Source organism: Chenopodium album, chromosome 5, assembly GCF_948465745.1.
Source record: "Chenopodium album chromosome 5, dcCheAlbu1.1, whole genome shotgun sequence".
Lineage (NCBI taxonomy): Eukaryota > Viridiplantae > Streptophyta > Magnoliopsida > Caryophyllales > Amaranthaceae > Chenopodium > Chenopodium album.
In genome coordinates this window covers 38,813,940-38,886,028 of record NC_137838.1, presented here as the reverse complement: position 1 = coordinate 38,886,028, position 72,089 = coordinate 38,813,940, and the positions used below count along the sequence as shown (strand labels likewise).

At 36.3% G+C, this 72,089-nt stretch overlaps 3 protein-coding genes across 3 annotated transcripts; 2 read left to right on the top strand and 1 right to left on the bottom strand.

The window, feature by feature from the left end:
* Positions 1 to 19,056: 19,056 nt before the first annotated feature.
* On the top strand, positions 19,057 to 25,923 carry LOC145632080 (ATP sulfurylase 1, chloroplastic-like). The gene is made up of 5 exons (XM_081684355.1): positions 19,057 to 19,804; positions 23,376 to 23,781; positions 24,870 to 25,130; positions 25,218 to 25,304; positions 25,406 to 25,923. The coding sequence occupies exons 1-5, from the start codon at positions 19,284 to 19,286 to the stop codon at positions 25,559 to 25,561; spliced, it is 1,431 nt and encodes a 476-aa protein (XP_081540481.1). The 5' UTR covers positions 19,057 to 19,283; the 3' UTR covers positions 25,562 to 25,923.
* An 11,785-nt stretch (positions 25,924 to 37,708) lies between these two features.
* LOC145632840 (uncharacterized) lies at positions 37,709 to 39,976 on the bottom strand. The gene has a single exon (XM_081685172.1). The coding sequence runs from the start codon at positions 39,974 to 39,976 to the stop codon at positions 37,709 to 37,711; it is 2,268 nt and encodes a 755-aa protein (XP_081541298.1).
* An 11,176-nt stretch (positions 39,977 to 51,152) lies between these two features.
* LOC145630690 (ATP sulfurylase 1, chloroplastic-like) lies at positions 51,153 to 51,971 on the top strand. The gene is made up of 3 exons (XM_081682889.1): positions 51,153 to 51,427; positions 51,515 to 51,601; positions 51,704 to 51,971. Exons 1-3 carry the CDS (start codon positions 51,227 to 51,229, stop codon positions 51,857 to 51,859), a joined length of 444 nt encoding a protein of 147 aa, XP_081539015.1. The 5' UTR covers positions 51,153 to 51,226; the 3' UTR covers positions 51,860 to 51,971.
* Positions 51,972 to 72,089: the final 20,118 nt, after the last annotated feature.

The window sequence follows — 72,089 nt, the reverse complement described above, 5'->3', positions numbered from 1 at the left end:
AGTAAGGAGGGTGAAAAGGAGAGTGATTCGAGTGCAGGGAATAAGCATAAAGAGTCTAGCAAGATGAGTGAGAATTCCAATGATAAGCCTAAGGAGAAAGAGAGGAAGCAAGATGAGGTTTACAAACCTAGACTTCCTTACCCCCAAAAGTTCAATAGGCACAAATTGGATGAACAATTTGGAAAATTCATCGAGATGCTTAAGAAAATTCATCTTAATATTCCTTTCACCGAGGTCTTGGAACAAATGCCAAACTATGCTAAGTTTCTTAAGAAAATTTTGACCGGTAAGAGAGATTGCAATATGGTGGAACCGGTGAATTTGGGGGAGTGTTGTAGCGCCTTTATTCATAATGACTTACCCTAAAAGTTGAAAGATCCCGGAAATTTCTCCGTACCTTGTAAAATCAAAGGAAAATTGTTCCAAAATGCCCTTTGTGATCTTGGTGCTGGTGTTAGCATCATGCCTTATTTCATTTTCAAGAAACTCAAGCTAGGTGAGCTCCTCCCATCTAACATAACCTTTCAATTGGCCGATCGGACTATTATGATTCCAAAGGGGAGAGTTGAGGATGTTCCTCTTAAGATAGGAGGGTTCACTATTCCCGTTGATTTCATTGTGCTTGAGATTGCGGAAGATGACCATATCCCTATCATTTTAGGAAGACCTTTCTTAGCCACTTCGGGAGCCTTAATAGATGTGAAAGGAGGTCGTATTACCTTGAGAGTTGGTAAGAAAGAGGAAAGTTTTAAGTTGAAACCAATGCATGAGTCTTTGTCTCTTGTGCAAGGAATTATGTGTGCTAATTCCCCTCGCTCTATTGACAATGTGTGCATGATTGATTCTTCAACTAACAATGTTCTTGAGAATTGTGATGATGCTCTTTCAGGTTTTGATGGCAAGAAGGTTAGTGAAGAGAAAATGATGATTCCCAAGCTTTTGGACAAGGAGGAAGTTGAAATTCCTCATTGGTTTGAGCTCTATCCTCAAGATGAAGGGGATGTTTCCATGAGTATGGATGGTGATGAACCATCTACAATGAACAACAAGCCAAAGAAAAAAGCTCGTGATTCTAAGAAGAAGAGAGAGAAAAAGAAGTTAAGGAAAGAAAAATTTGCAATTGAAAAGTCTTTGAAGGAAGTTTCATCAAGCAACAACAAGAGGTTGCTAGAAGTTGAAGAGGAATTTGCTCTTTCCTCTACCTTGAAGAAGGTGGTGTTCTTTGACCCTCCATGATTTGGAGGAAAGGTCGAGCTTAGGACCATAAGCAAGCGCTTCCCGGGAGGCAACTCGGAGATTTCTAACCCTTTTCTTTCTATTTTCACTTTTTTTCTTAATTTTCTTTCTTTAGTTTCTTTTCTTTCTTTCACTTGTTTTTATTTTGGATTTATAGGTTGAACTCTTGGATTTGGATTTCTCGAAGTGCGCATGAGCAATGGGAGGATGTTTTGCGGTTTTTGATGTGATTGTGTTCGATACTATCGAAATTTGAGGTCAAGGGGCAAGAATTTTAGTGAGGTAAGATTGGGAAATTTGTGCTTTAAAGTTGAAGAAAGTTTGAGCTTGGTGGGTTCATGTGGTGCTACCATTATTTTGGGATGTTGAACCCACTATAATCTTGATTTGAAACTGCCACTTTTGGTGGGTTCAATAGCCCCAAAGTTTATCTTGATCGATAAGCCCACGCATGAACGCACCAAAGAAGAGGAAAGTTAGGGAAGCCTTATGGCGCGGGCGCGCCAAGCTTAGGTGCGGCCGCGCCCAACCAAGGTGCGGGCGCGCCACCCCCGTGCGCGGCCGCACCCCCCTGTTTTGCCAAGCCTTTTATTCTTCCTTCCTTCTTTCTTTTCTCATTTCTCTTTATTCCTCTAATCTTGCACGACTTATCCTCCCTCATCCTCACCAAAGCCGCACGACCTCAAAGTCTTTACTCATCCAATTTTATCTCATATCGACCAAATTTTCACTCCAAATCCTTTAGTTTTTCTATTCCTCTTTTTACTCTTTGATAGTTTAGTTTAGTGTTCCTTTGTAGTTTCCTTTTCTTTTGTTTTAAAGTTACTAACCATTTTCTTTGTTTATAGTTTCTTTTGCTTTTCTTATTCTCACATGGCTTTATGATGATGCTTATGATTTTGGAGCGCGGCGAAGGTGGTTCTTTCTATCGCCTTTGTTTATTATGCTAAGCATGGATAGCCCGGTTAGACCTTTCTAATTTTTCTCTTTATTTTCTTTGGATGCATTGATTAGGTTTAGTTTAGGGGAAGTTAAACGGTTCGAGGATGATTTCTTGTTAACACGTAATGTGTTTGGGATCGTTGACGATGTTGTTATTCGATCACTTGTATGTCGATTGGGATATATGTGTTTAACTTGCTTTCTAGTTCCTTGCTCAATTTTTCCTATTCTTCCTTTATCTATGGCTTTCCTTTTATTTTCTTTTCCTTTTATGTTTCTTTTCCCTTATTTTTACTTTGTTCTTGTCTTGGTATGTGGTATGCTTTTGAGGCTTGTTTTTCATCCCTTTTTGTTTTCCTTATAAATTGGACTTTGTACATTGGACTTTGTCTTTTGAATGAATTTCTTCCTATGTAGTAAAGGTATGCACGGTTTGAGACTATGCTTGGTTGACTCTAAGATAGGTGTATGCTAGGGTAGTTGGTTTGAACTAGGAGGATCATGAAGCCGGATTCTACTTGTTTGTGGCATGTTGGTAGTTGCTCCCTATAGTCAATTTGACATCACTAGTGAGTTTTTGCTACATCCATGTGAGGTTCATTGTTTTTCAAGCCTTCAACATATTTGTATGAGCGGCGTGGATCCTTGACTATTGCGGACCTAATCTATAAAGCTTGATTTATGATTCTTCAACCCGAGACTGAGCTATCTAGGGAGAACAAAGGCATCTTTTCGGAGTGGTATTTTTCATTTTTAGGATAGTTTGTTTCATCTTTATTTTTGGGTTTACATTTGCCTTCTTGCAACCATTTGAGCCTATTACATTCTTTTCAAACCACATCTTTAGATCTTTGGCCTTTTGTTTCATTTTCTTTCTTTTCTTGTTTTTTGTGAAGCAATTGATCATTCTTGATGGAGTTTGTGGTGAAAAAGTTGGGATATGTGGTTCCCTTGATGCAAGCTTGTGTTATATCTTCTTAATAATGGCAAATGAGTATGAGTAAAAGCCGTCCTTAATGATAAAAGGCATGGACAAATAAGTGTAAAATTGAAAAGTCGTCCGAAGTTGGAAAGAGGCAAGGACAAAGCATAGCAAACAAAACAAAATAAAAAAAAATTGAAAAAGTGAAAAAAATTCAAAAATATTTTGATGTATTCTTTTCTCCTTCTAAGCATTGAGGACAATGCTTCATTTAAGCTTGGGGGAGAAGCGTTTACGCTTTTTGTACATATTCTTGTGAGTATAGCTTTGAATAAGCTTGGGGTGTAGTTGTTTTGTTTGGTGATTTCTTGATTGTGATGTTGAGGATTGATCACCCTTTTGCTTCACTATTTAGGAAAACCGCCAAATTTTAAATTTTAGCCTACCTTGACGCTTAATGCCTTACGTTACAACCTTTGGGAAAGCCCTTTCGACCAAGAAGTTGAGTCACTATTTAGGGGAGGGAATCATGGGTCATTGCCTAAGGAAAGGGGATGCATAGTCAAGATTGTCGAGTAGCCTAAATAAATCTCTTCTTCCGGTTCCTTCGAGGAATCATTGGGATGCTCACTAAGGGGAGATTTGAGGCTAGTGGGGAGAACGCGGTAAGATCGTTTGGGATGAACGTCGATTGTGATTTCTAGTTCCTATGCTTAGCATACCTTATGTTTCAATCAACCTTGGATATCTTGGAACGTGCATACCTTGATTGCTTGAGAAAGATTTTCATTCATTTGCAATGTAGTCTCTTTGTAAGTCCATTTCGCAAAGGTTTTGTTTTCCCTTTTCCCTTTTTCTTTTCTTTTTATGGTTTTGCCTCTTGGATGTTGGGGGAGAGTTATGGGTAAACTCTTAGGATACCCTTACGAGAGCATTACTCGTCCTCTAGGGCGATCTAGGGGTTTTAAATGGCTTGTTGTAGCTAAAAACAACCGCGATTCCTACGACAGTGAGTCTTAGTGTATATTCTCATCTTGAGTCTTTCTTTTTCTTTTTGAATAAGTCTGTCATCCTTATTCTTTCTTTCTTTGTTTTGCTCGAGGACGAGCAAAAGTTTAGCTTGGGGGAATTTGATGAGTGTCATTTATGGCACTCATTTGGCTTCTTTTAGGATGAATTTCATGCTATTTTATAGCTCTTTTCTTTAGTTTTCCTTAGTTTTGTTTTTTATTTATTTATTTGTGCTTTCCTTAGTTAGTTTTCTTTCTTTGTGCATTTCTTTGTTTATTTGGTCTTTTCCCTTTTATTTGCTTGTTTTCGTGTATTTTCAGGTTATGATCTTGTTCCGAGGATTCCCGAGCCTTCCTCTCATATTTCTCATCATTTTGGATGCCTCTTGCTTGTCATATGGAGCTCAAGTTTGAAGGAATGCAAGGAGCAAGTTCATGAGATTGGTGCATGCATGCGGTGGGGGCATCATCTTTGGCATAAACCCACCAATATAGCCATTTCAAGAATGCCTACCTTAGTGTTCATCATCATCACCAAGACGAGCGCACGAGGATGAGCTAGGACGAAGAAGAGGGAGCTCCCCTGCTGCTAGGTGCGGGCGCGCACGAGGGTGGTGCGGCCGTGCACCTGGGTGGCGCGGGCGCGCCTGCCTGGGTCCCTGTTCCGTACCCATTTTCCCGCGGCCGCGCCTCTTCCTTGATGCGACCGCACCTTCCGGGGTTTCTTTTGGGACGATCTAACTAACTCTTCTTTTGTAGCTTTCCTTTATATAGTCTTTTCTTCTATTTTTAGGGAAAGGATGATTAGAGAATTCAATTAGATCATAATTAGAGAGATTTTAAAGAGAGAAACTCTAGGATTTTAGAGAGAGAAATTAATGGTGGATTGTTGATGATTGAAGATTTCACCATTTTCCTTTGATATTTGATCAAGTTTGTAAGGGTTCCTTTTCTTTAATTCAATCTATAGTTTGATCTTTAGTTTGATTTCATTTGTTTTGTTGATTGTTCTAGTTTGATTGAAGTTTGATTGATTTGTGTTTGATTTTAGCTTGTTTGATTTGATCATGATGAATTTGTTGCTTAGTGTTGTTTTGATCTTAATTTCAATGGCTAGTGAGTAGATTGCTTTCTAGGGTAATGGTGAATTATGTATGAGTAATGGATTAATGCTAATTGGGGAAAATTGATGGAGTTGATGATGTGATTAAATTGGTTAATTATCATGTGCATGTGTGTGATTAATTAAAGAGTAGCTAACTTTGATTGTTGCACTACATTGCATTGTAAGTTCACATTGATACGGACCATTGATTTGTGGCTTGCATTTAACGATTGAGGTGTCTTGTGACGTTCCTAGCTAGAGTTTATCGTAGTTGACGCTAGTTAGACCTCTAGGAAAATAGCTTGATACGCTCTTTTGGTTGCATGATTGGTCTTCCCTCACATTGCTTGACTTAGTGACTTTGATCTCCCAATTAGTTTAATTCGTTACGATTAAATGTGGATCCTAGCCCTAGCGTTTTACATACATGATTTCAATTCGTTGTTTAGTCATCCTTGTCCTAGTTTACATACCTACACCCTACCACTTCGGAGTAGCTTGACTTAGGCAATAGATAATTGCCCACCGTTCCTTAGTGGTTCGACCCTCAACTTACCATTATACTTGTGTTAGGGTGTGTTGAGAGTTTACAAATTTTGTTTGGCCTAGGATAGGGGTTAGTTTCAACGACCTAGTTCCGACCCTTGCCACCGGGTTCATCCTCTTCAATTGTTCCTACTCATACCCCTATATCTGATTTGAACCTTAGAGTGAAGGACCTTATTGACTATGAGAATCACAAGTGGACAACAAAAATTATTGCGAGCACTTTTAACCCGAAAGATCAAGCTTGATACTCGCAATTTCATTGTCCAATAAAAAAACAAAAAGCAAAAGGATTCTATGTTCTGGTGGCAAAACAAAAATGGTGTCTATATGTAGGCGTCGCTCGAAGTGCGCCTCCGTTAAAAGCATTTTGTGAATATGCTTGGCACTCATAGGAAGTGGGAATTGACATTACGATTAGGGACAACGATTAGGGACAAATAAAGTATGGAGCCACCAACAAGTTTTTAAGGAACTTGTAAACCGTTCACGGATCATTATAAGGCAACCACGAAAAGGGACAACGATTGACCCGTGAATGTTACACCCCATTCATAATCCATGAGATTACTAACTCCATATGGTTCGGAACCACGAAAGGAGGATCGGGGATGATGGTACGAAGTGAGTCATGGAGTCACATTCGCCCGTATTGGCCTCTACTCGATTCTTATAGTGAAAATTGATTCTTGCGATCTCAAAGGCATACAAACAAAGATTCAATTTGATCCAAACTATTATTATGCTAAATTGGTTTAATATTAATGCAACATATAATTCTAAAATATTGGTGATCACTTGATTAAATAACAAGATTAAAAAGGAACCTAAACCGGTTGTCCAAATTATCTTATTAGGCGTGATTTTCAATTACATATTCCCTTTAACATGCAATATGGTGATCAATAAATATAATAGAACAAACATTAACATTGGAAGCAATTTAACCATAATAGCGTTAGTCAAATCAAATATAAAATAACCTAATCATGATACTAGCAATATAAAATAAAATAAGAGTAATTAATTTAATTAATTACTTACATTCTACGCGTTCCTTTAAATTGCTACATCATGAATAAACTGTTAGTAACTTCAATGAAAATTTAAAGCAAATGAAAATTAAATTAAATAAATATAGATTTGATTTGGTCCAAACCCTTAGTTATTTGTACCTTTCACGCCTTGGTTTAAGGACGGAACCTCGGGTTAAGTATAGACTACTTGGAGTGCTTAGGGGAATTGTAATGGAAGAATAAGGAGGCTAGAAATTAGGTTAAAGAGGGATAAGATAATGATTTTTGGTGTAAGGTGAGAGAGAATGATTATTGCTGCCCCGTATATCAGAAATGAGGGGGTATTTATAGAGAAAATGTGCTGAGGGAGCACACGGAACCCTAAAATGATAAAAACCCTAAAAAAGTATCCCGCGACACGGCAAAGTGTACCGTGACACGGGAAATCCCACCATCAGACGGGAAACTTTCCCGTGACACGGTACAAATTTGCGTGACACGGGAAGTATTTAGGTTACGAGAAGTGAAAACGCGTTTAGGGATTACGCGGAGAAAACACGGAGCAATCCCGTGGCACGGGGTGTGCACTGTGACACAGGAAGAAATGCCGTGACACGGCATTGTCCACCGTGGCACAGTGCAGTATGCCGTGTCACAGTGTAAAAAGTACACGGAAATTACACGGAATATTCCCGTGTCACGGAATGGGCACAGTGACACGGGAAATTTCACCGTGACACGGTGCGAAATCCCGTGACACGGGGGAAAATCGTGCAGAATTACAAAGATGGGCACCGTGTCATGGGAATAAGCCCCGTGACACGTCAGCTTTTGCCGCGTCGCGGCATTTTTGCTGCTGCGCGGTAATTTCAGTTTGTTACCCGTTTTGAAAATAATCATAACTTTTTATCCGTAACTCAAAATAAGGCATAAAATATATCATTGGAAAGCTTATCAAGTATAATTTTTAACCCAATTAGAATCAAGTCAAAATGATATGTAGATTTTATGATATGGCCGTTTTAATGGAAGGGTGTCGGTTTTAGACCGAGTTTAGTGTTTTGCTCATATCTTTTTCGTTATAGCTCGGAATTGGGCTTATGATATATGGTTGGAAAGATTATTTAAAGGCCTATCCAAAAAAATAATAACTGGATCAAAATTGTATAGCCATAAAATCAGTTTCTCTCAGTTTTGCGATGTGGACACGAAAAGTGGAAAATAGGTTATGGTTTAGGGAAATGAGCTAGAAATTGGATTGGTTCATGAAATATATTGGATAGAACATGAATTTAAGCACTCCAAAGATTAAATACTCAACTCGACCAATAATGGCGGTGAAAGGTGTTCATCAACGGGTTTGGTTTAGGGGAGACATTTTTAGGTGTCTATAGAAGCCCCCACTTTGACTGAGTTTGTAGAAACGTCAGTTTCAAAAACGATAGTCAAAGTAGCTGATAGGGACGGAGAATGATTTAAGACGTTCTGCGATCCTAAATCACTCTGTATACGCCGATACCTGCAGAAAAATGTTAATTCCACAGATAAAAGAGTAAAAGGATAGAATACGTATCTGGCACCAGTGTATCGGTGACAAATGAATTTGGCAGCTTCCTATGCTTGAAGGAATCCACCATATGACATTTGTTAAAACACTTTCCATGCTTGAGGAAAGCCGACTGAGGAGTTTGGTAGTTTTCTAAGCCTGAAGAAACCTACCGGATGATACTTTCCATGCCTGAGGAAAGTCGACGTATGAATTTGGTGTCATTCTATGCTTGAAGAAATCCACCGATGATGCTTTCCATGCTTGAGGAAAGCCGACAAAGGAATTTGGCGGTTTTCAATACTTGAAGAAAAATCCACCGATAACGCTTTCCAAGCTTGAGGAAAGCCGACTTGGCGGTTTTCTATACTTGAAGAAAAATCCACTGATAACGCTTTCCAAGCTTGAGGAAAGCCGACTTGGCGGTTTTCTATACTTGAAGAAAAATCCACCGATAACGCTTTCCAAGCTTGAGGAAAGTCGACAGATGATGAGATTGCAAGTCTCTGTGTATCGAGAACCTTGCGTCATGAAATGATGGTGGTTCGATTGTCCCCGAACATGGGCTGTAGATGGTCCGCTTGTCCCCGGACGTGGGATGTAGTTGGTTCGCTTGTCCCCAAACGTGGGTTGTAAATGGCCCGCTTGTCCCCGGACGTGGGCTGTAGATGGTCCGCTTGTCCCCGGACATGGGCTGTATATGGTCCGCTTGTCCCCAGACGTGGGCTGTAATTGAGACCTACAAAATAAAATTTGCCAATGGACTTGTATATATTGTGATTGACTTAACCACTGACTTGATCAAGTTTGACTTGATGTGACATGACATGTGTATGACTTGTGAGTGTGTGTGTTTATATGTGTGTGTGCAGACACAAGCAAACGAAGATGCAAAAGCAAAAATTTTCCGTCAATTTTTGTCATGAGTGGAGGGTACCGACTTTCTCCCGAAAAAGAAAGATGTGAAAACTGAACTTTTATTTTCGAACTTCCCTCGATGAGAAAATTTTGAATTTTTTTTTTTTTTATTTTTTATTTTTTATTTTTTTTATTTTTTTTTTAAAACTTCCCCAAAAGAAAAGACGCGAAAAAGAAGTTTTGAACTTCCTCGTTGAGCAAGACAAAATGAATCGCATGGATTGGATTGCATTTATTGAAAGTAATGTATGCATGATGCATGTCCTTAGGCCAGGAGGCTAAGGACAATTACATCATGTGACACGATGAATGAACTTAGATCATGGAGCTAAGCATCATTTATGGTGTAAAGAAACGATCTTGAACGTCACTTAGGTCTGGAAGCTAAGCACGTATACAGATGAAGTGATTATTGCATAATGAACGTTGCCTAGGTAAAGGAGCTAAGCACGATATGCTTTGTATGATTAAAAATCATTGATATATAAATGTTTATCAGCACATTATGCGATGCATGAAACAATGAATATTGCTCAGGTCAGGAAGCTAAGCAAGTATACAATGTTTCTTCTAATGAATGTTATCTTTAAATATGATAAAACATGCACAGTAGGGAAACAAGATTTCATGATTAAGGGTTCCTAAAGAGAAGGATGATTTGGATATGGATGTGTGAGTGAAGTGTGTGAATGTGATACTAAGGCTGGCTGCAAGGGTTATGGCGATGGAAAGAGATGTGAGAAGAGTCAAAGATGATGGCTCTTTAGGCTAGGTAGGCTAAATGATGTGGGTTCAAGCCCCCAAGTCTAGCTCTAAATGGGTAGGGGTAAGCATTGGATATTCTTTGACTCGATCATGCATGGATATGAATATGAATGTGGTCGCACCTCGTTGTGAGGTTGCCTACGTATCCGTTAGGAATCGGGCCGAACGTAGCTCTAACCGAATTTTGCACAAGTGTATGTACAGCTCAAAGAGGTCTTTCAAGGGTTGTAATGTGGTTAAGTTGATGGTTTAAGGGAGAAAGGGGTAAAAGGCTCAAGACCCGAGAGAAGCCCCCAAGATGTGTAATTGTGAATTTGAAAATTTTGAATTTTGCAAGTTTATTTTCAATATATATTTTTTTTCTTTTTTTTTTCATTCTTTTGAATCAATGTAGGCAATCTCAGATCATGCGGTCCATCACTCACTTAGCATTCATGTTTCTCAGGCACGGTACCAAGCACTCGATGAGAGACGCAATTTGAGACATATCAAAGACATTGGAACACTTGCCTTTAGACATTGTTTTATTGTTGCTTTGCTGCTTTTTTTTTTTTACTTTCTTTTTGGATGTTATACAATTACACATCTTCCAATCCCAGGGTTAAGTGAATGTGGGTTTAAGAAATGAAGGTCAAACGTTAGACGAGGCTCAAAATGGTTGATGAAGAAATGGAATGTGATTGAACGGTTAACAGGGAATGACAGGGTTGCAAAGGTGCCTCAAGTCATTGGTGTACCTTGGGTTTAGTTCGGTAATTGATTTTTTATTTTTTTTTTATTTTTTTTTTAATTTTTAATTTTTTTTTTTAATTTTTTTTTTTTTGAGAATGGATGAATGAATGAATGAAAAAATCTATGATCGAGATGTAAAGGAAAATTGCTCATTTTATTAATGGAAAAGGTGAACGAAACACATGAAACATATAAAAAAAAAATCAAAGTGAAAAACCTATGCTAGACATGAACGGGGGAATGGAGATGAATGATAAAGAAAGAAATCATGAAATCTTGCACAAAGGATCTGTGTGCCTTGTATTCATTACTTCTTGTCGCCTGGAGGGACAGGAAGTTTGTTTACATCCATCAAGTCTTGAATGACGTCCTTCAAATTCCAACATTGCTCCGTAGTGTGGCCCCTTCCTTGATGGTACTTGCAATGGGCATTGGGATTCCATTTGGCGCTCCTTTCTTCAGGTTTTGGCTCTGGAAATGGTCCAATAGGTGTGATCAAGCCTTGACCGTAAAGGCGATCAAAGGCTGCATCATAAGTCATTCCTAAAGGAGTGTAAGTTCTTTTCTTCTTGGGTAATGGAGCATCAAGAGCTAACACTTAATTCATATCAACTTGGCTTATATTGTCGGTAGTATTTTCGTGCTTAGAAGACGAAGAAGAAGGATGGTCGTTCTTCTTGTTTATCCAAGTGTTATTATTGTTACTACCAGCAGTCTTTATTAGCTCATCCTCGATATAGATGCCGATGTCGTATACAGCTTCGAAAGTGTTCAGTGGAAGAAATTTGAGATGTTCCCTATATTTATGAGTCAAATTTTGAATAAAGAGGTGAACCATCTCTCTTTCTTTGGGAGGATCTACCAAGAGTGAAGTTGTTTCCCTCCACCTGTTCAGGTAAGCGGTGAAGCCTTCATTCTCTTTCTGTTTGAGAATGGAGAGTTCACGTTCAGAAATTTTGGTTTGAATGTTACACTTGAACGATTCATGAAACTGTCGGTGACATCTTGCCAAGTTGCAGTATGCTTGGCATCTAAGGAATAAAACCATTGTTGGCAAGCATGTTCTAAGGAGAGAGGGAACACCGTAGGGAAGAGTGTTACGTCCAATCCCTTAAGAGCCATGGTTGCAGAGAACGCCTTCAAATGGAATATTGGATTGTCAGTAGGCTTGAACTTTGGAATATCAGCAGTGGAGAACTTTTCAGGGAGTCTGTCCTTCACATCCAAAGGAGTGGGAGGCCGTTCCACATAAGTGAAATCCTTAGAGATCTTACTCAGTTGTTCCTTCAGTTTGTCAAGGGTGGAAACAGTGACCTTGTTTTGTTCCATGGTAGTGACCCTAGTGGTAAGGGTTTGCATCATGGAAGACAGTGCCTCAAAGGATTTGTTGATGTTCTCAATATCTTCTTTAGTGGCCATTGTAAGGTGATGAGTAATGGAGATGGCAAAGTTCTCTTTGAACGCCTATTAGATCTGAGAGATTGTTGCGGTAATGACTCGAACCGTATTAATCTATCCATGTTCCTTGATCAAGTACTGTGAAATAAAATAATTCACTTAATTGTTTGACTCATTTCCAAGATAGGAAAAAAAGGAAAAAAAAAATAGACATTTGAAAACAGGTGAGAAAACTCCACTCATTTTTTTATTATGACGAAAAAAGGGTGCATGAACCAAATATACGATCATAAACGACCTGGTGCACGACTCGAGTCGGAACATAAAGAAAGTGTGTGGACTATACTTGACTCGTGAGTGACTAAGTGATGTTATAAGACTCGTGGTATGATCGTATGGCTAGACATGTGAACAATAACCAAAATGACTGACACGAGGGCCAAATTAACACGGAAGACTTGACTGACGCTTTTTTTTTTTGGAAAATCCACCGTGTCACGGTGGAAATTGCCGTGACACGGTGAACTTTCCCGTGCCACGGTAAACATTCCCGTGCCACGGTGGATTCTGACGTGGCACGGGATTTTTTTTTTTTTTTTGGGAAATCCACCGTGTCACGGTGGAAATTTGCCGTGACACGGTAGAATTTCCCGTGGCGCGACAGAATCTTTTTTTTTTTGTTGCAGGTCCACCGCGCCACGGAAGACTGTGCCGTGACACGGTGGACAGTCCCGTGTCGCGGCAACCCTTCCCCCTTTTTTTTTAGTTACTTAGTGAGTACGGTCCATTGGCAATCGTTAGTCATAAAATAATCCACCATAGACAAAGAAAGATCGTTAAGGTTAGGATCAAAACGACCAAACATAAAACATGTAGGCACAATGATGCAAAGAATAGTTCGCAACCTAAGGTCAAGTTCTATGTTCGACTATGGTCAAGTTTATTTGGTGTCAATAGGGTACCATGGTTAAGAGTTTGGACGCGTTAGCAAGGCAGCCTCCCTTGAGGGTGTATGCCAACGGGCGGCTCCGCGAGTTCGTGATGAAATCGAACTCGACTTCATGGTTTGGGTGGATTTAATAACTCGGATGAACCCTTATTGCCATGAACGTTTTTGGGTTGATAGAGCTTAAATCCCCCGGGGCTAAGACGTATGTAGAACACACACGTTTTTCTTCAGAAAAATCAAAGGAAGTTGACTGTGAGAAGAGAAAATAAGCCACTGGACAGATTTTAGGACTGCCGTGACACGGCGAAAATTCCCGTGCCATGGTACTGCACACCGTCAGACGGTGCACTGTACCGTGACACGGCAGTCAGAAAATCTGACTGGTGCTCAGTTTTCCTTCGTACGCAATCAAGTTATTCAATTTCTCCTACGGGACAGACCTAAATGCGACGTTAAAACGTCTATGCATATGCAAAAATGCCAAATTAATCACAGGAATATTTTTCAAGAATCTTTCAAGTCTCATCCACTCATCTTAATTAAATACCGATCACTCAAATCGATAAATAACCAATAATCCTCCCCAGTGGAGTCGCCAAATTGTAGGCGTCGCTCGAAGTGCGCCTACGTTAAAAGCATGTTTGTGAATATGCTTGGCACTTATAGGAAGTGGGAATTGACATTACGATTAGGGACAACGATTAGGGACAAATAAAGTAGGGAGCCGCCAACAAGTTTGTAAGGAACTTGTAAACCGTTCACGGATCATTATAAGGCAACCACGAAAAGGGACAACGATAGGCAACAACGATTGACCCGTGAATGTTACACCCCATTCATAATCCATGAGATTACTAACTCCATATGGTTCGGAACCACGAAAGGAGGATCGGGGATGATGGTACGAAGTGAGTCATGGAGTCACATTCGCCCGTATTGGCCTCTACTCGATTCTTATAGTGAAAAATGATTCCTGCGATCTTAAAGGCATACAAACAAATATTCAATTTGATCCAAACTATTATTATGCTAAATTGGTTTAATATTAATTCAACATATAATTCTAAAATATTGGTGATCACTTGATTAAATAACAAGATTAAAAAGGAACCTAAACCGGTTGTCCAAATTATCTTATTAGGCGTGATTTTCAATTACATATTCCCTTTAACATGCAATATGGTGATCAATAAATATAATAGAACAAACATTAACATTGGAAGCAATTTAACCATAATAGCGTTAGTCAAATCAAATATAAAATAACCTAATCATGATACTAGCAATATAAAATAAAATAAGAGTAATTAATTTAATTAATTACTTACATTCTACGCGTTCCTTTAAATTGCTACATCATGAATAAACTGTTAGTAACTTCAATGAAAATTTAAAGCAAATGAAAATTAAATTAAATAAATATACTACGTAGATTTGATTTGGTCCAAACCCTTAGTTATTTATACCTTTCACGCCTTGGTTTAAGGACGGAACCTCGGGTTAAGTATAGACTCCTTGGAGTGCTTAGGGGAATTGTTATGGAAGAATAAGGAGGCTAGAAATTAGGTTAAAGAGGGAGAAGAGAATGATTTTTGGTGTAAGGTGAGAGAGAATGATTATTGATGCCCCGTATATCAGAAATGAGGGGGTATTTATAGAGAAAATGTGCTGAGGGAGCACACGGAACCCTAAAATGATAAAAACCCTAAAAAAGTATCCCGCGACACGGCAAAGTGTACCGTGACACGGGAAATCCCACCTTCAGACGGGAAACTTTCCCGTGACACGGTACAAATTTGCGTGACACGGGAAGTATTTAGGTTACGGGAAGTGAAAACGCGTTTAAGGATTACGCGGAGAAAACACGGAGCAATCCCGTGGCACGGGATGTGCACCGTGACACGGGAAGAAATGCCGTGACACGGCATTGTCCACCGTGGCACAGTGCAGTATGCCGTGTCACAGTGTAAAAAGTACACGGAAATTACACGGAATATTCCCGTGTCACGGAATGGGCACCGTGACACGGGAAATTGCACCGTGACACAGGGAAAATCGTGCAGAATTACAAAGATGTGCACCGTGTCACGGGAATAAGCCCCGTGACACGTCAGCTTTTGCTGCGTCGCGGCATTTTTGCTGTTGCGCGGTAATTTCAGTTTTTTACCCATTTTAAAAATAATCATAACTTTTGATCCGTAACTCGGAATAAGGCATATAATATATCATTGGAAAGCTTATCAAGTCTACTTTCCAACACAATTATAATCAAGTCTAAATGATATGTAGATTTTAAGATATGGCCGTTTTAGTGGAAGGGTGTCGGTTTTAGGTCGAGTTTAGTGTTTTGCTCATATCTTTTTCGTTATAGCTCGGAATTGGGCTTATGATATATGGTAGGAAAGATTATTTAAAGGCCTATCCAACAAAATAATAATTGGATCAAAATTTTATAGCCATAAAATCAGTTTCTCTCAGTTTTGCGATGTGGACACGAAAAGTGGAAAATAGGTTATGGTTTAGGGAAATGAGCTAGAAATTGGATTGGTTCATGAAATATATTGGATAGAACATGAATTTAAGCACTCCAAAGATTAAATACTCAACTCGACCAATAATGGCGGTGAAAGGTGTTCATCAACGGGTTTGGTTTTGGGGAGACATTTTTAGGTGTCTACACTATATATATTGTGAGGTTTGGTTATTGGATGAGGATACAAGGAGGGTTGGCAGAGCAGACTACTAGCTCTGATAAAGCTTGGAGATTAATTTGGGGTTTTAATGGACCACCAAAGTTAAAGCACTTCTTATGGAGGGCCTGCAAAGGCTTCTTGGGTGTTAGGGAGAGATTATTTTACCGCCACTTAATTCCCGACAAGGTGTGCTCCATTTGTAGCAATGATGCTGAATCAATCATTCATGCCACTTTCGATTGATGTGCTGCTAAGGACATATGGGCTGCAAACGAGTTTAGTGTGCTGTTAACCCAATATCTAACATCGAGCTTCACTGACAGATTGCTTTGGCTCGTTGAAAAACTACCCAAGGAGAAGCTTGTGGATGCTGCCTCTTTCATGTGGGCTTCCTGGTCATGCAGGAGTAAGACTTTCTTGGAGGGGGCGAATATGGATTATATTGGTATTGCTGCTAGTTTTTCGAAGATGGCATTTGATTATTGTGAGTATGCAGAGAGAGTATTTCCTGGGAATAGAGGAATGGTTGTTGTGGGGGCTAGTTCGTGGAGCCTTCCTGCTATGGGTGTTGTAAAAATAAATTGCGATGCCCACCTTGGAGGTGACACACGCATGGGAGCAGTGATCAGAGATGATAATGGCAGGTTACTTGTGGTTGCAGCTCGTCAGGTGAGTGTGAAATGGAGTGTTGATGAGGCTGACTGCTGGTAGAAGATTTGGTCTTCAACTTGCAAACAGGTTGGGTTTCTCTAAAGTGCAGCTCGAGAGTGATGCAATCAAGGTGGGTTCGGGTGTGAAAAATCGTGTTGATGGACTCACTCCTTTTCATATGATATTAGATGATATTGTAGCTCTCTCTTATAGTTTTGCATCTTTTTCTTTCTCTCATGTTAGAAGGGGAGGGAATACTTTAGCCCACTTAGTGGCAAGATGGGATTCTCATGGTTGTGATGAGTTTGTATGTTTTGGACCTTTTCCCCAAAGCCTCCAAACTTTGTCGGATCTTGATCTCAATTAATATATGATTTGCAGGTGGTTTAAAAAAAAAAAAAATAATAATAATAATAGCACAAAGTCTTATATGTGGTTATTTACACCGTGTGGCAGGGGTTACCTCATTAGTATAGTAGGGGTTACTTGTTTAGTGTTAAAGGGGTTACTTTGTTAGTGCTATAGGATTACTCAATTAGTGTTATAGGGGTACTCAGTTTGTAATATAGGGGTACTTGGTCAGTTTTATACAGATTACTTTGTTCATTTATAAGTGGACATACGATATGGTTGGCCACACGCAAGATGAGCTCTTTTAATATTATATTTTCTCCTTTCATTCTCTCCACCTAAACGCACAACTACTTTTTTTTTTTTTTTTTTTATTATTATTATTATTATTTTGCTTTCATGTTCATTATTTTTCAATATGATATATTAACCTCATTATCTACTTTTTAAACTTTTGAAAACTCCAACTACCCCACTTTACACTTCATAAAATACAAAGGAAGTATTGTTCTTGTAAAAAAAAAAAAAGTACTCCCTCCGTCTCTATTTGATAGTCACTTATTCCATTTTTTGTGTCCAAAATGTTAATCACATTTGCTTTTTTCAATTACCATTATTATTAATATTTTTTTTTTTTACCAAAATTCTCTCCAATTTGCAAAAATATTTGTGCAAATGTAACTTTCATATGTAAATTTTGTTTTTTTCATGTACTTTAATTACTTTCTCACTCTACTTTTTTGCCTATTTAATGTAAAATTTACTTTTTTCAATGCACTTTTGCTACTTCTTATTCATGTTTATTAAGTTTGGTGAAAATTGTCCAAAAGTGACTACTTCCTCCGTGTTTTTTTAAGTGTTACACTTTGACCGACACATAGTTTTAGGCAATTTAAGTGACTTAAATAAAATAAGAAGTTAGTAGGGTAGGAGTATTAAATAATTGTAAAAGAAAGATAATGAAGTTAATAATTTATTGAAAAGTAATGAATGTGAGAGGAAAGATAATTAAAAAAAAGTAGTAGTGGGTTTGGGTGGGGACCATGAGAGGAGAGAGATATAGTATTTTAATGTAACTTTTTGACAAAAAAGGAAGTGTAACACTTAAAAAAACACGGCTGAAAATAGAAAGTGTAACACTTGTAAAAACATGGAGGGAATATCAAATAGAACGGAGAGAGTGCATGCCAAATGTCAAAACCACAATTTGGCTCTTTGATTCTATAGTGGGTTATCGAAAAAGTATTACATAATTAGCTGCTTTAATTTGATTGTGGACGATTTAATTTGTATATAAGTGTTTGTAAAAACAATAAAAAAAAAAATTTCTATATAAGTGATAAAGTAGTAGGTTGAACTGTTGAAGCATGTACAAATTCTTGAAACTTGTCTAGGTTCATTCCTATCTCTATCCTCCAATCAATCTTTTCCTAAATCCTATGAGAACTACCCAAAAAGAATCCAGGTTCATTTGACTCGTATTATTATTATTATTATTATTATTATTATTATTATTATCATTTTTTTTTGGCAAATTTCAAAAGAAGCCAAAAATACACTTGACAAACTTTCTTTCCCGAAACGTTCCTTCAAAATGTTTAAATTAAAAGGTACCCAAAACTAAATATTACCAAAAATTATGTTTCATAATGTTAGATGACTAGTCAATTAATCCTTGCGCCTACCCTTGGACCTTGGTGACGAATTACCTCAAGGCTTCCCCTAAATTCGTCAATAATACAGTGTTCGTTTTTCATTCTACATGAGGATAAGGAAAGTATAACGAATTATTTTTATTATTAGGACGAAGTGTCAATTTTAATTACGTACACAATATAAAGAAAGTACATGATTAAATTTGAATCACAATTATACCGGTGATGATGATGGGAATTGAAATAATTATTATAATTATTTTTAAATTTACCGGATATAATCGTTGTGAAAGATAATGTATAAAAAGGTTAATAAAAATATAATTTGTACAAAATATATCTTATTGACATATGTAAGAATCATAATTCACACAATTTGGACAATTAACTCCAAACAATCCTTATTTTTGACAAATAATCTCATGATTCACACATTTTATAAAAATAAAATCAATTTATTACAATCTCTATTGTATAAATTGTAAATTGAATATTTTATGGTGACCAATTTTACCATTACCAAAGATAATTCAATATTGAATAAGCCTATTGAATATTCCAAGTTCATCTCTGTCTTTTAGGCCCCTTTATTAAAATATTAAAAACCAAACAAAAGCACTTACGCAAAACTGATTCAGCCTCCATAACACAATTTTACAAATATTTTATTTCCAATTATTTCCCATAATGTTTCATTTCATTTATTTTAGAATCATTGAACATATAAATTACGGGTAGTAGTTGTATATATAAACCCACAAATCTTTGTCATTTGAGCACAATACCTTAGGCTTGGGCAAAAAGCCAGGCCTAATTTAAATAAACAAACTCAAACACAACAACAAATAATGGCTTCAATGGCTGCTATTTTCACCAAAACCCCATCAAATCCAAATATTTCATTACCAAAGCTTTCGAAAACCAGATTTGGTTCATCAAATATTATACCATTTTCGACCCGAAACTCGAACCCTCGGGTGCGAACCCAACTGCGATTGCGAGTCGCATCGCAGCTGATTTCGCCCGATGGAGGTAATCTTGTTGAACTAGTAGTTGATGAATCCCTCAAGAGAGAGAAAAAGAGGGAGGCTATTGAGTTGTCAAAGATCAAGCTTACTAAGATCGATCTACAATGGGTTCATATTCTTAGTGAAGGGTGGGCTAGCCCACTTTCTGGGTTCATGAAAGAAAATGAGTTCCTCCAAACGCTTCATTTCAATTCGCTCCGACTTGATGATGGTTCATTTGTCAATATGTCGGTTCCGATTGTTCTCGCCATTGATGATTTGGTTAAGGATCAGATTGGTGAGTCTCGCCGTGTTGCCCTGTTTGACCCTGCTCGTGATGAGCCGGTTGCGATCCTCAACGAGTAAGTTTTTATTTATTTCGGGTTCGTTTGAAATCGTGGTTTTCTGTTAACCAGAAGAAAATAAAAAAAAAATGTCAAACAAACCATTTTAGGTTGTATAGAAATACCCTAAAAATAGTGTCATTTGTAAACAACTATCCTTTTTTTTTATTTGTTAAAAAACTACCCAAAAGTTAAAGAAAAGTTTGAGTAACACTATCCATTTTCGTAAGAAAAAAAATGTTTTGTGAGTTGCGATAATTACAGCTGTTAATCTAAAACCAGTGTTTTTTCTTTGACACCATGGCCTTTCATTAGACCTTCTGAAAATACCCATTAATTAACTTCCCCTTTTTGCGATTGGGTAACACTACCCATTTTCGTAAGAAAAAAAACGTTTAGTGGGTTCACTTTTTCAATGTTCCTCCTTAATTAACTACTCTAATTACCTTCTTTCTTTCTTAATTAACTTCCCCTAAACCCTACAAATTAAAACCCTAAATTTAGACATCCTATCAATTACAATGGCCAATTAGACATCCTACCAATTGCAATAACCAATTAGTAATTAAAATGCAATTGAATTCAATCTTAAAGTCAAAATAACCGAAACCTAGAACTCAAATGAACCCCTAAACCCTAGAAATCAAAACCCCAAATTTATTTGAATTCATAAACCCTAATCCAAATCCCTTTAATTGCGTTCAATTAAAACTTGTATACAAATACAATAAATAATAAATTAAAAGGAAAGTGTGAATCATTACTTAAATAATTGAAAATTTGTCTTCAATTGATTGAGTATAATCTTTTGGATTATTGAGTGAAAGGGAAGTTAATTAGGGAGGAAAGAGAAGGTAATTAGGGAGTTAATTAGGTGAAAAAGTGAAAAAGTGGGCCCAATAACGTTTTAATTGGACGGAAACGTTAATGGATAGTGCTATCCAAACGTTTTGTAACTTGTGGGTAGTTCTAAACAAATAAAAAAAAAAAATTGTTGTTGTTAAACCCTATCTTTAGGATAGTTTTAGACAAAATTTCGTTAGTTTAAAATATTTTTGTATTTAGATTATACGAATTTTATGTCTATAGAAAAATTGTTGTGGGATTTTGTTATAATCTTCTCAATATAGATATTGACGGGATTTTGTTTCATTTTATTTTTTTTTACAAAGTTTTGATCTTTAAAGGGGTGTTTGGTTCACATAATTAAGATATGAGTTTAGAATAGTTTAAACCCAAGGTATGGGGTTTAGAAACCTTAGGGGGGGAGGTGGGTTTGGCTCATTCCCATACATTTAGGCATTAAATAAAAGAAAAACATTGCATTTTATAATCATACCAAACTTATGGTATTAAGAATCAAGTTCTAAACCCATACCACTATGGTTTCATTCCTGATTCCAACCCCATACCAGTTTGCGAACCAAATGCCCCCTAAAATACATACAACTAAGAGCAACTCCAATGGGAAGCTAATTTGATGATTAGCTTGGCATGCCACATAAGCTTTTAAGCTAATATCATTTTAGCTAATTTTTGCTTCAATGGCTAGCTATTAACTTAGTAATAGTTGTTGGATTGAAAATGCATGGAAAGAGCTAAATTGATGCAATTGGCATTTTATTTTAGCAAGTTTAATTCCCAAGCAAATTAGTTTTGCCAAGCTAATTTGCTTAGCCAAGCTAATTCAGTTTTCTAACTCCAATGGTTAAGCTAGTATATAGGGAATTATTGAAATTATAAGCAAGTCCCTAGCTACAACCATTGGAGTTGCTTTAAATATTGTTAAATTATTTTTTTTAAAGAAAAATATTGTTAAATGATCTTAATAAACGTTGATAGTCTAAAACTCTAAAATGAATGATTTGTTTTCTTTAAAAAAAAAAAAAAAAAATGAATGATTTGTAAATTGTATTGCAATTGTTTATCGATTAATGTCTTCCTTATTTTTAATTTTTTTAAAAACAATTATTACAGGGTTAATGTGTACAGAATGGAGAAGGTAGCGGGATTCGAACCCCCAACCTTAGAGTGGAAGGGGATGTTTTAAAAATTTTCTTTTTTTTTTTTTTTTTTTTTTTTTCTCTTCTTTTCCGTACTATGTATTACAACTTCACAAGTTTAACTGTTGAAGTTTATGATTTATTCTCTATATTTTGTTTTAATCTAAAGTTATGTTTAGATTTTGCTGCTTTGGATATTTGATATTTAGGCTTTAGAGAGAAAATATCTTTTTTTATCGTAGATTTCAAAAAATCTATTCATTATTTTATTTGAATTTAAAGTTGACACTAATATAATGCAAATAAGACTCTTTGGAATACAAAGAAAGAGACTGATACCATAAATTATTTTTTGATGGGATAATCATTAAATTTGAGTGCTTTGTTTGCTTCTTAAGATACCCTTAGTGATTACTCCGGTAGACTTAACATTCAAAACACTTCTATGTGTGGGATTGAATCTCAATTTGGATTGAATTTGAAATGAAATTTTTATTACTCATTGTGTTAATCTGTTCAAACAAGTACTGTTGCTCAATGGAGTAACATGTTTTTGCTTTAGCCTTTTTGAGATACTTGACATGAGAGCTGCCACTATTGATTACTTCGTAAGATTATTTGTAAACTAAAAAAATGGCCAAGAGTGAGTGCACTCTTATTAATTTAGTTGTAAGTCACCCATTATGATTTAGAATGTACTGGAGAGAATGGTAGACTTATTATAGGAATCATGAGACAATACTAGAATTCTTCGAAGTGTGCAGAGTTTTCATGTTATACTAAAAAAACACTCCTAATAACGAACTTGTACTCCATTATTAATTTAGTTGTAAGTCACCCATTATGATTTAGAATATACGGGAGATAATGGTAGACTTATCATAGGAATCATGAGACAATACTAAAATTCTACAAAGTGTGCAGAGTTTTCATGTTATAGTGTATAAGTTTTTAAATCTGCACCTAAAATCCGTGCATGCATTTTAAGATTTGATTCTTTTTGTTGACAACATATACGTAGTATATAGTACATGCCTCTGGGTTACTATTGACATCTATAATATCTCTTATATTAAGGCGTGAAATTATTTAGACAAGCACTGTTAGGCAAATCTTTGACTTTAGACCAATAATATTTAGTTTTGTGGCTTACCAAGTCTTTTTTCTTGTGTCTTTTAGAAATTTGACAATTATTTGAGTATTTGCAGGAAAATATTTGTTGACAGTTATTGTAGGAGTAAGGATTTGCTGTGTTTATGAAGAAGCTAGATTTTGCTCAGTTTCAGTTAGTGATGCAGTCAACCCCATAATTTTAGAGCCAAAAAAAAAAAAAAAAAAAAAAAAAAAAAAAAAAAACATCATAAAAGAAAAAACCAAACTTTGATGTGTTCAGAATTTTACACATGTTCCTGCCATTTTTTTTTTTTTAACATATGTTCACATCATAACAATTGTTGTGTGTGTCAAATATTACATGATAAATTCCCTGATGGAATTGCCGATGCTTTAAAACTTTTGCCCATTCATGTTTGTATAATGCTTCAACAATCTTATAATCAATTTTACTGTATTTGTTTGCCATCCAGCATTCAGATATACAAGCACAACAAAGAAGAACGTGTTGCAAGAACATGGGGTACAACTGCTCCTGGTCTTCCTTACGTGGAGGAAACAATAGCTAATGCTGGAGACTGGTTGATTGGAGGGGATTTAGAGGTTCTAGAACCTATCAAGTACAATGATGGTCTTGATAGGTTTCGTCTTTCCCCTGCTCAGCTACGCAAGGAGTTCCTCAATCGTGATGCTGATGCAGTCTTTGCATTTCAACTTAGGAATCCAGTGCACAATGGTCACGCTCTGCTAATGACTGACACGCGTCGTCGACTTCTTGAGATGGGATATAAGAATCCTATCCTTTTGCTTAATCCACTAGGAGGCTTCACTAAGGCAGATGATGTTCCGCTGCATTGGCGCATGAAGCAACATGAAAAGGTTTGGCAACCTGCTCTAATAATAATTGCATTATCTAGGCATTTTACACCGTTAATGACTCTGCTTGGCAATTTACACATCATTGTGACTACATGACATGTTCATTGGAAAATTTAACATATATACTTCATACTGCAAGCCATTTTAGACCATAAACTATGGCTCTTACACATTATATGAAAGGGTGGCATGTAGTATGATCTAAATTCTAGAACTTTTGATGTTCATGTCATCATCATTTGAGAAGCTTCTCGTGTATGGAGTGGATCCTACCCCCTGCATATTATTTGAAAATTTGGAAAAATTTTGTTTCCTATTTTTGTTTTAGGATAATTTATGATGACTCTACAATACCTATTACGTATAATTGTAGTGGGAAGAGTACTTAAATTTTGTTTCCTATTTTTGTTTTAGGATAATTTATGATGACTCTACAATACCTATTATGTATAATTGTAGTGGGAAAAGTACTTAAATCACGCAGCTACACTATAAATCTGAAGGGTTTTTAGTGCTTATTCTGTCTTTATCTTTAACATTAGGTTTTGGATGATGTGACAATTTTTTTTATGAGTAGGTAGTACTTTATTTCATTAACACTTTGTTTGGATAGGAAGAAATGGAAGGAAAAGAAGAGAAGAGAAATGGAGGGGGACAAAATCTCTTGTTTGGGTAAAAGATTGGGGGAAGGAAGGGGAAGGAGAGGGAGGGATCCATTTTCCCTTTCTCTATAATAACCATAATCTCTCCAAAATTGGAGAGATCTGGAGGGAAAATGGAGCTCACCTCCCCCTCCCTTTCTTTTCCCTTCCCTTCCTCCATTTTCCCTCCCCTTCTTTTCCTTCCTTCTTTGCTATCCAAACAAAGCGTAAGTAGTCAACTTGAGGGGGAAAGTGAGGTTTCTGACAAGTTTTTTCACAAATATAGATAGCACTTCATTGAACTGTTTTGCCATGCTTCGTTATTGTTTGGACGTGAGTAGATTTGGATGATCCCCTTTTCTTCAGGATATTCAGATAATTTAAAGAATAATAATCCCAGATTAAATGCATGGCATCCCTAACTGTTTTAAATGTGACATATATTAGGTACTTGAAGATGGGGTGTTAGATCCAGAAACGACTGTTGTTTCGATATTTCCTTCTCCTATGCACTATGCTGGTCCAACTGAGGTACAATGGCATGCAAAGGCTCGTATTAATGCTGGTGCCAATTTTTACATTGTTGGCCGTGACCCTGCTGGCATGGGTCATCCTGTTGAGAAAAGAGATTTATATGATGCTGACCATGGGAAGAAGGTGCTTAGCATGGCTCCTGGACTCGAGCGACTCAACATCCTTCCATTCAAGGTTCAAAATTTTAGCTTTGAATTATGATTCTTTTTGGTCTGTTGCATGTTTAAATGAGGTATTAATCACTGTTTCCTAAAACATCAGGTTGCTGCTTATGACAAGACTCAAGGCAAAATGGCATTCTTCGATCCATCAAGGCCTCAAGATTTTCAGTTCATATCAGGCACCAAGGTAATCGATTGTCAATCTACAATTCTAACAGGGCATCGATAGTTATGCCATTGTTTTAGCTTGTAAAACATTATAAATTGATCAAGTTTGTCCTATTGCAGATGCGAACTCTGGCCAAGAACAAAGAAAATCCCCCTAATGGATTTATGTGCCCTGGTGGATGGAAGGTTTTGGTGGAATACTACGACAGTGTTGCTTCTTCTGACAATGACAAGATTCCTCTAGCCGCCACTGCTGCTGCTGCTGTAGCTGTTTGATGAGTTTTTTTAGTCTCATTTGAAACTTCTATCGTTTGTGTGAAATTGCTATGAATTCCTATTTCCTACGAATATTTGTCTCGAAAACTTTGTACATATTTCTATTTCTGGAGTTCTCTGGTCAAAACTCACTGCTTGGTACCAGGTTACGTAGGGTCCTGAGTATTTGCTCCCCTACCCTAAGTTCGTGGAAGCATTTCTGGGGGAATATGCATAATTCTCCGTTCTAATTCAAAGGCTTTCGCAAACCATCATTGTAACAAATTGGAATGAATAATGAATGAACTGTGGTGATCTCACATTGTATGCTGGATTGTTCGAAAACTTAGGGTCTTTGCTTACCTGAACGGGTATCTTGTGTCCACCTAAAGTGTTGATGTTGGAATGTGGGTAATTCTTTCTGTTTCTGGGTTCAAAAACTTTTGTATACATCCGGTTTACATTAATATTATTAATATTAGTGTACATCAAGCAGTATAAGGGTAACTTTTAGCTAATTTTAGGGTAACTTTTTGCCTATTATTGGGTAATTTTAAACATAATACAATTTTTATATAAATAGACAACAAGAAAAGTTTTATAAAGGTAATTTAATTACATTCAATCATTAATAATTGATTTTTAGTCATTTAAAATGTGATTCTTTACTAATAAAGTGTAGATAATTTTTATTTGAATTGGGTTACTTTTTTACGCATATTGGGGTAAATTTTATTCATTTCAGAAGTAACTTTTAATCAGTTTAAGCTATCTTTATAATGGATGTACAATAATTCTGATTTTTTTAAAAGTTTGTGTTCTTGGTTATCTTCTTATTTTATGTTTCGATGTGATTCTTATCCATTGTCCTACTGTTATTGTAAAAGAGACGGAGAAAATATATATACGTTCGGCAAAATAATAATTCAAAACTAGTCTAATATATTAGGAACTTCGTAAGTTCATTTGGATAACCCGGTTATTCAAATTGTTGAAATCGTGATACTGCAAGGAAAGTAGGAAGCACAACATATCTGCAGAAAACGTACACAGGTACACTCAACAACAAAAAAATCAATTGAAACGTGAAATGTGCCTTTCGAGTCTAATAAAACGTGAAAACATAAGTCCCTCATACGATAAATATATTAGGTAGTTTCATATGTTACCTGATCTTCTAATCAAACTGGTATTTTAATTTACTTAACAATTTATATATATATATATAAACGATTTAAACTATGTTGTAGAAATGTAAGGACTAATAATGATATTGATGCAAATGTTCGATTAAATACATAAAAAAAAAAAAGTTACGCATGAAATATTAGAAAATTCTAATAATAACAAAAAATAAATTAGATAAATAAATTGTTCTACGCCCGTCGATCACAAACACAAAATTAAACTTTGGGTTAAGTGGAACATTTTTTGACTTGTAACCTAGAGTGACCCGATCTGAAATGACTCATGACCCGACTCAATTAACATGTCGATCTATATTAGAATGTGTTTTATTCACTTGATTTTTATTTATCTAAACTTAATATACCTTATTAAAACTCATTTTAGTTTTAATTTGTACTTGGCTAAACCTTATCATAATTTATTTTTCCTGAACTGAATTTATCTTAACTTAACTACTTCCTTCGCTCCAAAAAATTATAATGATATAAAAAATAAATTTAGATGAAACTTATTGAGAGTTATAATCTAATATTTTTTTGAATAAAATAATAATTTTATTTGTATATATAAATATTAGTATTTTATCAAAAATAAAATTCTAAAGTAAAAATTTTATCCCAAAATTTTATCTAAATTTGATTGAAAATGAAACTTTAAACTAACTTTTGTATCCTATAAAGTCTATTTAAATCTATAAAACGTGGCGCGACACTTGGCGAAAAATTAGAATGTCAAGTGTCGCTGTCTCATGACCTGGCTAAAAGTTTAATTTTATATAATACTTGTATGATATATAAAGCTAAACTTTTAGCCATGTCACGACGTTGCGACACTTTGTCGTTTCAACTTTTCGCCAAGTGTAACGGCAAAGTGTCGCATCACATTGGATAGATTTAAATAGACTTCATAAGATAAAAATAAAAAAGGAAAAATGGAAACTAATAATACCTATTTTGCTCAAAACAATACCACCTTTTCGAATATACCAAAACAATACCACCTTGTACCCCAATATTCTTAAAACAAGCCTTTTTACAGGCTACCTAAAGATAGAACAATTTTTTTTTTTTTTTTTTTTTTTTTTTTGGGAAATTCTATTTGGTGAACTCCAATTATTTAATTTTACAAGTGGTGAACATTCTTAAAATTAATTATCAATGGTAAACTTAACTTTTTTTTTTTTAATTTTAAATCAATTATAACATTAATGATTAATTTAACTAAACATTTAACTATATTTAGTTAGTTTTCTTTCTTTTTTTTTTTTAAAAAAAAAAAATCACCTATTGTAGACACCTAAAAATGTCTCCCCAAAACCAAACTCGATGATGGATATCCTTTCACCGCCATTATTTGTCGGGTTGAGTATTTAATCTTGGAGTGCTTAAATTCATATTTCCATTTCATAAAACAACCCAACTTCTAGCCCATTTCCCAAAACCATAACTTATTTTCCTCTTTTCGTGCCATTAAACCCAAAATAATTCATTTCGTGTCCTTTAAAATCATTCATTTCGTGTCCTTTTTATAAAAACATTTAATCAAGTTTATTTTGGTCCATAATCTAGGTCCAATGATTGAATAGTTGGATAGGGATTTAAAAGAGCTTTCCAACGATATATTATAAGCCCAAATCCGAGTTATAACGAATAAGTTATGGCCAAAATATTAAATTGAGCCCAAACCAAACCTAAGCCCACCTTATTTACGACCCAATGATCATGTGGAGGGTCCAAATTATTTGATCCAATTCCTAAACCAAATAGGATTAATTAGAAACTTCTATAAGTTTCTAAAAGATCCTAATTATCGTTTGTGAAAAGATAAGATTAAAGGGTTTGAAATTGAATAAAACTCCTTTTTTTGAAATTCCTAATTCTATTCGAATTGAAAGACATTCAAAGATAGACAGATATTATTTTTCGTTCCTCATATTTTTTATCAAAATTTTATATGGTTGGAGAGCCCTTGAAATTATCTTTCCAAATGGTTGATTATAATATCAATTCCGAGCTATAACGAAAAAGATATGAATAAAATGTCAAACTCTATCCAAAACTGAAACCGTCTCACTATTTTGGCCATATCTTTTATTCTATAAAATATTTTAATCTGGTTCTAATTGGGTTAGAAAGTAGACTTCAAGATCTTTCCAACTATATCTTATTCATCTCATTCCAATTACTGGTTCAAAAGATATGATAAAAACAAAAACCGCAAAAACTGCTGTCTATCGCAAGACACTAGTGGAAAAATCCTCATCCGTAACGGGCAAAAAGGGCCATCCGTAACGGGCAGCGTCCGTTACGTATGCGGCCATTACGAATGGCCATTGTTATTCGTAACAAACATTTGAAATGTCCGTTACGAATAACTCATTATTCGTAACTGACATTTCAGATGTCCGTTACGAATAACCCATTATTCGTAACTGACATTTTAAATGTTAGTTACGAATAAGGGGTTATTCGTAACGGACATCTGAAATGTCAGTTACGAATAAATTTTTTTTGTATTAAAATAAGTCCTTATTCGTAACGGGCACATAAACCGCCCGTTACGAATAAGTGATTATTCGTAACTGACATCTTAAATGTCCGTTACGAATAGAGTTTTATTGTATATAATTTAACACTTATTTGTAACGGGCAACAAAAGTGCCCGTTACGAATAACTGGTTATTTGTAACTGACAATTTTGCTGCCCGTTACAAATAATTATTAAATTAAATTTTCATTTTATTTAATTTCGACAGCATGTATTTATATATAATTAATATATATTAATTAAAACCTGTTATAATATACCTGTTCCTGTAAAAAGCAATTATACCGAACAATCTTTCGTAAAAATTAATACGACGTAATATAAAAACTGAAGTAGTAACACATTACAAATAAAAACTTGTATAAATTTATCCAACATATACAACAACACTAAAAATATTACGCTGTTCTACCTAAGCTAATAGTTAAGCATTCAATAAATATTTACTTCTAAAGTATTGCGCCCATTGTTCTCGAACCACATTCAACTCGTCAACATCATACGGGGCGGTCCTTGGACAAAAATCCTATTGAAAAAAAAAACATATGAAAGTGGTTACAAAATAAAAACAATCCATAATAAAAACAATCATTAGAATAAATGTGATGAACCAAATTATAGAAATAAAACTCATAATATAGAAACAAAACACATAACATCCTTAATTGACTTATATTTTGATTTCTATGAGTTGAAATCAATAAAAAGTTAACATTTACTCACTTTTGGGAGCGTATAGAGCCAAAAAGGCTTCAAAATTGTGCTAAAGGACTTCTATATTTCCCATCTTTCAAGTATTGGTTCAAATTAACACAATGTAACACATAACATCCTTAATTATCTTATTTTTTGGTTTCTATGAATTGAAATCAATGATAATTGACCACTATCTCACTCTTGGGAGCGTATAGAGCCCAAAACGCTTCAAAATTGCCTAAGGGCCTTCTACCTTTCCCATCTTTCAAGTATTTGTTCAAATTAACACAATATAATACTAAACATTCTTAATTACCTTATATTTTGGTTTCTATGAATTGAAATCAATGAAAATTGACCATTTACTCACTTCTAGGAGCGTATAGAGCCAAAAAGGCTTCAAAATTGCCTAAGGGACTTCTACCTTTCCCATCTTTCATGTATTGGTTCAAATTAACACAATATAATACTAAAAATCCTTAATTACCTTATATTTTTGTTTTTATGAATTGAAATCAATGAAAATTGACCATTATCTCACTCTTGGGAGCTTATAGAGCCAAAAACGCTTCAAAATTGTCTAAGGGACTTCTACCTTTCCCATCTTTCAAGTATTTGTTCAAATTAACACAATATAATACTAAAAATCCTTAATTACCTTATATTTTGGTTTCTATGAATTGAAATCAATGAAAAGTAACCATTTACTCACTTCTAGGAGCGTATAGAGCCAAAAAGGCTTCAAAATTGCCTAAGGGACTTCTACCTTTCCCATCTTTCATGTATTGGTTCAAATTAACACAATATAATACTAAACATCCTTAATTACCTTATATTTTGGTTTTTATGAATTGAAATCAATGAAAATTGACCATTATCTCACTCTTGGGAGCTTATAGAGCCAAAAACGCTTTAAAATTGTCTAAGGGACTTCTACCTTTCCCATCTTTCAAGTATTTGTTCAAATTAACACAATATAATACTAAAAATCCTTAATTACCTTATATTTTGGTTTCTATGAATTGAAATCAATGAAAAGTAACCATTTACTCACTTCTAGGAGCGTATAGAGCCAAAAAGGCTTCAAAATTGCCTAAGGGACTTCTACCTTTCCCATCTTTCATGTATTGGTTCAAATTAACACAATATAATACTAAACATCCTTAATTACCTTATATTTTGGTTTTTATGAATTGAAATCAATGAAAATTGACCATTATCTCACTCTTGGGAGCTTATAGAGCCAAAAACGCTTCAAAATTGTCTAAGGGACTTCTACCTTTCCCATCTTTCAAGTATTTGTTCAAATTAACACAATATAACACATAACATCCTTAATTACCTTATATTTTGGTTTCTATGAATTGAAATCAATGAAAATTGACCATTTACTCACTTTTAGGAGCGTATAGAGCCAAAAAGGCTTGAAAATTGCCTAAGGGACTTCTACCTTTCCTATCTTTCATGTATTGGTTCAAATTAACACAATATAACACTAAACATCCTTAATTACCTTATATTTTGGTTTTTATGAATTGAAATCAATAACAATTGACCATTATCTTACTCTTGGGAGCGTATAGAGCTAAAAAGGTTTCAAAATTTGCAAAAAAAAAACTACTAACCTCTTCTAAGACACCTTTGCACTCCAAGTGAGAAGTAACAATCTCATACATGTATCTCATAATGTAGTAGCCACATTCAATGCCTCCTTGTTGTTGAGCACAGTAGTATATATAACAAAAAGTTAAAAATTTTGTTTTCAAAGTGAACAATGTATAACAATATGGGGTGAGTAGTGTATTTACCTCCATTTGTATGAATTTCAATTTTTGCCTTTGTGATTTCAATTCACTCCCTGTGAGATTCGCCCGATATACTTTATAAGCCCTATAAAAATAATATATATTCTAACACTTAGAACAAAATAATCTACAACACCACATACAAAAATGATATAGAAACTAGGGCATAATTTCAAGGTTGTGGCTCACGTCATCATAATCTCGGCAATTTTCAATTTTCGGGGATTTTCTTTAGGTAGCTTCATAGAGTCAAACTCATAAGCTAAACCTAATTGTAGATCGACCACCACAAGAACCCAATGACCACTACATCATTTAAGAGAAAAACACAAGTTAGAGTACTGGAAAATTGGTGAAAAACATATCATTTATATGATTAAGTTTAGTGGCAATATAAAAAACATATTTCGAACCTTGCGACATATGGAGCCACGATGAATTTGCAACGTTTACCCGTATTTCTTACTTCATGCAAAAATGTATTCTTCACATATGTATAAGTTTCAAGGTAATCATTCTCAATTGAAGATTCAGAAATGAGTTGAGGACAAAAGAATGTGATCTCAGTCCTGTTGAAAAGGTCGATGAAGTTGTCTACTAAATACCTACATGATAAAGACATAGAAAACAAAAAATTCAGCATTATAGCATTAAAAATATTATTATAGTGAATATAAGAACCAAAGTAAAGGAAGATTAAGTAACCTACATGATATAAACATGAATCAACGAAACATTAGCCCACGATCCTCTTAGAAATTCACGTACATCGGTAGCGGTTACCCAAATCTGTTTGTCGCTATCAAAATTAAACATTGAGGCCTTTAAAAGTACCGATGTTGTATCATACTTTGCATCATCAGAATTCATTAACCAATACAACAACTCACACCCCTCGCCAAAAGTATCGACAATTTTATCTTCAAGTGGTAGGAATTTTGTGGGTTTGATGGTAGATTGCCTTGATTTCACACCACAACTATTGTCCCCTTCTTTGCTTTGGCGAGATCTATGCTTCTTTTTGGGCGATGGTGAAACCTTTACAAATAGGTGAATATTAGTCTAGATAAAGTATACAAAAATGATGGGATTTAATGTTAATAGTAGGAGAATATACCTCTTCTTAAAAAAATACCATGTCTATAGGCCATAGTACAAAGGAAGACTTGGCTTTTCCCAACTTAGTCACACCATCGGGAGACGGTACCGGTATATCGAGGAGGGCACAGTCGGGATAAGGGTTGTCCACACTAACCCTGTAATGATCAGGTAACATCTTCAGGTTGTGCGTAACTTCACCGGTAACAGGATATACCGTTCCATCTGCCACAACCACTAAATTTTGATTGTACTCATCTTTCAATGCTAGGCGACATTTAGTGGCTACCTACATATTACAAAAAACTCGATCAATATTATACATGTTAACCATGTAAAGTCATATCTTTAGTATTAGTTAAAGACATATACCTCTATTACACGAGGGCTTTGTTTTGCCTCCATGTTCGTCATCACTTGCATTCCTTGAAATGCCTCCACGTCACCGGTCATCTGTGGTAGTAAATTGGCGAGATAAGCTTTCACCTCCATTGCCACCCGTTGTTCCAACATCTCTTCGATCTTCTCTTGAAGCTTCTCTTCAACCTTTTCTTCTAGCCTCGCCTCAAATTCTTGAGTTAGGGTAGCTTTCATTGATTCTAACTCTTCTAATGAGCATCCACCTTGGCCGGATGATTTACCCTTTTTGTATCCCTTCCCAAATACTTGTGTGTGACTAACTCCAACCCCACACCTTCCTAGTGCTTTTACATGCCCGCGGTGATCCCTTTTTCCTAAAGCCTTGTCGAGGGCATCCATACCAATAACATCACTTGAATTGTTTCCTTCATCATTCTTTTGCAAGTTTTCCAACTATTAAAAAAAAACATATATAAGATATGGCAGAACCTGAATTGAAAAAAAAAAGATATCAAAACAGTAGGTTGAATGTACATCAACCAAAATCAAAACACACCTAATTTAGGATGAAACTAAAATCTCAAAACTGATCAGAACTGAAATTTCAGAACTGATCAGAACTGAAATTTCAGAACTGATCGGAACTGAAATTTCAGAACTGATCGGAATTGATCGGAACTGAAATTTCAGTGATCGGAACTGATCAGAATTGAAATTTTAGAACTGATCGGAACTGAAATTTCAGAACTGATCGAAAGTCATCGGAACTGAAATTTCAGAACTGATCGAAAGTGATCAGAACTGAAATTTCAGAACTGATCGGAACTGAAATTTCAGAACTGATCAGAACTGAAATTTCAAAACTGATCGGAACTGAAATTTCAGAACTGATTGGAATTGAGACAAACAATAGTGCATAATGGATAATATTAATCAACTTGAAGACAAGGTAATAATTGCAGAACTAAAAGAGACAACAATTTTAAAGCTGCAGAACTTCTCCCTAAAGCTATAATCTTTATTTATCAACTAGTTCAGCAAATCCTATTTAAGTAATTCAACTCAACTTCAAAATATAATTCCATCTACATCTTAGTCTTCCTTTTGTGCATGTACAAAGAAGATTTTGGTAAAAAAATGATACTCCCACCATCTAGTATATAAATGATACAAAGAAGAACATTTTTTATATATAATTGATGAGATCCTTATATAGCCATATAATAGCAGTGCAGCGCACATGAAAGCCATAACCATACACACCTTAACATTTCCAAAAACAAAATTTGAAGGCAGAAATATAAGATCAAATTTAATTTTAATCTCGTGACGGTACTAGGAAACAACTTATAGCAACTAAATTACACAAACACCTGGTCATGAACCTGCCCACATGCAATATGGAGTGCCTCAATATTTGGCTCTACCAATTATTCGTTGGTGCTGAATGTAATACATATTTACAAATTTCTTAGTCACTTAAACCACTATTAATTAATAGCACATTGTATTACTGCAGCGCATCTTCCAGAATTGTGAAGAAAAAAAAAATTGCTAGTGGAGCACTACCCTTCATGAATTTTGTTCATAGGTGGAACACTCTAAATACTGATCAGAACTGAAATTTCAGAACTGATCGGAATTGATCGGAACTGAAATTTCAGAACTGATCGGAACTGAAATTTCAGTGATCGAAACTGATCAGAACTGAAATTTCAGAACTGATCGGAACTGAAATTTCAGAATTGATCGAAAGTCATCGGAACTGAAATTCCAGAACTGATCGGAAGTGATCAGAACTGAAATTTCAGAACTGGTCGGAACTGTTCAGAACTGATCATAACTGAAATTTCAGAACTGATCAGAACTGATCAGAACTGAAGTTTCAGAATTGATCAGAACTGAAGTTTCAGAACTGATCGGAACTAATCAGAACGGATCAGAACTGAAATTTCAGAAATGATCGGAACTGAAATTTCAGAACTGATCGGAACTGATCAGAACTGTAATTTCAGAACTGATCGGAACTGATCAGAATTGTAATTTCAGAACTGATCAGAACTGATCAGGACTGATTAGAACTGATTGGAAAAGGCCTCAATTTTAGCAAATCCCATTAAACAACGCAGGAAGCAGGAAATGAGCAATAAACAGAAAAGGCCTCCCATTAAACAATGCAGGAAATGAGCAATAAACAGAAAAGGCCTGATCACTTATCAGCTCAAAAGTATAAACAAGTAACTGAAAAAAAAAACTATACTTGGTTACTTAGAACAACACTTACAATAGCATTGGCTATTTGCTGGGTTTCGGCATTCTTCGGGTCTATAGCCCACGATCCATCTGCATTACGAGTTTGACGGGCCAAAATCCAATAAAGAGACCGATTTTTAAGCTTTTCACTCATTACATAGCTTGTTGTGGACTCTGTGGTGCTTGAGGTTGAAGATTCTGCTGTAATTCTATTGGTCTTACTCCAATCAACTCGAGCCCTCTCATAACTCTTGGAGCCTAGATGGTGGCGATGCTTATTATTCTTTGCATTTTCCTTGCCTTTTTCACTCAGAGCCTGTTACAAAATGGAAAGATATTGTAAGTAGTATTGTAGTTGAAATAAAGTATATATGTGAAAAATACTTTCATAATATCTTACACACCTTAAATTCATCTGTATTGCAATATGTCTCAAACTCTTTCCATTGCTCTTCTGTGATGTAACCTTCATAAAGCTCCCAGGGCTTAATGTTTGCACTTGGTGAGTCAGGCGGAGGTGCAGTTTCCTTAGTAATGAATCGTGAAACTAACCAAGACTTGTGCTTCCTAAATCTAGCACCAACAGCTTCGTGGAACTTCTTCTCTTTACTACCCTTGGGATCATCAATGTGGAACTTCCGCTACAAAATTAGAGAATGTTAATATTCATAATTAATTATAAGTATCGTTAAATTTAGAGCAATAAACCATATTTATATCGTAATTACCTTACTCTCCTCCCACAAGTTTTGCTTTTGAACTTTATCATACTTCGGATATCCCTTCACATTAATGTTAACTCTTTGAGCACAATTACCAATTTGCTTCCCATAAGCAGATTCCCACTTTCCAATAGGCATGTCAAACTCATCAAATTCGAGGAACATGGGTGTAATTGTTTGGACTGATTTGGACGGGCCTCGTCCCTTTTTTGTAGAAGATTTTACTTGGGAAGTGGAGGCATCCATGTCACCAGATTGTTCCTGTCCATCATGATCATCTCTGTTTTCTTCCATTGTAGTATGCCTACACCTACACAAAGAATGAAATTAACAAGAATAGAATCAAAATCATAACAATAAAATCATATTAATGTAAATACTATACAATAAAGAAATTAATGATTTAGATATATACCAATTTAATAAATTCAATATTAATTGCAAAAAAAATACTATTGTTATAGGAATACAATAACACAAACCTTGGTTGTAGGTATAGGAACCACTAACCCTTCCTCACGATCATACTCTACATCACCAACAATATCTTCCCCTTCTTGTAGAGGTTGCACTCCCATTGTTATAGGCGAGATGTCATCAAATTGGTCATACTCTTCTTCATCCACAACATCTTCCACACCCACAATTTTTCTCTTGCCTTCAACTACAACACGCCATTGCGGATCTATATTATCCTTGATGTAGAATACTTGTTTCGATTGTGAGGCTAATACAAAAGGCTCTTCACCATCAGTATAACGACTAGAGTCAACCAAGGTGAATCCAAATAACTCATCGGTTTTCATACCACGACGGTTATCAGCCCATGTGCAACGAAATAAAGGAATTGTGAAATCAACATAATCCAACTCCCAGATTTCTTGAATGACACCGTAATATGCCTGTGTAGCTTCAACTGGCCTTGTATCCCTAGAACTTGAGTATTCAGTAGAAGATGCAACCACGACAACACCACTATTTTGTTGCACACTTTTTTCATCTTGACGACAAGTGGCAAAAGTAAATCCATTGATATCGTAACCCTCATAAGTACACACAAGTGGTTGTGGACCTCGTGAAAGCCACTTGATTGTTTCAGAAACATTCTCATCTCTACTCAATTCAAGCTTCACTTGGCCTTCAAACCACTCAACAAAGTGGCGATTATGCTCCTGCATCAACGCATAGGAGCTGATCTTGGGATTGTGAATTTTCAACTCACGAAGATGTTTTTCAATATATGGATGAACTGCAGATAGGTTTTGTAGCACAAATCGGTGGGCTTTCTTATATCGATCAAGTGGAGGTTTAACCAATTTCCGACCTACTGTACCCTTTCCTTGAAGTCTTCCCTCGTGACGAGAAGTCGGAATCCCAATTTCTTTAGCCTTAGCTAAAAACACTGAACAATAGTTCCCTGCTTCCTCTGCTATGAACCCTTTCACGATGCTCCCTTCAGGATTTGCTCTGTTCTTTGCCTTATCTGCCAAAGTACCCATTTACCTCTCATAAGGGTACATCCAACGCATAAATACAGGACCACACTCCTTTATCTCACAAGGCAAGTGCATAACAAGGTGAGTCATTATGTCAAAAAAGGAAGGAGGAAAATACATCTCGAATTTGCATAATGTTTCAACAATATCATATTCCATATCGTCGAGTGTTTTTGGATCTATCACCTTACTGCAAATTGCATTGAAAAACAAGCAAAGCTTCACAATAGCATGCCTAACATGTTTTGGCAAAAGGCCTCGGAGTGCAATTGGCATGAACACTTGCATCATCACATGACAATCATGGGACTTCATACCAACAACTTTCTTATCAGTAGTAGAAACAAAACGCCTTAAGTTCGACGAATACTCTATCGGCACCTTGATTCCTTTCAAACACTCACAAAAGATCCTTTTTTCTTCTCTAGACAATGTATAACACGCATAGGGCAAAAATGCTTTTTTCGTTGCTTCATTTTCCTCAGCCCATAACTTAGGTCGAATTTTGGCTTCCTTCATGTCTCTACGCACATTAACACCATCCTTTGTCTTTCCTTTGATATTCAACAAAGTCCCAATTAGTGCCTCACAAACATTTTTTTCAATGTGCATAACATCAAGACAATGTCGAACCGACAAGTGCTTCCAATAAGGCAGATCCCACAACTTAGACACTTTTTTCCACAACACACCCTTATTCGGTATCTCTCTGTGCATCTTACCGAAGATTGTCTTAACATTTTTAATTTTCTCATACACTTCAATTCCTGTCAATGGCTCACGACTCACTCCCTTCTCAACATGCCCGTCGAATTGTTGTCTCATCTTCCTGTATGGGTGATTTCGACGAAGTGATCGTCTGGTATGCATGTACACATTCTTCCCCCAATGCTTCAAGCGTGTAATTTGCATGTCATCCTCACAAATAGGGCATGGTTTTTGTCCTCTGACTTTGTACCCTGACAAATTTCCATATGCAGGAAAGTTATTAATAGTACAAAACACCATGGCTCTTAATCTGAAATTTGTACCCGAAAGAGCATCAAATGTCACAACACCTTCATCCCACAACAGTTTCAAATCGTCAATAAGGGGCTCCAAATAAACATCTATCTCATGGCCAGGTTGTTTAGGACCTGGGATTAGAAGTGATAACATGATGTACTTGCGCTTCATGCACAACCAAGGAGGTAGATTGTATATTGACAGAAGAACAGGCCATGTACTATGTTGACTACTAAGAGTGCTAAATGGATTCATCCCATCCGTACTTAATGCCAGTCTTATGTTCCTCGGCTCCTTCCCGAATTCTGGAAATGTCTTGTCAATGTGTTTCCATTGCAACGAATCAGCTGGGTGTCTGATCAACCCATCCTTCTTCCTCTCATTTTCATGCCAAACCAACTTCTTTGCTTCATCCTTAATTGAGAACAGGCGCTTCAACCTTGGTATTATAGGAAGATACCATACTACCTTAGCTGGTGGCCACTTCAAGGGATCCTTATTTAAGCCCTCTCGCTTGTATCGTGACACACCACACTTTGGGCAAGCATCCAATTTTGTATTCTCCTTTCGATATAGCACACAATCATTAGGACATGCATGGATCTTGGTGTACTCTAAACCCAATGGACACATCAACTTCTTCGCATAGTAAGTCGACTTAGGAATGTCATTTCCTTCTGGAAACATATCAGAGAGAGTTTCCAACAACAAAGTGAAACTAGTGTTGGTCCACCCGCTCTTTGCTTTCAAGTTATATAAAGTTAAAATACCAGAAAGCTTGGAATACTTAGAACAACCAGGATACAACGGTGTCTCAGCTGCTTTCGACACATTCTCATATATACGAGAATCTTCATTAACATGATCGCCTAACCCGTCTATCATCTCTTTTATCCTGTCTTCCTCAACATCATCATTAAAACCCACTTCATTATCATCAAAACCATTCGGCTCTCTCTCATCAGCTTCATTGTCGTTAATAGAAGAATTATCCGCGGGAGGAAATTTTTCACCATGCCAATACCAAATACTGTAGTCTGGCATAAACCCACGAATAATCAAATGGTCCTCTATTTTCTTAATGTCTTCCCACCTCTTCACATTGTTACAATCACGACAAGGGCAGAAAATAGGTCTTGCTTTGGTTAGCCTTTGTTCAACGAGTGTACTCCTTTGGTGTTGCACTGCGATTCTACAGAACTCTTTGACCCCGGCTAAGTATTCAGGTGTGGTTCGAGAACCACTATACATCCAACGACGGTCCATTTCTAAAAATGTATGATTAAAACCCAAGAAACAAATTATATTCAACATCACATATCAACACATTCCAAATGCTTGATTCCAAAGGTCCTTATCGCTCCAACCTAACCCATCCTTGGAAGTGTATTCTCACTAGCAAATGGTTGACCATTTTTCGGCCCTAAGGAAATTTCGGCAGCATTTCCCTATGGTTCTCAAAGTACACGATGTAATTAATTTCTTAGTTACATATGTACTCCGAGAACACATTAGGGAATGCTAACACAAAATTACCTTTACTTCCGAAAAACAAGCAACCATTTACATCCTAAGTGAGAATACAATTCCAAGAACAGTCCCAAACGGGGACTATTCAAGATTTACTCCTAATGAGTAAATCTTGAACGGGTATCTAGGCATATGAAAATATAATGCATAACAAATATTAACACATTTGAATTGGCAGAAAATTGGAAGAAAATCAATCAAAAATCATAAGAAAGAAACTCTCAATGCAATGTACTAATTAAACAAAAAAAACAAGCTACAAAACAATTAATTACTCATACCAAATTGTCAGATTTAAGCCGAATCAAATCACCATCTTGAAATGAGGACGAAGCTGCTTTAATGGAGTTGAGGGAGCTAAGGACCGAGCTGCTCCTGAAACACCAGATTCAATTCACTCCCATTTCCCACCAAAATCAAAATATCAAATTAAATAGAAGTAAGTTTCCATAGGTTGACTACTTGAGCTACAAGCAAACTTAAATCTATACTAATTTTGCCAGTTGTATTGTACTAGTCAAATAAGCCAACCTTCCATATAAAACTACATTGCTGGAACCACTTGATAAAAAACAACCAAAGGATCATGCTAGCTTGCAAGAAGTAGCTACTACTTTTCAATCAGAAATTATGTCTTGATCCCAAGGAAAGCAGAACTAATTCTCATAATCAAGATGAAGAAAACAAGAATTTTTGCTTAAAAGGTATAGTATTTTAATTCGGTTCTGATACTTGTCCTAAACTCGTTATAGACACCATCTGAGATTAAGATGTATCGATTGCAGGGAACACAAGGAGCAACTTTGCAATAGTAGAAAGCACTCCTTTGTGAAAGGGGTCTGAAAGCACAATTTACAGAGGCAAGCGTCCAGGTGAAAACACGTTAAAGAAGGAGCTGTGGACGAGGTTTGAAGCTGCATCAACAAATGGTCTAAACTTCCCTGTCTCAAATGATACTTCTTACAAAGGATTTATGGAAATGTTGGAGGAGGCATCTTGTGAAGAGTCGAATGTGCATCGTGATGCATTTAAGTGACTCGCAGTTAGCTGAAAGGAAATTGGAGTTGTAAATGGTGGTTTTTAGCTTTTGTATTCCAATGTCTAAAGCCACCAAAAGTGTAATCTTTATATCTAACACTTAAAAATAAGCACTATTTCTTTTATATGCATGTTAATCCTATGTTTTTTTTTTTTTTACTACGAGGTTCATGTTTCTAACACATTTGCATGAAGATGTATTATGATATGCTAATCTAGTGAATCTACATTACATTCCTAATCTAAAATCATTTGAATAAACAAAATAATTAGCAATTAATTCATACTTAGCTCAAAATTCAAAGGCTTTTAAACTAAAACATAATAAAACCCAAAACTATGAGCGCTTCAATGGAGAACTTCAATAGTAAAATCAATCAATTAATTTGGGGAAAAAAAAACCTATAATTAAGTAATTGCAATTAAGCAAACTGAAACAAGGGTTACGAAATTGGGGGAGGAGAGAGAAAGAGTACGCTTTAATGGAGAACTATGAGCGCTTCAATGGAGAACTCAGACAGCGCTTCAATGGAGAACTCAAAAAGCCCTTCAATGGAGAACTCGGAGTGCGCTTCAATAATGGAGAACTCGGAGTGCGCTTCAATAATGGAGAACTCAAAGTGCGCTTCAATGGAGGAGAAGAGTGAGAATGAAAGGAGCAAAAGATTGAACTGAGCTTGGAGCTCCTTCAATGGAGTTGAGGGAGGTGAGGACGATGACCTTGCGTGCGGGAGCTGCTTCAATATTGGAGAGAGAAAGAGGAAATTTTTTGACAGAGGGAGTGAGAAAGGGGAAAGTAAAAATTTAGGGCTTACTTTAAAACCTTATTCGTAACGGACACCCAATGTTAGTTACAAATAACAAGGTCAAAATTCTGTTGACTTTTCTATTTGTAACGGGCAATATTTGTTGGTTACGATTAGTTAGTTAATCGTAACGGGCAGAATAATGCCTGTTACAAATAAAAACTTATTCGTAACGGGCATCAATCTGTCCGTTACGAATAACAACTTATTCGTAACGGGCACCAATTTGTCCGTTACGAATAACCCTTTTCCTACCCAATTCACAACTTTTTTGTAACGGACATTGAATTTGCCCGTTATGAATAACTTAACTGTAACGGAAAATCATATGTCCGTTACGAATAGCTTGTTACATATAAGATTTTTTCCACTAGTGAGAGTTTTAATCCGATTCGAACTCGATCTTTTCTTGATTCTTCGACCCTCTTTTTTCCCTATAAATAGAGGTCATATCACCCCTTTTTCAATCATCAACAATCTTGATCACAAATTTATTCTCTTCTCCCTCTTTAGAGCCTAAACACTAGCCTCCCCATTCTTTCACTATTCCTTCCTTTAAGCACTCCAAGGAGTCCATACTTAACTCGAAATTCTATACTTAAACCAAGGAGTGAAAGGTATAATTAACTGAGGGTTTGGACCAAATCAACTCTAAATTTATTTAATTTAATTTCCATTTACTTTATATTTTTATTGAAGTTACTAACAGTTTATTCATGATGTAGCAATTTAAAGGAACGCGCGGAATGTGAGTAATTAATTAATTTAATTACTCTTATTTTATTTTAATATTGCTAGCATCATGATTAGGTTATTTTACATTTGATTTGACTAACGCTATTATTGTTGAATTTCTACCAATATTAATGTTTATTCTATTGTTATTATGATCACCATATTGCATGTTTAAAGGGAATATGTAATTGAAAATCACGTCTAATAAGATAATTTGGACAACCGGTTTAGGTTCCTTTTTAATCTTGTTATTAATTCAAGTGACCACGATATTTTAGAATTATGTGTTCATTAATATTCAACCAATTTAGCCTAATAATAGTTTGGAGCAAATTGAATATTTTGTTTGTATGCCTTTGAGATCGCAGGAATCATTTTTCACTATAAGAATCGAGTAGAGGCCAATACAGGCGAATGTGACTCCATGACTCACTTCGTACCATCATCCCCGATCCTCCTTTTGTGGTTCCGAACCATATGGAGTTAGTAATCTCATGGATTATGAATGGGGTGTAACCTTCACGGGTCAATCGTTGTTGCCTTTGTTGTCCCTTATTCGTGGTTGCCTTTTTATGATCCGTGAACGGTTTACAAGTTCCTTAAAAACTTGTTGGCGGCTCCCTACTTTATTTGTCCCTAATCGTATTATGTCAATTGCCACTTCCTAAGAGTGTCAAGAATATTCACAACATGCTTAACGTAGGCGCATTTCGAACGACGCCTACAATTTGGCGACTCTACTGGGAGGATTCTTGGTTATTTATCGATTTGAGTGATCGGTATTTAATTAAGATGAGTGGATGAGACTTGAAAGATTCTTGAATTGTATTCCTCCGATTTAATTGGCATTGTCACATATGCATATGAATTTTTTAGGTTACCTATTTTGCCACAATAGTACGTGTTCTACGTATGTGGCTAGCCCGGGGGATTTATGCTCTATCAACCCGAAAACGCTCATGGCAATAAGGATTCATCCGAGTTTTTGATTCCACCCAAACCATGGATTCGAGTTCGATTTCATCAAGAACTCGCGGAGCCGCCCGTTGGCATACACCCTCAAGGGAGGCTGCCTTGCTAACGCGTCCAAACTCTTAATCATGGTACCCTTTGACACCCAAAAGCTTGACCATAGTCGAACATAGAACTTGACTTTAGGTTGCGAACTTCATTGCATCATGCGTGACTATATGCTTTTGTGTGCATTTTTTTATTAACTATTTTTTAATCAAACCTTTTCTTTTTTTTTTAGAGTCGAGTCATAGATTTTTTTTTTAAATTTGAGTCAACTTGGATTTTTATTCCCGTATACTGCACAAGAGTCAACTTGTTTTGGTCATAGCCGGAGTTCTAGAAAGAGTTACGTGTTGTGCCACCTATGGATCTATAGCCCCGAGATTTCTCTTTGATTTAGAGTTGGTTTCGTCCAAATCAGAGTCACAGATCAAAATTTATAACCGATATACTACAGCGTGTCCAGTTTAGATGTCTTTTTAGCGTTACTTTTTTTATTTTTTGTTTTTTTTTTTTTTAAAAAAAAAAATCGTGTCAAGCTAGTCTTACCCGGTCCTTTAATCCGTGTCAACTCTTATAACATAGGATTATAGATTTTTATTTTTATTTTATTTTTTTTATACCCATGAGCCTTAACTCTTCTAGAATTCTAGTCCTCTTCCTAGTTTCTTATGATTGATTTTTTGTGCTAACCTTAACATGTGTTCTTTGTCTTTGATTGTGGTTGATCTTATGACTAACGATTGCCAATGGACCGTTTTCACCTAGTAAATAGCATGAACATTAAAATTGGATAAAATTAATCAAGTTAGTTTGTCTTTTAGTCTTCCATACTATTTGGTGATTGGGTCTTTTGTTTTTCACAACATCCTCATGTCTAGCCATGCGATCATACCACGAGTCTTAATAAACTCACCTAATCACACATGTTGAGTCGTTGCACACACTTTGTCTTCGAGTAATGCACTATATTGTTTATGATCGTATACTAGGACCATGCATGCATCGCTTTCCGTCGTAATAGGAATGAGTGGAGTATTTCCCATCAGTTTTCAAAATTGTTTCATACACTCTTCCTTTTCAATCCGAGTATTGAGTGAATGCATTAAGTGAGTTCTTCCTTACACAATACTTGAGTCTAAAATCACTAAGCAATAGTTGGAAGAATAAGGGGAACGTCACTCCTTCCTTCTTTCCTTCCAATCAAAGCATCAACAACAAGAAACTTTTTTACTCAGCAGGCGGCAAGAAGTAACTCATAAATAGCCATGAAGACAAAGCACGATGCAAGCTTCTCACCAAGAATTCATGTTTTCTTTTTCTTTTGTTTTAAACTCTTTCCCCTAATAAGTCTGGCATAGGTTCTCCTTATCCTTATGTCTATATGCCATGTTCCATAAATGACCATTTCTTTCCTTTGCATTCGATCATGTCATGCGCAAAAAAAGAAAAAAAAAATAAAAAAAATAAAAAATTGCCGAACTGAACACAAGGTATACCAATGATCCGAGGAACCTTTGCAACCCATTCATTCTCCATTAACCATTCAATCACATATTCATTTCTTCATCAATAATTTTGAGCCTCGTATAACGTTTGGCCTTCATTTCTTCAACCCACATTCACTTAACCTTGGGATGGGAAGGTGTGTAATTTATAAGCAAGTTCCAAAAAAAATAAATGTCAAAAAAAAAAAAAAAGTCTAAAGGCAAGTGTTCCAATGTCTTCGATATGAACACGTCTCAAATTGCTTCTCTCATCGAGTGCTTGGTACCGTGCCTGAGAAACATGAATGCTAAGTGAATGATGGACCGCATGATATGAGATTTCCTACATTGATAAAAAAAAAAAAAGGAATTCAAATAAAAAAAATATAAGAAAATAAACTTGCAAAATTCAAAAATTTTAAATTCACAATTACACATCTTGGGGATTCTCTCGGGTCTTGAGCCTTGTACCCTTTTCTTCTTTAAACCATCAACTTAACCATATTACAACCCTTGAAAGACCTCTTTGAGGTGTACATACACTTGTGCAAAGTTCGATTAGAGCTACGTTCGGCCTGATTCCTAACGGATACGTAGGCAACCTCACATCGAGGTGCGACCACATTCATATTCATATCCATGCATGATCGAGTCAAAGAATATCCAATGCTTACCCCAACCCATTTAGAGCTAGACTTGGGGGCTTGAACCCACATCATTTAGCCTACCCAGCCTAAAGAGTCATCATCTTTGACTCTTCTCACATATCTTTCCATCACCATAACCCTTGCAGCCAGCCTTAGTATCACATTCACACACTTCACTCACACATCCATATCCATATCCATATCCATATCCATATCCATATCAATAATCCTTCCCTTTAAGAGCCCTTATCATGAAATCTTGTTTCAACACTGTGCATGTTTCATCATATTTAAAGACAACATTCATTAGAAGAAACATTGTATAGTTGCTTAGCTTCCTAACCTGAGCATATCGTGCTTAGCTTCTTGAACTAAGCAACATTCATTATGTAATACTCAATAATCACTTCATCTAAATACGTGCTTAGCTTCCAGACTTAAGTGACGTTTAAGATCGTTTCTTTACACCATATATGATGCTTAGCTCCATGACCTAAGTTAATTCATCTATCGTGTCACATGATGTAATTTTCCTTAGCCTCCTGGCCTAAGAACATTCATCATGCATACATTATTTTCAAGACAAGCAATTCAATCCATATGATTCATTTCGTCTTGCTTAAGGAGGGAGTTCAAAACTTCTTCCCTTTTTATTTTCTTTTGGGGAAGTTCAAATACTTTTTAAAAAATTTTATCGAGGGAAGTTGGAAAACAAAACTTCATTTTTCACGTCTTTCTTTTTCGGGAGAAAGTCAGTACCTTCCACTCGTCTCCTGACAAAAATTGACGGAAAATTTTTGCTTTTGCATCTTCGTTTGCTTGTGTCTGCACACACACATATACACACACACAGTCACAAGTCATCACATGTCATGTCACATCAAGTCAAACTTGGTCAAGTCAGTGGTCAAGTCAATCACAATATATACGAGTCCATTGGCAAATTTATTTTTGCATGTTTCATCTACAGCCCATGTCCGGGGACAAGCGGACCATCTACAGCCCATGTCCGGGGACAAGCGAACCATCTATAGCCCACGTTCGGGGACAAGCGGACCATCTATAGCCCACGTCCGGGGACAAGCGAACCATTTACATCCCACGCCCGGGGACAAGCGGACCATCTACAGCCCACGTTCGGGGACAAGCGAACCAACTACAGCCCACGTCCTGGGAAAAGCGAACCATCTACAGCCCACGTTTGGGGACATTCGAACCACCATCATTTCATGACGCAAGGTTCTCGATACACAGAGACTTGCAATCTCATCATTTGTCGACTTTCCTCAAGCATGGAAAGTATTATCCGGTGGATTTCTTCAAGTATAGAAAATCGCCAAATTCCTTTGTCGGCTTTCCTCAAGCATGAAAAGCATTATCGGTGGATTTCTTTAAGCACAGAAAAACGCCAAAATCCTATGTTGACTTTCCTCAAGCATGGAAAGTGTCATCCGGTAGGTTTCTTCAGGCTTAGAAAGCTACCAAACTCATCTGTCGGCTTTCCTCAAGCATGGAAAGCATTTAAACAAACTTCATTCGGTGGATTCCTTCAAGCATAGGAAAATACCAAACTCATTTGTCACCGATACACTAGTGTCAGATAAGCGTTCTATCCCTTTACTCTTTTATCTGTGGAATTAACATTTTTTGCAGGTATCGGCGTATACAGAGTGATTTAGGATCGCAGAACGTCTTAAATCATTCTCCGTCCCTATCGACTACTTTGACTATCGTTTTCGAAACTGACATTTCTACAAACTCAGTCAAAGTGGGGGCTTCTGTAGACACCTAAAATTGTCTCCCTAAAACCAAACCCGATGATGAACAGCCTTTCACCGCCATTATTGGTCGAGTTGAGTATTTAATCTTAGAGTGCTTAAATCCATATTTCCATTTCATAAAACAACCCAAATTCTAGCCCATTTCCCCAAGCCATAACTTATTTTTCTCTTTTCGTGCTTTTAAACCCTAAATAATTCATTTCGTGTCCTTTAAAATCATTCATTTCGTGTTCTTTTTATAAAAATGTTTAATCCAGTTTATTTTAGTCCATAATCTGGGTCCAAAGATTGAATAGTTGGATAGGGCTTTATAAGAGCTTTCCAACGATATATTCACTAGTAGAAAAAACGCATTTGGCACCGGTTCAAACCCGGCCTAAGGCACCGGTTTGAACCCGTGCCTATGTGGGGGGTGCCAAATACCCCCTTATTTGGCACCGGTTCAAAACCGGTGCCATAAACAGGTTTTGGCACCGGTTAACCGGTGCCAAAAATACTAAAAAAAAAATATTGATCCTCCTTTTGGCACCGGTTAACCGGTGCCAAAAATGTCCTTTTTTTTTTTTTTTTTTTGGTTTTTTTTCACTTACCAATAAAATCAACTGAAAAAAAAAAAAAAAACAATTCACAACAAAAATTGAATTGGTTTCAATATATATAATCCAAAATTTACAATACATAATGAAATCCAAAATTACAATATAGATCAATTACAACTAACATTATAAATAAATAAAAAAAAATTACTTTATAAATCATAAAAAAAATTACAACATGAACATATCAATATTCTTGCATAATCTGTACACACTAATTAAAACAAAAAAAAAAAAAATCAATTGGTAAAAATAAGCTTAAGAATATATAAAAATTATCAAAAAATTGAAAAATTATCAAAAATGAAAAAAAAACCAAAATTATCAAAATATAAAATATAAAACAGAAATTGAAATCGAAATATAAAAAATTATCAAAAACGAAAAAAAAAAAACCAAAATTATCAAAATATAAAATATAAAACAGAAATTGAAATTGAAATATAAAAAATTATCAAAAACGAAAAAAAAAAACCAAAATTAAAATCGAAAAAAGAAACCAAAAATTCGAAAAAAAAACAAAATCGGAAAAAAAAAAACAAATACGAAAAAAAATAGGAAAAAAAACCAAAATCCAAAGTAAAAGGAAAATTAAAATCGAAACCCTATAAACGAAATCCAAAATAAAAACCAAAATCGAAAACCAAAATCAAAATCAAAAACCAAAAAAAAAACCAAAATTGAAATCGAAAAAAAGAAACCAAAAATTCGAAAAAAATAAAATTAAAATCGGAAAAAAAAAATACGAAAAACAAATAGGAAAAAAAACCAAAATCCAAAATAAAAGGAAAATTAAAATCGAAACCTAAAAACGAAATCCAAAATAAAAACCAAAATCGAAAATCAAAATCAAAAACCAAAACCAAAATCAAAAACCAAAATTGGTGAATCGAAAACAAAACCAAAATTGGTGAATCGAAAACAAAAATAATTAAAATCGAAAAAAAAAAGCCAGAACTTGAAAAAAAATCCCAGAAATTGTTGTTGATGTTGATGCCGATGGTGGTGCTCGAACATTGTGGTGGTGGCGGCGGTTGTTGTTGCGCTAATGAGAGGAGATCGGCTGTCCTCGAGCTTTGGTTGCTGCATATATATGAGAGGAGATCGAAGGGAGTTGAAAGACTAATTAAAGAAGAACGAATAGAGAGAGGAGATCGAAGGAGATGAAAGAAGAACGAAGAGAGAGAGAGGAGAGAGAAGGAGGAGAGAGAAGTAGAGGAGATGAAATGGGGGAATGGAGGCGGAGAGAAGGAGGAGAGATAAGGAGATCCTTATAAGGGTTTTAGGGTTTAAAATTTCCGGTTTTTCCTAAAAACCTTGGACCGGTTCAGTGGCACCGGTTCAAACCGGTGCCCTTTGTATTTTTGGCACCGGTTTGGTCAGAACCGGTGCCTTTTCCCTTTGTTTAAAATCCCGCCCAATTTTGGGCCGGTTTTTGGCACCGGTTTGGGCTGAACCGGTGCCATATGGGGGGTGCCAAATGCAATTTTTCTACTAGTGATTATAAGCCCAAATCCTAGTTATAACGAATAAGTTATGGCCAAAATATTAAATTGAGCCCAAACCAAACCTAAGCCCACCTTACCTACGACCCAATGATCATGCGGAGGGTCCAAATTATTTGATCCAATTACTAAACCAAATAGGATTAATTAGAAACTTCTATAAGTTTCTAAAAGATCCTAATTATCCTTTTTGAAAGGATAAGATTAAAGGGTTTGAAATTGAATAAAACTCCTTTTCTTGAAATTCCTAATTCTATTCGAATTGAAAGACATTCAAAGATAGACATATATTATTTTTTGTTCCTCATATTTTTTATCCAAATTTCATATGGTAGGATAGCCCTTGAAATTATCTTTCCAATGATATATTATAATATCAATTCCGAGCTATAACGGAAAAGATATGAATAAAATGTCAAACTCTATCCAAAACTGATACCGTCTCACTATTTCGGCCATATATTTTATTCTATAAAATATTTTAATCTGATTACAATTGGGTTAGAAAGTAGACTTCAAGATCTTTCCAACGATATCTCGACCCTCTTTTTTCCCTATAAATAGAGGTCATATCACCTCTTTTTCAATCATCAACAATCTTTATCACAAATTTATTCTCTTCTCCCTCTTTAGAGCCTAAACACTAGCCTCCCCATTCTTTCACTATTCCTTCCTTTAAGCACTCCAAGAAGTCCATACTTAACCCAAAATTCTATACTAAAACCAAGGCGTGAAAGGCATAATTAACTGAGGATTTATCTTTAACATTAGGTTTTGGATGATGTGACAATTTTTTTTATGAGTAGGTAGTACTTTATTTCATTAACACTTTGTTTGGATAGGAAGAAATGGAAGGAAAAGAAGAGAAGAGAAATGGAGGGGGATAAAATCTCTTGTTTAGGTAAAAGATTAGGGGAAGGAAGGAGAAGGAGAAGGAGAGATCCATTTTCCCTTTCTCTATAATAACCATAATCTCTCCAAAATTGGAGAGATCTGGAGGGAAAATGGAGCTCACCTCCCCCTCCCTTTCTTTCCCCTTCCCTTCCTCCATTTTTCCTCCCCTTCTTTTCCTTCCTTCTTTGCTATCCAAACAAAGCGTAAGTAGTCAACTTGAGGGGGAAAGTGAGGATTCTGACAAGTTTTTTCACAAATATAGATAGCACTTCATTGAACTGTTTTGCCATGCTTCGTTATTGTTTGGACGTTAGTAGATTTGGATGATCCCCTTTTCTTCAGGATATTCAGATAATTTAAAGAATAATAATCCCAGATTAAATGCATGGCATCCCTAACTGTTTTAAATGTGACATATATTAGGTACTTGAAGATGGGGTGTTAGATCCAGAAACGACTGTTGTTTCGATATTTCCTTCTCCTATGCACTATGCTGGTCCAACTGAGGTACAATGGCATGCAAAGGCTCGTATTAATGCTGGTGCCAATTTTTACATTGTTGGCCGTGACCCTGCTGGCATGGGTCATCCTGTTGAGAAAAGAGATTTATATGATGCTGACCATGGGAAGAAGGTGCTTAGCATGGCTCCTGGACTCGAGCGACTCAACATCCTTCCATTCAAGGTTCAAAATTTTAGCTTTGAATTATGATTCTTTTTGGTCTGTTGCATGTTTAAATGAGGTATTAATCACTGTTTCCTAAAACATCAGGTTGCTGCTTATGACAAGACTCAAGGCAAAATGGCATTCTTCGATCCATCAAGGCCTCAAGATTTTCAGTTCATATCAGGCACCAAGGTAATCGATTGTCACATCTACAATTCTAACAGGGCATCGATAGTTATGCCATTGTTTTAGCTTGTAAAACATTATAAATTGATCAAGTTTGTCCTATTGCAGATGCGAACTCTGGCCAAGAACAAAGAAAATCCCCCTAATGGATTTATGTGCCCTGGTGGATGGAAGGTTTTGGTGGAATACTACGACAGTGTTGCTTCTTCTGACAATGACAAGATTCCTCTAGCCGCCACTGCTGCTGCTGCTGTAGCTGTTTGATGAGTTTTTTTAGTCTCATTTGAAACTTCTATCGTTTGTGTGAAATTGCTATGAATTCCTATTTCCTACGAATATTTGTCTCGAAAACTTTGTACATATTTCTATTTCTGGAGTTCTCTGGTCAAAACTCACTGTTTGGTACCAGGTTACGTAGGGTCCTGAGTATTTGCTCCCCTACCCTAAGTTCGTGGAAGCATTTCTGGGGGAATATGCATAATTCTCCGTTCTAATTCAAAGGCTTTGGCAAACCATCATTGTAACAAATTGGAATGAATAATGAATGAACTGTGGTGATCTCACATTGTATGCTGGATTGTTCGAAAACTTAGGGTCTTTGCTTACCTGAACGGGTATCTTGTGTCCACCTAAAGTGTTGATGTTGGAATGTGGGTAATTCTTTCTGTTTCTGGGTTCAAAAACTTTTGTATACATCCGGTTTACATTAATATAATTAATATTAGTGTACATCAAACAGTATAAGGGTAACTTTTAGCTAATTTTAGGGTAACTTTTTGCCTATTATTGGGTAATTTTAAACATAATACAATTTTTATATAAATAGACAACAAGAAAAGTTTTATAAAGGTAATTTAATTACATTCAATCATTAATAATTGATTTTTAGTCATTTAAAATGTGATTCTTTACTAATAAAGTGTAGATAATTTTTATTTGAATTGGGTTACTTTTTTACGCATATTGGGGTAAATTTTATTCATTTCAAAAGTAACTTTTAATCAGTTTAAGCTATCTTTATAATGGATGTACAATAATTCTGATTTTTTTAAAAGTTTGTGTTCTTGGTTATCTTCTTATTTTATGTTTCGATGTGATTCTTATCCATTGTCCTACTGTTATTGTAAAAGAGACGGAGAAAATATATATACGTTCGGCAAAATAATAATTCAAAACTAGTCTAATATATTAGGAACTTCGTAACTTCATTTGGATAACCCGGTTATTCAAATTGTTGAAATCGTGATACTGCAAGGAAAGTAGGAAGCACAACATATCTGCAGAAAACGTACACAGGTACACTCAACAACAAAAAAATCAATTTAAACGTGAAATGTGCCTTTCGAGTCCAATAAAACGTGAAAACATAAGTCCCTCATACGATAAATATATTAGGTAGTTTCATATGTTACCTGATCTTCTAATCAAACTAGTATTTTAATTTACTTAACAATATATATATATATATATATATATAAAGTTAAGCATGAAATATTAGAAAATTCTAATAATAACAAAAAATAAATTAGATAAATTAATTGTTCTACGTCCGTCGATCACAAACACAAAATTAAACTTTGGGTTAAGTGGAACATTTTTTGACTTGTAACCTAGAGTGACCCGATCTGAAATGACTCATGACTCGACTCAATTAACATGTCGACCTATATTAGGATGTGTTTTATTCACTTGATTTTTACTTATCTGAACTTAATATACCTTATTAAAACTCATTTTAGTTTTAATTTGTACTTGGCTAAACCTTATCATAATTTATTTTTCCTGAACTGAATTTACCTTAACTTAACTACTTCCTTCGCTCCAAAAAATTATTATGATATAAAAAATAAATTTAGATGAAACTTATTGAGAGTTATAATCTAATATTTTTTTGAATAAAATAATAATTTTATTTTTATATATAAATATTAGTATTTTATCAAAAATAAAATTCTAAAGTAACAATTTTATCCCAAAATTTTATCTAAATTTGATTGAAAATGAAACTTTAAACTAACTTTTGTATCCTATAAAGTCTATTTAAATCTATACAACGTGGCGCGACAATTGGCGAAAAATTAGAATGCCAAGTGTCGCTGTCTCATGACCTGGCTAAAAGTTTAATTTTATATAATACTTATATGATGTATAAAGCTAAACTTTTAGCCATGTCACGACGTTGCGACACTTTGCCGTTTCAACTTTTCGTCAAGTGTAACGGCAAAGTGTCGCATCACATTGGATAGATTTAAATAGACTTCAGAAGATAAAAATAAAAAAGGAAAAATGGAAACTAATAATACCTATTTTGCTCAAAACAATACCACCTTTTCGAATTACCAAAACAATCCCACCTTGTACCCCAACATTCTTAAAACAAGCCTTTTTACAGGCTACCTAAAGATAGAACAATTTATTTATTTATTTTTTTATTTTTTATTTTTTTTTGGGGGGGGGGGAAATTCTATTTGGTGAACTCCAATTATTTAATTTTACAAGTGGTGAACATTCTTAAAATTAATTATCAATGGTAAACTTAACTTTTTTTTTTATTTTAAATCAATTATAACATTAATGATTAATTTAACTAAACATTTAACTATATTTAGTTAGTTTTCTTTCTTTTTTTTAAAAAAAAAAAAATCACCTATTGTAGACACCTAAAAATGTCTCCCCAAAACTAAACTCGATGATGGACAACCTTTCACCGCCATTATTTGTCGGGTTGAGTATTTAATCTTGGAGTGCTTAAATTCATATTTCCATTTTATAAAAAAACCCAACTTCTAGCCCATTTCCCCAAACCATAACTTATTTTCCACTTTTCGTGCCATTAAACCCAAAATAATTCATTTCGTGTCCTTTAAAATCATTCATTTCGTGTCCTTTTTATTAAAACGTTTTATACAGTTTATTTTGGTCCATAATCTAGGTCCAATGATTGAATAGTTGGATAGGGCTTTAAAAGAGCTTTCCAACTATATATTATAAGCCCAAATCCGAGTTATAACGAATAAGTTATGGCCAAAATATTAAATTGAGCCCAAACTAAACCTAAACCCACCTTACCTACGACCCAACGATCATGTGGAGGGTCCAAATTATTTGATCCAATTCCTAAACCAAATAGGATTAATTAGAAACTTCTATAAGTTTCTAAAAGATCCTAATTATCGTTTTTGAAAAGATAAGATTAAAGGGTTTAAAATTGAATAAAACTCCTTTTTTTGAAATTCCTAATTCTATTCGAATTGAAAGACATTCAAAGATAGACAAATATTATTTTTCGTTCCTCATATTTTTTATCAAAATTTTATATGGTTGGATAGCCCTTGAAATTATCTTTCCAAATGGTATATTATAATATCAATTCCGAGCTATAACGGAAAAAGATATGAATAAAATGTCAAACTCTATCCAAAACTGACACCGTCTCACTATTTCGGCCATATCTTTTATTGTATAAAATATTTTAATCTGCTTCTAATTGGGTTAGAAAGTAGACTTCAAGATCTTTCCAACGATATCTTATTCATCTCATTCCAATTTCTGGATCAAAAGATATGATAAAAACAAAAACCGCAAAAACTGCTGTCTATCGCAAGAGTTTTAATCCGATTCGAACTCGATCTTTTCTTGATTCTTCGACCCTCTTTTTTCCCTATAAATAGAGGTCATATCACCCCCTTTTCAATCATCAACAATCTTGATCACAAATTTATTCTCTTCTCCCTCTTTAGAGCCTAAACACTAGCCTCCCCATTCTTTCACTATTCCTTCCTTTAAGCACTCCAAGGAGTCCATACTTAACTCGAAATTCTATACTTAAACCAAGGAGTGAAAGGTATAATTAACTGAGGGTTTGGACCAAATCAACTCTACATTTATTTAATTTAATTTCCATTTACTTTATATTTTTATTGAAGTTACTAACAGTTTATTCGTGATGTAGCAATTTAAAGGAACGCGTTGAATGTGAGTAATTAATTAATTTAATTACTCTTATTTTATTTTAATATTGCTAGCATCATGATTAGGTTATTTTATATATTTTATTTGACTAACGCTATTATTGTTGAATTTCTTCCAATATTAATGTTTATTCTATTGGATTATGATCACCATATTGTATGTTTAAAGGGAATATGTAATTGAAAATCACGTCTAATAAGATAATTTGGACAACCGGTTTAGGTTCCTTTTTAATCTTGTTATTAATTCAAGTGACCACGATATTTTAGAATTATGTGTTCATTAATATTCAACCAATTTAGCCTAATAATAGTTTGGAGCAAATTGAATATTTTGTTTGTATGCCTTTGAGATCGCAGGAATCATTTTTCACTATAAGAATCGAGTAGAGGCCAATACGAGCGAATGTGACTCCATGACTCACTTCGTACCATCATCCCCGATCATCCTCGACGGGCGACTCTACTGGGAGGATTCTTGGTTATTTATCGATTTGAGTGATCGGTATTTAATTAAGATGAGTGGATGAGACTTGAAAGATTATTGAATTGTATTCCTCCGATTTAATTGGCATTGTCACATATGCATATGAATTTTTTAGGTTACCTATTTTGCCACAATAGTACGTGTTCTACGTATGTGGCTAGCCCGGGGGATTTATGCTCTATCAACTCGAAAACGCTCACGGCAATAAGGATTCATTCGAGTTTTTAAATCCACCCAAACCATGGAGTCGAGTTTGATTTCATCAAGAACTCGCGGAGCCGCCCGTTGGCATACACCCTCAAGGGAGGCTGCCTTGCTAACGCGTCCAAACTCTTAACCATGGTACCCTTTGACACCCAAAAGCTTGGCCATAGTCGAACATAGAACTTGACTTTAGGTTGCGAACTTCATTGCATCATGCGTGACTATATGCTTTTGTGTGCATTTTTTTATTGACTATTTTTTAATCAAACCTTTTCTATTTTTTTTAGAGTTGAGTCATAGATTTTTTTTTAAATTTGAGTCAACTCGGATTTTTATTCCCGTATACTGCACAAGAGTCAACTTATTTTGGTCATAGCCGGAGTTCTAGAATGAGTTACGTGTCATGCCACCTATGGATTTGTAGCCCCAAGCTGACTAGGCCAGGTTCTCCACAAAGGAGATCATACACCTATAAATAGAGGGAAAAGTACAACAAAAAAGAGGTTAGACACTGTAGGGAATATTTTCAAGCTTTTATCCCACTAACTTGAACCCCACTGTGATCATACACTAAAGTACGGTGGCGTCAAAAAGGGAAGAAGATAGCGCAAAAGAGTCGCCAACAAGTTTTAGGAACTTGTAAACCGTTCATAGGATGAAGGTTACATCCCTTAACAATCCAAGAGATCGTCAACTCCATAAGGTCTTGAACCAAATAAGGGTTCGGGGATGATGGTACAAATCCAACCTAAAAGAGATTGAACCTGCCCTAGTAATAGGCCTCTACTTTATTCAGATCGTATTCATGTGCGCTTTTTGATTAACATGCAATCAATAGGATTAACCCTAAACCTGTTTAATCTATGTTGGTTGAATTTAATGCACAAATAAACTATTATTGGCGATCACTTGAATTATAATCACAATTAACCCTAACAAGATTATTAAATATCTTATTAAGCGTGATTACAAGTACAGATTCCCTTTAAACATGCATAAAAGGTGATCAAGCAATAACAATAAATATCAAGCAACAAGAATAATAATAATAATAATAATAATAATAATAATAATAATAATAATAATAATAATAATAATAATAATAATAATCATAAATAAAATAATCATCATCAAAATAATAATAATAATAATGATATTCATAATCATCATAAATTATAACAATTATAATCATAATCATATTCATGTTAATATTAAAGCATAATAAAAATAGCAAGATCCTAGGCATGATATTAACAAGATTAATAACAAACCCTAGCATGTCACTAATAAATAAAAATCAAATCTTTAACCCTAACATGATACTAACAATCATAACTATTAGGGAGAAAATAAAAGGCTTCATAGCAATCATATTTAATATTAAAATTAACCTAGACATGATACTAGGAATATCATAATAACAATGTAAACATGATATCCACATCATAACATCAATAAATCAATAAAGTACTTACTTTGATGTCTCGTACCTCTTTCTAATAACAAAATACACACGTTAGTAACTTCAAGGAAAATAATAAACAAACAATTAAATTAAATAATTGAAAGAGAGATTTGGGACCAAACCTGATATGAAATATCCAAGGAAAGACAAGTAAAAGGGAGGAGAAATCAAGTAACAAGAAGTTCAAACCAACAAACCAAGACAACCTATCTCAAATTCACAAAGATAGATGAAATAGGGGTCTTAATCAAAGCCAACACCAAGTAAAGCTAAGATTAAGGTGTAACCACAAAGATTACAAGGGATGCAATCACAAAGAAAGAAAGATAATCACAAAGATTATGGTAGAGAGTGAAAGTCTCTTGATTACAAAGTTCAACAAAAATTAATGTGCAAAAACGTCTTAAAACAACTTAAATAGTTCGCACAAACTGACAGAAAAACGGGAAAAGGTTCGGCCGAACTCTGGGTAAGTTCGGTCGAACTTGTGGGTAGGTTCGGTCGAAATTTTTGAGTTTGGCCACTCCTGCAAAGATGCAAAAATCAGCTCTGAAACTGCCTGGGAGTTCGGGCGAACCACAGTGTAGGTTCGACCGAACTTCCCTGCTCCTGGACAGCTCAACTTCAAACGTTCATAACTTCTTTGTTTCTCGCTCAAATTTGGCATGTGACCAGTCGTTGAAAAGCTCTTGAACTCTATTTTCACCTCCAACTTGAATCACCTAAAAATTCTTTGTAACGAAGGAGATATGGCTGAATGAAGTAGCTGCATCATATATTGATAAGCTTCTTTTCTTCAAGTGTGATGATGGTTAGCCCCGAAAGGTGACCTCCAAGGAGCTTGGCCCTACTTCGTGTCATGACACGTGGCATGTCTTCCACTTCTTCCACTAAGTTCCATGCACCCGCGTCAATCCCCTTCTTTTCAAAAGGAATTGCCCTCAATTCCGGATCATCATCACCAATATCATCTTCAAAGAGAAAAGGAGCAAGATCACCAACATTAAAGGTAGCATGAACACCAAAGTCTCCCGGTAGTTTGAGCTTATAAGCATTAGGTCCAACTCTTTCCACAACTTCAAAGAGGCCTTCGGATCTTGGCATGAGCTTGTTCTTTCTCTTAGCCGGGAATCTTTCCTTCCGAAGATGGAGCCACACAAGATCACCTACATTGAATTCCCTTGGCTTTTTGAATTTGTTTGCCCTTGCCTTGTAACTCTCATTTGTCTTCTCAATTCTCTTCTTGACATCTTCATGAAGCCTTTTCATCGTTTCAACTCTATCTTTTGCCTCAAATCTCAACTCCTCTTGAGGGATACTAGGCAACAAGTCAAGTGGTAGGCGGGGATTAAAACCATACACTACTTCAAATGGTGTTTTCCCGGTAGCTATGCAATGAGAGCGGTTGTAAGCAAATTCAACTTGAGGTAGCTTAAGATCCCAATCTTTCATGTGTTTGATAATGATAGCTCGGAGAACGGTGGACATGGTACGATTAGTCACCTCGGTTTGGCCATCGGTTTGAGGGTGACTAGAGGTACTAAACAAGAGCTTGGTTCCCACTAACTTCCACAAAGTCTTCCAAAAGTAGCTCAAGAACTTAGGATCACGGTCCGACACAATACTTTTTGGAATGCCATGAAGCTTCACCACTTCTCTAAAGAACAAGGTAGCCACATGAGAAGCGTCATCGGTCTTATGGCAAGGAATGAAGTGAGCCATCTTGCTAAAACGATCAACCACAACAAACACGGAATCATTTTGCCTTTGAGTGCGAGGGAGAGCAACCACAAAATCCATGCTAAGATCATCCCAAGGGTGACTAGGGACCGGAAGAGGAGAGTAGATTCCTTCACGGAATTGACTCTTAGCCTTGTGACAAGCCCCACAACGAGCTATCACATCTTGCACATCACCAAACATCTTGGGCCAATAAAAATGCTCTCGAAGAATGTCATATGTTTTCGCAACCCCAAAGTGTCCTGCTAGCCCTCCTTGATGAGCTTCTTTAGCAAGCAACCGTCGATGAGATCATTTTGGAACACAAAGCTTGTTTCCCTTGAAAAGGAAACCCTCTTGCACCATGAAAGAGCCATCGACCCCTTCGTCACACTTCTTCATCAACCCACCAAAATCCTCATCATCGTGATACAACTCTTTAAGCAACTCAAACCCTAAAAACTTCGCATCAAGAATAGTGATCATACAATGTCTCCTAGAAAGAGCATCGGCAACAACATTGCTCTTCCCTTCCTTATACTTAGAAGAGAAATTGAATGATCGGAGGAATTCAACCCATTTGGCATGCCTTGCATTGAGTTTATGAGAACCATTGATGTACTTGAGAGATTCATGATCGGAGTGTAGTACAAATGGTCTAGGCCTCAAGTAATGTGACCAATGATCAAGAGCCCTTACAATAGCATAGAACTCCTTGTCATAGGTACTATATCTCATTCTTGCTCCACCAAGCTTCTCACTAAAATAGGAAACCGGCCTCCCTCCTTGCACAAGAACCGCTCCAACTCCAACCCCACTAGCATCACATTCAACTTCAAAGGGTTGATCAAAATTCGGAAGAGCTAAGATTGGAGCCTCACACAACTTCTTCTTGAGGTTCTCAAAAGCCCTTTGAGCCGATGGTGTCCACTCAAAAGTACCCTTCTTCATGCATTCGGTCACCGGGGCCAAAATAGTGCTAAAATTCTTCACAAACCTTCGATAGAAGGAAGCTAGACCATGGAAACTCCTAACTTGAGTGAGAGTAGTAGGAGTAGGCCAAGATTGAATGGCCTCCACTTTACTAGGGTCCATTGAGATCCCTACATTTGAAATCACGTAACCAAGAAAAACAATACTATTCACCATAAAAGTACATTTTTCCAACTTGGCAAAAAGCCGCCTACTTCTCAATGTTTCAAATACTTGCCTCAAATGTTTAGCACGATCAAGTTCACATTTGCTATAAACAAGTATGTCATCAAAATAAACAACAACAAATTTACCAATGAATGGGCGAAGTACCTCATTCATGAGCCTCATGAAAGTGCTAGGAGCATTAGAGAGCCCAAATGGCATAACTAGCCATTCATACAAGCCTTGCTTTGTCTTGAAAGCGGTCTTCCACTCATCTCCTTCACGCATACGAATTTGATGGTACCCCATCCTCAAGTCAATCTTCGAAAACACCTTGGAACCATGTAACTCATCAAGCATATCATCAATTCGGGGAATAGGGAAGCGATACTTGATGGTGATGTTATTGATGGCCCTACTATCCACACACATCCTCCATGTACCATCCTTTTTCGGAACCAAAAGAGCCGGAACCGAACAAGGGCTAAGGGATTCCCTTACAAATCCTCTTTCAATCAACTCACCAACTTGTCTTTGAAGCTCTCTTGCTTCATCGGGGGTACACCTATAAGCCGGTCTATTAGGGAGTTGTGATCCGGGAATAAGATCTATTTGATGTTCAATTCCCCTAATAGGTGGCAAACCGGGTGGGAGATCATCGGGGAAAACGTCATGGTACTCAACCAATACTTCCTTGACAAGGGGGTGGATTGGGTTCTCTCGCTCACTCTCTTGTGTTTCCCTAAGAAGACAAATAAAGACAATGTGTCCTTGATTTATCTCCTTTCCCATCTCATTTTCCCCAATGAGAAGGTTCTCTTTGATTGTGTTTCCCATACCCAAGGGTTCTTTGTGTTTGATGGTGGGGGACAAGGGGTTGAGTACAATCTTTTTCTTATCCATCATGAATGAATAAGTGTTCTTTCTTCCATCATGCATCACATCTCTATCAAATTGCCAAGGTCTACTAAGCAATACATGACAAGCATCCATAGGCAATACATCACAAAGCACCTCATCCTTATATAACTTGCCAATTGAGAAAGAAAGAAGAGTTTGTTTCGTTACCTTCACCTCATTGTGATTGTTAAGCCATTGAAGCTTGTAGGGAGTAGGATGATCGGTAGTTTCAAGATTGAGCTTGCTCACCAATGTTGTTGAAGCCACATTAGTGCAAGAGCCACTATCGATGATAAGATTGCAAACCCGATCCTTGATGGTGCATCGAGTTTGGAAAATGTTTTCCCTTTGCTCTTCCGCTAAAGGGGTGGAAATGGAGTGAAGCGCTCTCCTCACTACAAGGATTTGACCCTCATCGGCGTCAACTACAATTTCATCCTCCTCATCATATATAGGGTCACCAAAATCCCTCTTCTCATCTTCGTACTCATCATCATCCATTTCACGAATCATCATAGCTCTACTATTTGGACACTCATTAGCAAAATGTCCATAGCCTCTACACTTGTAGAAAGTCTTTCGATTTCCCATCTTGTTGTGATCATCTTTGTTAGGAAAATGCATGGGAGCCTTCCCTTTGTCATCTTTGACAATGGGCTTGCTTGTCTCACCCTTTGGAGCAAAAGAATTCTTGAAGGTAGGCTTAGGATACCCACTAGCACTACTCACCTTGTCATACTTCTCAAACTTCAAAGCCACTTGCACCACTTGATCAAAACTTCCATGGGCATGCACATCAACCTTTTTCCCAAGCTTTCTTTCAAGACCACCAATATACCTAGCAATCTTATGCTCCGGTGCTTCCTCAACTCCACTCATGATAGAAAGTTTTTCAAACTCCCTAGTATACTTCTCTACCGACATAGTTCCTTGCTTAAGAGAGTTCAATTTAAGATAAGCATCTTGCAAATAATCTCTAGGCACAAAAGCCTTGTTCATATGTTTCTTCAATTTCTCCCAAGAAGTGATTTTTGATTTTCCATCTTTCTTCCTACGATTCTTAAAGTTCTCATACCACAAAGAAGCATGTTTTTTGAGTTTAAGGATGGCCAATTTGAAACGTTTTTCATCATTATAACCCTTATATTCAAACACATTCTCCATACTTCTAACCCAATCAAGAAATTCATTGGGATCAAGATTACCTTCAAAGTCCGGAAATTCCAACTTGATGTCTCGGTCACGGTTGTCCTCATAGTGTCGTTGGCGGTGTTCCCTTCTCCGGCGAGGAGAGTGAGAGTCATCTTCTTCACTAGGGCTCCTCCTCCTTCTAGGACTTCTTCTATTCTCCAAGACCTCAAGAAGTCTATCAAACTTCCTTTCTAGAGCATCCAATCTAGAGTTTTCATTGTAACCTTCATCATCTTCATAATAGTATCTATCACCCATGTTTGAAGATAGAAAGCTTGTATTTTTGAGGGAAATTTCAAATTTTTGTGGGAAAAGATGAGATCTTTTGAGAGGGGGAAAGAGAAAATAAAAAAAGGTAGGATCTTTCTAGGCTAATAACCTAGGCTCTTGATACCAAATGATATGAAATATCCAAGGAAAGACAAGTAAAAGGGAGGAGAAATCAAGTAACAACAAGTTCAAACAAACAAATCAAGACAACCTATCTCAAATTCACAAAGATAGATGAAATAGGGGTCTTAATCAAAGCCAACACCAAGTAAAGCTAAGATTAAGGTGTAACCACAAAGATTACAAGGGATGCAATCACAAAGAAAGCAAGATAATCACAAAGATTATGGTAGAGAGTGAAAGTCTCTTGATTACAAAGTTCAACAAAAATTAATGTGCAAAAACGTCTTAAAACAACTTAAATAGTTCGCACAAACTGGCAGAAAAACGGGAAAAGGTTCGGCCGAACTCTGGGTAAGTTCGGTCGAACTTGTGGGTAGGTTCGATCGAACTTTTTGAGTTTGGCCACTCCTGCAAAGATGCAAAAATCAGCTCTGAAACTGCCTGGGAGTTCGGGCGAACCACAGTGTAGGTTCGACCGAACTTCCCTGCTCCTGGAAAGCTCAACTTCAAACATTTATAACTTCTTCGTTTCTCGCTCAAATTTGACATGTGACCAGTCGTTGAAAAGCTCTTGAACTCTACTTTCACCTCCAACTTGAATCACCTAAAAATTCTTTGTAACGAAGGAGATATGGCTGAATGAAGTAGCTGCATCATATATTGATAAGCTTCTTTTCTTCAAGTGTGATGATGGTTAGCCCCGAAAGGTGACCTCCAAGGAGCTTGGCCCTACTTCGTGTCATGACACGTGGTATTTCTTCCACTTCTTCCACTAAGTTCCATGCACCCGCGTCAAAACCCTCAGAAATTAAACCTTTCACGTCTAGGGCGAAGGCAACTTCAAATATGGCTAGGTGTTTCTAGATCTTGCGAATGCGGAATTTTGTATGAAAACACAAAGTTTAGAAAAAAATGAATGAGAGAGATGAATGATTTAGAGAATGCTAAAGAAAGACTTGTGAATTGGTGAACGATAGATGATTATCGGTGGGAATTGGTGAATGAAAACGGAGTTTTTAATACGATATTTATAGAGAAAATCAGCTAAAAAGATAAAATAAACAAAACAGAGTCTGACGCACAGAAAACAGGGCTGGTGCCACCCTTGGCTAACTGGCGTCAGGCACCAACACTAGCGCCAGGCGCCAATGGCTAGCGCCAGGCGCTAGGCCTGGTTCCAGGCGCCAAGGCCTAGGGTTAGGCGCCAAGCCTAATTTTAACGCGTTTTCGAAAATCAGATAAATTTACCGTACTGGAGGATAAAATCATATAATTTCCTCGAAAATGCCATTTGATTTTAATTAAAACTCTAAAAAGTCAAAAGTCAATTTATCAATGCTAATTGAATTAGGAATGAAAAGAACCTTCTAGAAGATTCTAGAAGACTAAAACCATTCCTAATTGCATTAGGAATGATAAATCATATTAGGCCCTCCCCTATATCATTGGGCCGTATATAAAGCTCAAACCGGGCCCAGTTTAGTAAATTGGCCATAATTCCCTGAATATTCATCGGAATTGGGATTATATTATATCGTTGGAAAGCTCTTTGCAAGCCGCATCCAACTACACTATTATTGGACCCATATCATGGACCAAACAAACTGGATTGGCTGTTTTCTTAAAATAAGTTTTCTAAAACAGAGAGAAGAGAAAAGAATTAAAACTATCCGCAACACTAGACTTTCCACACTTTCGCTTCATTCGATTATGATTCGACATGAAAGTTACTCATCACTGGGTTTGGTTTTGGGGAGATACAGATGGGTGTCTACAGAAGCCCCCACTTTGACTGAGTTTGGAGAAACGCAAGTTTCGAAAAACGAAAGCCAAAGTATCGATAGGGACGGAGAATGATTCAGAACGTTCTGCGATCCTAAATCACTCTTGTAACGTTGAGACCTGCAAAACTAGCGTTAGTTAAACAGATAAAAGAGTTAAGAAATGCGTATCTTGAACCGTCGAGCACACGTCTCTGAAAGTAACCGATTGTTGCCGCTTTACCGTTGTTTTGATGACCTCCTGCAAGCTAGAGAATGTCATCCCGCTTGAAAACCGCTACGCCTGTAACTGCTTCCAATTTAGAAGATTGCATCGCCTGAAACGATCCTCCTCCGCTATGATAGTATTCCACATCCAAGGGAATACTATCGAAGATTGCTTCTCTTGAAACAATCCTCATCCGCATTGATAATATTCCACGTCCAAACGAATACTATCGAAGATTGCTTCTCTTGAAACAATCCTCAGTTGCTTTTTAACAACTTTCCACAATCTATGGAACGCCATCTCGCTGCTTGTTTTGACGATCTTCCGCAATCTAGGGAACGCCGTCGATCAATGTTGCTACATCTTGAGCCTTTTCTTGGGTCATAGTGACAACCTTTCAAATCATAGAAAAAGTCATCGAAGACCGCCTCATCATGAACCGCTCTTCTCATATCTTGGTGACAACCTCCACAATCTTAGCGAACGCCGTCGAAGACCGCCCATCTCATGCTATCTTCTCAAATCTTGGGTGACAACCTCCACAATCTTAGCGAATGCCGTCGAAGACTGCCCATCTCGTGCTATCTTCTCAAATCTTGGGTGACAACCTCCACAATCTTAGCGAATGCCGTCGAAGACTGCCCATCTCGTGCTATCTTCTCAAATCTTTAGTGACAACTTCCACAATCTTAGTGAATGCCGTCAAAAATAACTTTACTTGAAGTCATCCTCATTTGATGCGATAATTTTCCAAAGGAAATTACTGAAGACCTCCATCTGTCGATCCTTAAAAGTTCGCCTGAACTTTGCTTTCGCTATGCATGTACGTCGGCGCTTCCGTTGCTTTGAACCTTTACGTCGGTGTCCTTTTGCGAATGAACCAGTATGTCGGTGCTTTTTGTTAGTGAGCCAATGCTTAGGCGCTTTAAGCTAAGTGAGACAATCTTTCATCAGGTCGATCACTTTAGGTAATCAAGCCGATTACTAAATCATGTCAAATTGCTTAGAGAGGCTAACTGGCGTACCAAGAAACCCAAAATTGTTGTATGAGGTTGAAATCGCCTTTCTGAGAGGCTTCGAGCTTTGTCGTTGCTGAGATATCTCTGGAGCCAAGAATTGAAGTAGGGTCTTCCCTATTCTGCTGCACCTGTATTTATTTTAGACTATAGAACTTTGCCAATTATCTTTAATTATCTTAGGATTGACCTAAGGTTTAGCATTGCTTGACTCATTGACTTGACGCGACTCAAGGTATGAACTTGACTCGATGTGATTGACTCGAGGTTGACTCGACTCGAAGTGAAATGACACGTGTGACTCATGACTCGTGTGTGCATTGTAATGTGATCGTGCGACTCGAAAATGCAAAAAAAACAAAAATTTTCCGTCATTTTTGTGGAGGGTACCAACTTTCTCCCGAAAAAGAAAGACGCAAAAAAGAAAGAAGCGAAGTTTTGAAGATGCATGTTGAATGAGCTTAGTCAAATGTCATTTGATACTATCTCTCAAGGTGCAAGGATTAATCCATCCTAGGCTATCTCAACTGTTGACTCAATGATGAAAGCATTTGGGTAACTTAGGCACGGAGGCTAAGTACTTCATGCTTCGTGATGCAATGATGAGTGATGTTGATATGACAAGGCATGCTTCAGCGTTGTATTAAGATTTCATGACAAAGGGTTCCTAAGGGAAGTATATTTGGTCATGTATCTGTGTAGTGTGTGATAGTGACACTAAAGCTAGGCCACAAGAGCTAAGTGTGTTGAAAAATATATTATTGAAAAGAGTCAAATGGTGGTGACTCTTAGGCTAGGTAAGCTAAGGATATAAGGATCAAGCCCCCAAGTCTAGCTCTAAGTGAATAGGGATGAGCATTGGAGATCCCTTGATATGATCATGGTGTAAGTGTGTGAATGTGAATATGAATGCATGTTTATTACGGCCGCACCTCAATGTGAGGTTGCCTACGTATCCGTTAGGAATCAGGCCGAACGTAGCTCTAGCCGAACCTCGCACAAGTGTGTATACCTCAAAAAGGTCTTTTTAAGGGTTGTAACGTGGTTAGGCTAAAGGTTTGAAGAAGAAGGGGATAAAGGCTCAAGACCCTAGACAAGCCCCAAGGTGTGCAACCTTGCTTCTGAATCTTTGTATTTTCATGCTTGAGTTTCTACTATTTTTTAGCTCTCTTTTGTTTTAGCATTTATTTTATTTTTATAAGCGTGGGCAATCCCGATCATGCAGTCTATCACTCACTTGGCATTCATGTTTCTTAGGCACGGTACCGAGCACTCGATAAGAGACGCAATCTGAGACGTGTTCATATCAAAGATATTTTCATATCAAAGACATTGGAACACTTGCCCTTTTGTACACTTTTATTTTTTTTTTTTTTTTTGCTTTTGCTTATTTTTGCTATTTTAATTTTTTGAATCACTCAAGCCCTTTTTTAGAATTTCATAAGTTGCACACCATCCCATCCCAAGGTTAGGTAGATGTAGGTTGAAGAAAGAAAGGTCTATCGTTAGACGAGGCTCAAAGTGGTTTATGAAGAAAGGATCGCATATTTGAAGGGTGAAAGGTGATATGATGTGGCTACAAGGGGTGCCTCAAATCATTGGTATACCTTGTGCTTAATTCGACATAGATTTTTTTTTTTTTTATGATGAAATGCAATGCGATGATCATATGCAAGAAAATAAATGCTCATTTTATTAAAAGAAAAGAAATAAAGAATCTACAAAAATGATCTAAGGGAAAAGAAAGGTGGCTATTCTAGACTTATTGGGGAAAGGAAAAAATGAAAAAGAAATAGAAAAAGAGGTCATGAGATCTTGTCGTTGAAGCTCGCCTCTGCCTTGTATTGTTTGCTTCGACATCATCCAGCCTTCTCGCTAGCTAGAGGCAATGGAATCTTATTTGCCTCTATGAGATCTTGAATGAGGTTTTGAAACCTGTAGCATTCATCAGTAGTATGACCGTGCCCTCGATGGTACTTGCAATAGGAGTTTGGATTCCATCTCGAAGATCGATTTTCTGGTGTTCGATCCTCGGTAGGGTCAATAGGTTTGATTAATCCTCGATCATAGAGACGATCGAAAGCAGCATCGTAGGTCATTCCAATGGGTGTGAACTCTCGCCTGGGTTTCCTTTTAAATCCTTGATTGTCCATGGCTAAGACATCATTATGGTCAAAGGTACTAACATTATTACTAGAGTCGGCGTTTTCGGAAGAAGAAGGATTGTCGCTCTTCTTTCCTTTCCAGCCACCGTGGTTACTATTGTTAGTAGCTTTTTGCTTTGCGAGGTCGTCTTCGATATTGATACCTATGTCATAGACGGCCTTGAAAGTATTCAAGTTGTGTTGATATTTTAAGTGCTTTGAATACTTTTCTTGGAGATTCTTGATAAACATCCTCACAGACTCCTTTTCGGTGGGGACCTCAATCATCTTGGCGGAAGTTTCCCTCCATTTATTAAAGAAAGAAGTAAAACCTTCATTCTCTTTTTGTCTTAGCATCTCAAGTTGTCTACGATCGGTTTGAACTTGGATATTGCACTTGTATCTATCAATGAAAGCGTTCACTATCGATTCCCAGGTAGAGATTTTCTCTTCGTCAAGGGAGAAGAACCATTGTTGGCAAACGGTTTCAAGAGATAGTGGAAACAGAGAGGGGAAAACCTTCTTATCGATACCCTTAATGTTCATTATAGTTTCGAAAGCTCTTAGATGAAAATAAGGGTTATCTATTGCTCTAAATTTTGGGATGTCATTGGCGTTGAACTTCTGCGGAAGAAGATCTTTGTCCACCGAGACCCCTTGTGATGTAAGCTCTTGAAACTTGTAGTCGCTAGACAACTTGCTTAAACTCTCTTGCATGAGGTCCATTTGTTGTTGCTTCACGGGATCATCGATCTTGAGTGTGAGTATCTTCAGTGTCTCAGTCACGTTAGTCAATTGACTCCTTAGTTCATTAACTTCCTCTTGAGTTGCCATTATCTTCTTAGCCTTCCTCTTTTGACGAATCGGTTTATCAAAACATGAGACTTGAACAAAGAGGTTGTCCTTGATTAATCGCCCTTCTCTCCTCGACCAAGTACTGTGGAAAAGGAAATTGGGGATATTTATTGTTAATTATTTGACTCAAACTTTATTCAACATGCAATGGATGGAGGAAGTGAAGAAATATCGGAATAGAATGTGAAAGAAGATTTAGATGGAGGGATATGAAGAATTGGGATAGAATGTACCCCCAACTCAAATGACGGAAAAGACCGACTCATGCATGGCCCTAAGACATGGTCATGGTGACATATACTCAAAGTGTGTGCTAAGACTAGTGATTGTAGATGGTACGTTAAGACTCGTGTCATGACCATGTGGCTAGACTACGTGACTAGACTCAAGCAAAGACTAAGTTAAGACTTCACGTATATGCATTAAACTGGACAGGCTGTGGTATTTTAGTCATAACTTTTTATCTGCGACTCTGATTTGGATGAAACCAACGCCAAATTAAAGATAAAACTCGGGGCTACAGATCCATAGGTTTCACGACTCGCAGTTCTTCTTAGAACTCCCGATATGACCAAAACAAGTTGACGCTTGTGCAGTATACGGGAATAAAAATCCGGGTTGACTTAAAGGGACTATGACTCGATTTTATGTTTATTTATTAACTCAAATTAATTAATTGATTAATTAAACAAAGTCCTTTAGTCATTAATCAGTTTATTTAGTCTTAACACAAGTCAAACAAACGGTTAGGAAAAATCACATAGAGTATGCACAACACATAATGTACAATTAGTCAAGTAAGCACAATATGATGCAATGAGTTTGCAACCTAACCATGGCTCTAGTTCTGTAAAGTTTGGGATATGGTTTAGTCAATAGAGGGTCCATGGTTAATTGTCCGAATGCACCGTGCGGAAGCCTAACCGTGAAGGGTTGGCGCGAGTGGATGGGACACCGCGAGCTTTAGAAAAAACTCGTTTCCATGGTTTGGTGAATTCAACATTCTCGGATGTACCCTTTGTTGCACGGAGCGTTCAATCAGGTAGATGGAGCATGAATTCCCAGAGGGTTATGTCCATATGTAGAACACATATGGGTTTCAGAAAAAGTGAGAAAAAATTCAATCAGGAAGTAGGATCGAGCAAACAATACGAAAAAGCTGGTCGAAATTAGAACGCATATTTCTGGCTCGGTATTGGGGGAAATTGGCGCCAGCAAACATAGACTGGTGCCAGCTTTTAACTGTAGCGCCTGGCGCCAATATTGGCGTCTGGCGCTACGGCTAAAATGCTGGCGCCAAGCTCTGGCCCCTGATGCTACTTCCCACATGCCTCAGCAGCTTTCTATGCTCGATAAAATTTTCCAGTTTCGCGCGGTGTTATTTCGGTCCTAGTTGTGAAAGATATTTCTCAAATTTCCTACGTGTAAAATCCTATGTTTTTACTCATTACGGATGGTCTTTCCAATGAGATCTTTTTTATGCATATGACAATAATATTAATCAAAATTACGCACATGAAATACTTAGAACTTTTCGAGTCTCATCCACTCATTCTAAATCATTGCCGAATCAAATTCAGGAATTAAAATAGAAATCCTCCCAAGTGGAGTCGCCAAAAACTGTAGGGAATATTTTCAAGCTTTTATCCCACTAACTTGAACCCCACTGTGATCATACACTAAAGTAAGGTGGCGTCCAAAAGGGAAGAAGATAGAGAAAAAGAATCGCCAACAAGTTTTAGGAACTTGTAAACCGTTCATAGGATGAAGGTTACACCCCTTAACGATCCAAGAGATCGTCAACTCCATAAGGTCTTGAACCAAATAAGGGTTCGGGGATGATGGTACAAATCCAACCTAAAAGTGATTGAACCTGCCCTAATAATAGGCCTCTACTTTATTCAGATTGTATTCATGTGCGCTTTTTAATTAACATGCAATCAATAGGATTAACCCTAAATCTGTTTAATCTATGTTGGTTGAATTTAATGCACAAATATACTATTATTGGCGATCACTTGAATTATAATCACAATTAACCCTAACAAGATTATTAAATATCTTATTAAGCGTGATTACAAGTACAAATTCCCTTTAAACATGCATAAAAGGTGATCAAGCAATAACAATAAATATCAAGCAACAATAATAATCATAATAATAATAATAATAATCATAAATAAAATAATCATCATCAAAATAATAATAATAATAATGATATTCATAATCATCATAAATTATAACAATTATAATCATAATCATATTCATGTTAATATTAAAGCATAATAAAAATAGCAAGATCCTAGGCATGATACTAACAAGATTAATAACAAACCCTAGCATGTCACTAAGAAATAAAAATCAAATCTTTAACCCTAACATGATACTAACAATCATAAATATTAGGGAGAAAATAAAAGGCATCATAGCAATCATATTTAATATTAAAATTAACCTAGACATGATACTAGGAATATCATAATAACAATGTAAACATGATATCTACATCATAACATCAATAAATCAATAAAGTACTTACTTTGATGCCTCGTACCTCTTTCTAATAACAAAATACACACGTTAGTAACTTCAAGGAAAATAATAAACAAACAATTAAATTAAATAATTGAAAGAGAGATTTGGGACCAAACCCTCATAAATTAAACCTTTCACGTCTAGGGCGAAGACAACTTCGAATATGGCTAGGTGTTTCTAGATCTTGAGAATGCGGAATTTTGTATGAAAACACAAAATTTAGAAAAAGATGAATGAGAGAGATGAATGATTTAGAGAATGCTAAAGAAAGACTTGTGAATTGTTGAACGATAGATGATTATCGGTGGGAATTGGTGAATGAAAACGAAGTTTTTAATACGATATTTATAGAGAAAATCAGCCAAAAAGATAAAATAAACAAAACAGAGCCTGACGCACAGAAAACAGGGCTGGCGCCACCCTTGGCTAACTGGCGCCAGGCACCAACACTAGCGCTAGGCGCTAGGCCTGGTTCCAGGTGCCAAGGC

Coding starts and splice junctions, on each gene's coding strand:
- LOC145632080 (XM_081684355.1), top strand. CDS start 19,284: ATGGCTTCAATGGCTGCTATTTTCACCAAAACCCCATCAAATCCAAAT. Junction 19,805..23,375: donor CCGGTTGCGATCCTCAACGA/GTAAGTTTTTAT, acceptor TTTGCCATCCAG/CATTCAGATATACAAGCACA. Junction 23,782..24,869: donor GCATGAAGCAACATGAAAAG/GTTTGGCAACCT, acceptor GACATATATTAG/GTACTTGAAGATGGGGTGTT.
- LOC145632840 (XM_081685172.1), bottom strand. CDS start 39,976: ATGGACCGTCGTTGGATGTATAGTGGTTCTCGAACCACACCTGAATAC.
- LOC145630690 (XM_081682889.1), top strand. CDS start 51,227: ATGCACTATGCTGGTCCAACTGAGGTACAATGGCATGCAAAGGCTCGT. Junction 51,428..51,514: donor TCAACATCCTTCCATTCAAG/GTTCAAAATTTT, acceptor CTAAAACATCAG/GTTGCTGCTTATGACAAGAC. Junction 51,602..51,703: donor AGTTCATATCAGGCACCAAG/GTAATCGATTGT, acceptor GTCCTATTGCAG/ATGCGAACTCTGGCCAAGAA.